The sequence below is a fragment of the Galleria mellonella genome, unplaced genomic scaffold (assembly GCF_026898425.1).
Source record: "Galleria mellonella isolate WM207_F2 unplaced genomic scaffold, CSIRO_AGI_GalMel_v1 utg300, whole genome shotgun sequence".
NCBI classification, from domain to species: domain Eukaryota; kingdom Metazoa; phylum Arthropoda; class Insecta; order Lepidoptera; family Pyralidae; genus Galleria; species Galleria mellonella.
This window is the reverse complement of record NW_026442068.1, coordinates 1,314,431-1,376,067: the sequence shown is the minus strand read 5'-3', so window position 1 is coordinate 1,376,067 and position 61,637 is coordinate 1,314,431. Positions and strand designations below refer to the sequence as shown.

General features: G+C 32.5%; 1 protein-coding gene across 1 annotated transcript; it reads right to left on the bottom strand.

Annotated features, from left to right (window-relative positions):
• Positions 1-23,217: 23,217 nt before the first annotated feature.
• On the bottom strand, positions 23,218-29,003 carry LOC128200871 (uncharacterized). The gene has a single exon (XM_052895663.1). It carries the CDS (start codon positions 28,626-28,628, stop codon positions 23,430-23,432), a length of 5,199 nt encoding a protein of 1,732 aa, XP_052751623.1. The 5' UTR covers positions 28,629-29,003; the 3' UTR covers positions 23,218-23,429.
• Between the last annotated feature and the right edge of the window lie 32,634 nt (positions 29,004-61,637).

The following is a 61,637-nucleotide window of genomic DNA, read 5'->3' as shown; positions in this document are numbered from 1 at the left end:
ATCTTATATTCCGAAAAGTACTGCAATGCGTCAATTGTAGTGAAAAATTTGTTCGCTTACATGTTTTATTCGAGGACACATATCACGCTTGAAATGTTATGAAAACAGATAGGTTGTTCATTTCACTCTTTCATTCATAAACCTACATACATATTAAATATACTTAATTTGTACTTTAATGTGTCTCTCAATTTTAAACTGTCTTTGAACATTTTTTTTTTGTATTAGCAGGTAACGGAATAGAATTGATATAATATTATTATTATATACCTACTTCAATAGTCCTATACGTTAATAAATATATATACTCTTTATTTTTCTCTCCAGAAGATTACAGTAGAACACAAAAAAATAACAAGAAAGAATCACACTGAGATAACAATGCCAAAGAATGCCCGCCTTATCGCTAAAAGAGATCTTTTTAGGCAACCTACTTAGTACCTATTAGAGTCTTAAGTCTGAGATACAAACTAGTACTGTATTCATCAAGTTTTTATCGGAAATTTCGTTTGTGTGTCCAGGCTTTATTAATTGACGTTGAAATAGAAAGTAGCCTATGGCAAATATTACATGTATGACAAATTTTATTGTGATCCGATGAGGCACTAAGGAGTAACACACAAATTCATTTTCACATTCATGTAGTAAGCATTATCTGTATGCCGCGATTCCGCCTTCGTGAAATTGTATATAAAATATCCTATGTATATAAAATATACATAAAATATACAACCTATCCGAATACCATATTTAATTCAAATCTGTTCAGAAGTTTTTACATGAAAGATAAACAAACATCCATCCATCCATCTAACTATCCATCATCATCATCTTCCTACCCTTATCCCAATCAATTGGGGTCGGCGTAATATGATTTTATCCATATTACAAAAAGATTTGGTGTTTAGTTTTACGACCAGCCACCTGCCTGACGTCAATCCTCTTTAAGAATGCATTTATTGGTGGTTTCCGCCACCCACGGTATGGAGGAAAGGATTAAGAAAAAAAGGAAGGGAACGTTGGAAATGCGTAAAGGAAATTGGTGAATGAGAAGAATAAGGGACTTATGTGGGAAAGGAAGTGGGGGGGGGGGGGGGAGGACACTACAGTTGCGGAAAGGACTGGGATACTGCAGCGGTTCGGGAGGCCGGGGTCGCATACCCGTATGCCCTTATTCTAGAATCGGACAGATTTCTAGAGAAAAACACCACATCTAACTATCCATCGTTACAAACTATTGCGTTTATTATATTAACAAGATTAATTTCTAATAAGATATATATTAAATATAAAACATTTCTCTTAGAAACTAAATCATTACAATTAATTTAAAAGTAGACTGCAAAACTCCAAATGAAAATTGAATGCAGTTCCATACTCGTACATAGTCGGGCGTTCGTTTCAAATTTATCATCGTCGATTCGAAGATGAAATTAAATTGAAAGAATTAAGAGTTGCAAGTTCCCCGTGCGATCCACATTTCTGTCTCAAAGTTTTAATTGCCCTCCATCGTCCGAGTTGAGAAATTAATATCTTTCCAGGGACTTTAATTCTGGACATTGTTCAAGTATAAATCGTACGAAAATTTAATTAATTTAGTACTGTTTCTGTGTCGGGAAGACATTTGTAAAATATTCATAGTGGTGTACGGTATTTTTCTTTTCCACGTAAATTTATGATTAATAATTTGAAAAAAACCGGTCGAGTACGAATTCAACTCACAAACTGAGGGTTCCATGCATAAAATAATGTGTTCTTTCTTCATTTTCCTCTTTCATTCTTTCCTGTTGTATGTATGCTATTATGTATGTGTATATTTAAGCATATACTTGTATATATATTTATATATATAAAATCGAACATAATGTATATGGACTATATACCCTCTACACAAAGGTTGTCTGGAAGAGATTGCTTAGCAATAAGACTACCTTTTGTATCACTTCTCATTAAACTATATTTATTTTTATAAATGGCGCAATAAAATGTAAATAAATAAATATATAAATCGTTAAAATTTCATTGTATTAAAATATATTTAAATATGTAGCTATAATATTAATTGACTCATTCATGTACATAATATAAATAAGTCTATTATCTTTCTTATATTGAATAAATAACTAATTATTTTTACTCTATTAGATTTCTTTATTTCACATAATAATATTGGTTAAAAACCAAAACCGTCAAACTAAGTGTATTTCAGAGTTTTTGATAATTTCTCAAACTCTGTAGCAATTAAAATCATTATTCTATTTTTCCGTGATATTCACATATACTTTTATTAATTAGTTTTGATATTTCATTTCACAAACATTGGAGATAGAGGAATTATATTATATGTTCTATCGTAAAAGAAAAAAAAAAGAGATCCTGTCATAAGAGTATTATATAATAAAATAAGTCTACTAATCCAAATACGGTAGATACTAACCCTATTTAGGTTGGTCGATCAATTTTACAATATATTTTCTATTTCTCTTCAACTTACAGGAAAAAAAATATAAATATTTATTCCATTATTTTAATTATACCAAATTTGAAACAAATTAATAAAATAAAAATACAAATTTAAATAATAAGTAATTTACTTTAAATAATAAGAAATTTATAATTCAATTTCGATAACTAGATAGGCTCGGTCGAATTCAAAGATATTGTTAAAAACATAAGAAATAAATATATTTCTTACTTAGCTAAATTTGTCAACTTTGAAAGTCACTTTGATATAAAACTTTATTGGCCTTGAAACTCTATTTAAACATTAAAAAGTACTGGCCCGCTGTTTGCGCTGGCAGTCTGTTGGGGTTTTACTTATTTTAAACTACTAAAACTCCGGGAATAACTAGGTTTCTTTAACACCTGCTCGGAAAATGTCTACTTTCTTCCCTCAAAGTGAAGGAAATATACTACTTATGTGAAAATAAAAAATAGAAAGTATTATAGTTTTTTTTTAATATTTACGCAACCTGTTTTGGTTAATATTATCATATCAATATAATAATAGCCCACCATATTAATTTTAACTCATTGCAATTGTTATATCTGTTTTTTTTTTTTTGTAGATTAACTTTAAATGAAAGCTAGGCTGAACTCATGAGCGCGAGCTATAAGTATTCCCGGCACTGTCACAGGCAGGCGAAGAGGAAAACTACGGAACGGTTCATACTCGAAGATTTCCGGACGCCATCTCCTCTTATCTGTGACGGTGCCTCGAAAGCATACAACTCGCGCACAGCGGGTCAAGGCGTGCAGTCATGCTCGCGCTCTTGTCACTACTGCTCACGATTAAGGGCCCGAATTGGTCCCGAAACTAATCGAGATTTTTCGATCTAACTACACGTAAGTTAAAATGCATTGTTAGTATGGGAACTAATAACAAAACTAGCTCTATACTAGCAAGATTTGACCTGAGATCTGGCAGGTCCATCTCCACGCGGATGTCCTTGGAAACTATTATGGTTAATTTCTAGTCAATTCGTCACAATAGAAAAACTGACCTGACTTTATTCTCGCCTATCGTCTCTCATGGGTACCGAGACGTATACTGATGGTGCAAGCAGGGTTATCATTCCGTTGTTATATATAACAATTCGTGCATTGCCATCTAAGAATTAACATGTCGTCTCTGCACCTAATAATTTTACTGCCATAATTCCTACCCTTCAAACTAAAACTGCAAGCAAGCGGAAATAGGAGTATCCTATTTAAATTACTATTTTACAAACTCAGTCTTGTTCACCCTCCTTTTTGTAGGAGTGCTAGATAAATTGATTAAAAATATACATCTATAACTTTTCTGCTATAACTTAAACCATTTTGAAACTTCGTAGCTTATTCCGACTTTACTGAGATACGGCCAAACTTTCTCATATGTTCTACTAGACTAGGCTCTTATTTATAAGGCTTCAAATAAAGCGCAGTTTTCAAAAGAAAATCTAATCTAAGAACTGTTCAGAAGAATATTTTATATGATTTTTTAAATTAATTTTAAGTTTTTGTATTTACGATTAATTAATAATATTTTGCTTCAGTATTTCAACACGATAAACGCTGTGGTGTTTGGAAAAACAATGTGGTCGTATAATTAAAATAAACAAGTAAATATTGATATATGATTATAATTATATCAAATTAATTTAAATTTATTGGACATATTCATGATTTGGTTATTACACGTTTTGTTTTCTGTATTTAAATTCATTTTAATTTTTAAATTACTATTTGTATGCCTAACATATTTATAAGGCAATTAAGCAGCTACCAAAAATAAGACCACATGGCTATGTTATTGTAATCTATCTTGAATTCATTTCGTTTTATTTCGTTTCATTTAATTTCATTTGAAAATAACAGACTGATTGTTTACCTTATGAAAAATAATTACCGTCGCCTATAGATAGAGAACAGACTGTAGCCATATATATTATAGAGTACTGCAACAACATGTCCATGTCACCCTTCATGCGTTGCTATCCCTAAGGGCCTGTGGGTCTATTGCAAACTGCTAGTAAAAATGCAACACCGGTTCGTATTGAAAAGTTTTACTGTCATATTAATAAAAGAAATTAAAAATAAAAAACAATAAAATATAAAAATAAATTACAAAAAAGTCAAAAAAGTTTATAACAATTTCTATGCTTTCGGGTTTAAGGTTTTACTTCTTTCATACCGAAACATAGCGATTAGTTATACAAAATTTATATTTATTATTATTTAATAGCTTTTACCTGCGACTCAGTTCGCGTAACTGGGGCGTCTTCACTGATAAAAATAAGCTTATGCCCTTCTCCATACCACAGACATATAATATCCAAGAAAATTCCAACACTGTGACATTAATATCTTGTTAAGAACACAAAAAAAAATCTTAATTAACTAGACTACAGAGTACAAAGAATCTTTATTCCACACGATGCGGACAGCGACCATCCATATTTTCTCTACTAAAACTAATGTAATCAAACTAAGCTTACACGCGGCGTTTAAAGCGCTTAAAGTTCAGAACCAAACGCAATACAAAAGAGACATCGTAGAACAGAGATTTAGCAGGAATTTCAAGTTTTGCTGCTCCCCAGGGATGGTCGAACTAAGCCGCGGTGGATTGCCTTTTAAATAAATATCTTAGAAATAATATGGATCGGTTTTCTTAAAAGATTTCAATTTAAAAATTGATAGAAATGTATGAGATTAGAAAAAGATGATAATGAGAATTATATGGAATTATCACGTTTCAATTTTCAGTCACATAACTAATAGGATTGGATAGGAACACTTGCAAAATTTTAACTAAATAAACATAAACACTTATATAATACATACACATATTAAATTAATAAAAATATTGTAATATTACACCAACTTTTTAAACTGAAGGTCTTATTCAACTTTGCCGTACCGGGCCTTTGACGAACTTGGTCCGGCACTGACTACATCAAAATATTAAAAGAAAAATAAGAAACTATGAAAAACCAACCTTGTTTAGTTACGTTTAGTGCATAAAACATTTTATTATCGGTACACGCAGTAAAACATCTGTGTAAAAAAGTGCCATATCGCCAAATATGTCGTTTCTCATAGTGGTATAGCCCTAAAACCAATAATGACTGAATAAAGGCCGCCGCAACAGTTCTACGAGAATTATTGCCACTGTGTCTGTTGCTAATGGGAATTTATCGACAATAAAACTTTTATACAGCAAACACATAGTACATATGTGTGACGTGGCAAAAAGGTTTTCGAAATAAAATGCTGTTGTAAACTACTTCTTATATCTCGCATTTTACTTATGTGAATTATGATAAAAAATATCTTATGTTTTAATACAAAATATGCCCTAATTGTGTATTATTAATAATGATATATTTTGAACCAGACTACTTTACTACTTTGTACAAAAGTCGATTGCTTGGGTTCCTCTGTCCCATTCGTGTTTCAATCGTAAAGCAGTTGTTTGCATGGCTGTTTCAGTTTGAAGGGTAGGATATGGCGTGAATTTACAGGGTACAGAGTAATAACATCTGAGTCCTCAGGAATGGCAACGCATGGGGGGTATCATGGGCGAAACAGTATACTTTATTATATCCATTGTACTGCTCATGTCTATAGGCTTCGGTTACCACTTTCCATCAGGTGGGTCATCAGCTTGTTTGCCATTCTAAGTAGTATAAAAAAATATATTCAGCCTTAGTAGTATTATTAGTAATGAAGTCACTTTTATATTCTATTCGAAATAATTCACTTTCCTAAGTTTTTAACGTTAAGATACATGGACTCATCATAACAGCCCATAACCATCCATTACTGAACATAGGACTCCCCCTATTAGTCGATTTTGCTCTTAATTGCCATGCTTGGTAGGCGGATTGGCAACGGCAGTTAAGCTTTGGAGGTGTTTTAATTGTGACGCTGCTGCCCATCCCTCGCTCTCCCTTAATCCCCTCTTACGACATCCACGGAAAAATAAGGGGTGGCCTATTCTATGCCGGGACCACACGGCAAGATATATGGATTAATCTATACTAATATTATAAAGAGATAATATCTGACTGTCTCGTTTGTTTGTAATAAACAAAAATTACTCATTTTAACAATTTTAAAAATTCTTTCCTCTATAGAAAACTACATTATTCGCGAGTAACATGGACCATATATTATTTTCGAAAATTCTCTCTAGCTATGCAGTTGCCATGCATGGCAAGCAGGTTGATAACCATAGTTAGGCTTTAGTGATTTTTTAAGAGGAACACTGCCTGTTGCGGCCTCTTTGACCGGTTTTCTCGCTGGCCGCTAAGACATTCTACAATTAAAACTGACAGCTTGGGACAAAACAAAAGGTCTTGGACAAAAGACCGAAAAGAAGGCCTTTTTATTTTTAATACTTTTTGACGACAAATTCGGACCTTTCGACCTTTCACTGCCCATCTCACTTCCCTTAGACGCCACTTATGACACCCACGGGAATAGAAAGGGCCCATTGTAATAAAAATAATATGGATTTAAAATCTACATTTAACTCATGCATCAGTTATAATTATTACGTGACGTTCGTTACTCTATATACTCCAAACATTGACACAGTTGCAGTTTTCTTTGATATGAGCAAAGCATTTGATTGTGTATCCCATGACATTCTTCTCAAAAAATGTGAAAAATATGGTCTACGAGGACTTGTATTACAATGGCTAACTAATTACCTAGAAAATCGCCGTCAATATGTCGAAATTAGTGGAATTAATGATCATGCTGAAGAAATACATTATAAATCCAAAACCTCTGTTAATGATGTGGGAGTTCCCCAAGAAACAATTTTAGGACCCCTGTTATTTATAATATATATAAATGACCTACCAAATGTAACTAAACACCAATGCACCTTATTTGCCGACGATTTTTCAGTAGTAATATCACAAACTCCAGAAACAGATTTCAATACTGATATCTGTGATACTATTGCTAATGTTGTGGAATGGCTCGACTCAAATTGCTTAGAAATTAATATTGAAAAAACGAAATATATGAGATTTTATAATAAAAGACCAAAAAGTGATCAATTAATAATTACAATTCGTGAAAAATTAATAAATGAAATAAAAGAAATTTCATTTCTTGGTATTACTATTGTTGCCATAACCAATGCTCGTGGAAAAACCACGTAATAAAAATATGTAATAAATTAAACAGATTTGTCTATGCTCTCTGGAAATTAACCAAATTAGTAGATCAAAAAGCAGCAGTCATGGCATATCATGGACATGTGGCATCAAACCTTAAATATGGTATACTATTATGGGGAAATTCGGTAAATATTAACAGAGCGTTTATAACTCAGAAACAATGTATCCGTGCCATCTGTAATAAGCGACCTATGACACCTTGTACGCCACTATTTAAGCAGCTGAAAGTACTCACGGTTCCATCAATATACATATTGGAGTGTTGCCTCTTTGTGAAAAAACATTCTTATTTATTTGTAAAAAAAGATGACTACTATAAATTTACTACTAGACATCCTGGAAGGCTTAAGCTACCAAACATAAAAACACGTCTATATCATAGTAACAGTTACTCATCGTGTATAAGAATTTACAATAAATTACCAAATTCACTTACTGATCTGTGTTTAAAAAGGTTTAAAGTCATTTTATGTAAATGGTTAATAACAAAATGTTTTTATACACTGAAAGATTATTTTGCAAGTAAAATGGACGACATTATATAATTGAATCTAGAATGTAGAATATTGTATGCAACACATATTTGTAAATGTATGACGGACGTAACCTACTGAAAAATAATGACATGCATGTATAATTTTACAATAATAATTTGAACTTCAATGTGGCTTTAGTAATATGACTTCTAATTAATAGTTGATTATTAATAATACATATAAAATGTTGCATGCCAAGCTGGCTGAATGTCATGGTTACACAAAATGTATAATGTTATCTAAACTTACCACATTCATCGCAATAAATTTCATTTCATTTCATTTCATTTCATTTCATTTCATTTCATTTCATTTCATTTCATTTCATTTCATTTCATTTCAAATACTCCAATTAGTTGGCCCCGACCCACTTTTGTTCGGACGTATTAATTAAAATTTTCATTCGCGTCATTATCATTATTCGATGTCAAAATTAATTTTTATTTTTATGAAACTGAACACTCAAATTGAAGCAGATGGTTATGACGTAAAACTTTTCTGGAAGGTATTTACGGCATTTTTAAAAAATTCTTAGACTATAAAATTTTTATTGTAGAACGTGTTCCTTATAGAAATAAAGCTTCGTTTTGCAAGACTATCGTCTTTTAATATACATAGGTAAAATTATTATTTTAATTAATTGACTTTATACTTTTTTACTTTATATTTCTTGTTATTCTGTTATTGTTGTTATTGTGACTATATTTTTTTTTATTGTGACTATATATATTTTTTACTATAGTATTTTACTAGGTGTTATTTTGCGGAAGTCCGCACCGGTTAGTTGATAAGAATTATTTTGTTTAATTGCGCTACCATTAGTATGCGTGCAACTGCCAACACTTAAAGATTGACTACTATTATTATTACAGAATTTGTGTAACGAAAACGAAGTTTCCATATTAGCCATAAACTTCCGATCGCCATTTCGTCCACGCATGTTTTGTTTTTTCTTTTGTTATTAATTCTGCAGACTTTATAATAGCGCAGTATACAGAACTACTTATAAAGATTCCTTACACATTGATAATAATTTTTATTTAAATATAAATACCAGTTACTCGATTTAATTGTTAATCGCCAATACTTGGTCAATGTCTCGCAGACAAGTCGCGTATAAAATCTGGTAATATTATAAATGTGAAAGTGAGTTTTTGTTTATTTTTTTTTTTTTTTGTGATAATTTAAATTAATTAGTAGTAAGTTTTAGTATTTCGCGCTACATATTTTGTATTTTATAAGAGACAAGAATTAACGTGATCATTTAGGTAAATTATAATAATTCACCTGAATCACTTTGACGTTTCGACCAAGTTACACCGGCCGTGGTCACCAGTAGACTGTTGTAGCGCCACCATATCTCCGCTTCCGAGGCAGAAGTATTTTCTTCTACCCACTCATTGAGGGATAGTATTGTTAGGAACGGGGACTAGTTGCCTCATTGCTAATATGAGGATACCCTATCAGATCGTCCTCCACGCGGTTCCCCCTAGAAACTATTTGCCACGACAGAATTGTTTTCATCCTCACATACTCGTATTATCCGTCACTGATCATGGTATACGCTGTATACTGTCCATGGTACTGCTCATGTCTATAGGCGACGGTTACCACTTTCCATCAGGTGGGCCGTCAGCTTGTTTGCCATTCTATGTTGCATAAAAAAAAACAAATGTTTTTTTTTATTACTGGGTTACAGTTATTACATATCAATATAACCATTATCATAGTTTTCCCAAATGACAGTTTTAATTGCCGTCTCTTTCTTTTTATTTAAGAGTTTCCTCTTGTCGGTGCAACTATTTCATGTATTCTCTTCCAGCCAGCTCTATTTCAAACCATATCTTTGACCTCCTTTAACAAAATCCTCCTTGAACACCTAGTATTTCCTTTATCTGTTCATGTAGTTATTTATCGATCTCCCCCTTCCTCTTTTTTCGTTTATTTTTCCTTCTAGCATGCTGTTTAAAAAAATATATCATCGTCTCGTCTCTTACAAAACATAATTCTACTTGTATTTAAAAAGAAAGTATCACTTTAATCAATAAGCGAAGTGAGTAATCACACATTGTGCTATTTTCCCATTGTTTACCCAACAATAGATAGTAAGTTCGAAACTCGGACAGATCGTGGGCCCCATCGGTCGTTCCAGGGGCTTTAACTGGCACAAATGGAAGTTTGAACAAATACGATCGTGAAAACGATCAATGTACCTATCCAATGTGTCTGTTACTGTTAAAGTTTAGCTTGCAGTCAATATTGAATATCTTCTAGTAAATTCTATGAAGACAAGTCTTCATGGTATAATAATTAAAGATTGTGTTCTATAGAAAACCGACTGCAATTGTGACTAAACCAGTTATTTTGATCTAAAAACTAAATTACTGAACCGATTTTGATAAAATTTCTATGAGACTAATCTATAAGTGTACCATTTCAGATAAAAAAAATAATTTTCCAAATAGGTTTAGAACTGTCGTAGTTTAGAAGTAACAAATATAAAAATAATACAAGCGAATTGAAAATCTTCTTTATTGAAGTCGGTTGAAAAGCTCGAATTATTTTGCGGTAATTATTAATTATAGATATTGATGTTATTAGAGAAATATTTGTGTTTGTTACAAGATGTTATAATAAATGCCTGAATGATAAATAGTTAAAAACTTATTTCCAATCGTCCTTCAGTGGGGGGAAAGGGATTGTTAGTAATGGGCTCTAATTGGCCCAATGCCAGCAATACACCCATATCAGGTCGACCTCCACACGGTTCTCCCTGGAAACCATCGTGGTTAATTCTAGCAGTATTTGTCAAGATGAGCTAACACCTGCTTTCATCATCACCTATCATCCCTCACTGGTGCTCCGCCAACATATACCGATAGCTCAGGCCATTCCATTATCAGCCATTAAAAAAAAAGTCCTTCAGTTGATTGCATGAAAATTAAACTAGTGTAAATAATCTTTGAAAATTTAAAACGTCAAACCCGTCAAGTATTTAATAATAATATTAATTTATTCAACAAAAATATAGAGATGCAATTACAAGATACATATACATTACATATTGATTTGTTATAACAATTTTATTGCCAAATTTAAGTGTTATTCTAATAACATCAATATATACACAAAGTTTTTTTTTTTTTATAACACAAATGCAAACAAACATGCGGCTCACTCACGACGGTAAGTGACTACCACCGCCCACGAGCATTCGCAACACAGGAGGAATTGCAGGTGTATTTTGTTGCCCTTTTAAAAATGAATATGCTATACACAAACGCCCACATTCTATACTGAGACTACTGTAAGAGGCATTTCTTGATTTTTTCTCCTACGTATTTCATTACTTCAGTAGCACTTAATTATTATTACTTTTATTTTTTATTTTAAATATTTTTAATCCTTATGTGGGTGCTGTCGCATGTTTATACAAAATAATGTTTCTTTCTTTCTTTCTTTTTTCCTTCCTTGCTGTCTATTCTGTTGTATTGTGTGGCGGTTACGATGTCATATCTTAAAAATAAAAAAATTTGGTTTGGAAATACTGTTGCTGGAAGTTGATTCCAAAGTGTGGTGGTTCAAATGTTCCGTCAATTGTTGATATTCACGACTAATTACATATATTTTTTTTAGATTAGATTAGATTTATTTATTTGCCAGAACATTGTTTTTACAGATATCGATCTATTGTGAAGTACAAATGTTCGCCTTATATTCTAAAGCATGCAAAATTATTATTGGGTACAAGATACATTACATTTAGATTCTTATTCAATAAGTAAAGTTTAGATCTCACGTTACAATCTAGTAATTATTAGAAATATTATTCTGGGTAGTGTCATAATAATATGGTTATATAGATAAAAAAAAATACGATTTAAAAGTGTTTGTAAACAAGTCTGTTTGAATAAAGATGACTTTAATTCGAATTGATTATAAATAACTAATATTATAAATGTGAATTTATTAGTTTATTTGATGTTCATTCATGGTTGATATATATTTTTAGCTCTCACGACCTCTTTACAAATTTTTGGGAAGCCAAGATGTATTGTGTCCTATAAATGACTATAAAGAGTTATAATAATTATTATTATATTTTACCAAAATAAGTAAAATATAATAATAAATAAGTAAATAATAACAGTAACTTCGTAAAGTTACCACTGTGTATATATATAGACCCTTTCCTTACCCATGTGTGTCGTAAGAAGCGATTAAGAGAGAGCAAGGGATGGGTAACAGCATCCCTCTTAAAACATCTCCAAAGCCTATCTGCGGTCGCCAATACACTGGTAGGTACCAGGCGTGGCAACTACTGGCAAATCCCCCCAAAAGGAGACTTATATTCAGCAGTGGACAGTTAAAGGCTGACATAATGATTAGGTATATATATCGTTATAAAATAAACAAAAGTTTTAAAAATAATATTACCAAAATTGTCGTTTTAGCTCGATCGATTTATGCATTTCCATATATTACCAATAACAACCATGTATAGATACAATAGTGGATGTTAACACATAGTAACAATAGCGATTGATTTGTGAGCAGGCACGCCGCAAACCACAAATATTGGCCCATTGAGGCCTAGACTTGTGAACTAACGTTCAACGGGATATCTAGATTGGATCTTAGGTTAGAATAATTCAGTTTCACTGATACAACACTATTTTGTTTACCATAGGGAGAGTATGAAGTTGTTTATATGAATATCTTCTCTCAATTCGGCTGACAAGCAACTATGCTTACATCGCTGGGCTCAAATTTGAAGGGTGAAATATGACAATGAAATTATTACAGTCTAGACTAGCATCTAGTTTGGCTTCGTCTATCTATCTATCTATACTATTTAAGAGCTGCTCTTATCGGTGCAGCTCTTGCCACTCACTACGATTTTCAGCGAGTCTCTTCACCTCTTGATACGACACGACACCAACATCTTTCTTGATCTGCCTGATGTTACTGTGTCTCGGTCTCCCTCTTCCCCTCCTTTCTTCTATCTTACCTTCTACTATAATATGTCGTATCAAGCGTCCCAACATTTTTCCCCATCTGTCTTCAATAGTTCTAATAATTTGTCTTTTTTCCTTAACCCTATGCAGAACCTTCTCATTGCTAATTCGATCCCTCCAGCTAATTTTCTCCATAGCTAATTTAATCTTGGCTTCATATGTATACAAATTGTATATAAAAACCTTCCAAAAAATATAACTAAACGAGCAACCCGACCGACTTTGCGCAGTTTTTTTTTCTAAATAACATATATATTTTAAATACACAATTGAGACTTAACGTGATGTAAAACCCTTTACAGATAAGTAGTACCTACCTACATACTATAACTTCAACAATAAAGAAGCAGGTATGGAAATACTATTTACCTGTAAAGGCTTTTACATCATGTTCAAGTCCCGATTATGTATTTAAAATGTGTGTAAACAACGTGAACGTTTAAAAATAATATTAACACATTGCAGCCTAAGTATATTTTTGATTTCATCCATGGTATACAAACATACAAATATCAAATCTTTCCTCTTTATAATATTAGTTTATATGAAAATGACGGAGAAGTAATAAATGTAAGACAGAGGGAGACTTTGTACAAAAGTCGATTGCTTGGGTACCTCTGTCCCATTCGTGTTTCAACCGTGAAGCAGTTGTGTTTACATGGCTGTGTTTTAGTTTAAAGAGTGGGATATGTCGTGAATTTACTGGGTACAGAGGAATAACACCTGAGTCCTCAGGAATGGCAACGCATGGGGGGGTATCATGGGCGAAACAATATACTCAGTTATGTTCATGGTACTGCTCATGTCTATAGGCGACGGATACCACTTTCCATCAGGTGAGCCGTCAGCTTGTTTGCCATTCTAAGTTGTATAAAAAAAATGTGTTACATAATTTAGAAGCAAGAAGCGGAGAAATACAAGTAGATGCGACGAACGACTTAATACTTTTAAAAATATTTTTTATACCACTAAAGTAGCAAACAAGTATATACTGTTGTTGTTGTAGATATTGTAGATACTGATTGAAGGAGTTAGATTGGATACTAAATTATTATTCTTCTTTTTATTCTTCTTTTTATTATTTCATTTTTTATCGTGCAACTTAGAATGGCAAACAAGCTGACCACGGCCCACCTGATGGAAAGTAGTAACCGTCGCTTATAAACATGAGCAATAACATGGATATAACAGAGTATACTGTTTCGTCCATGATACCCCCCATGCGTTGCCATTCTATGGGAATATTGTTAAAAATTTATATTGATATTTATGTAATACTACTTTCAGTATTATCAAAAATTTACCTTGTTATAAACAGATATAAATTGGTATCCTTATTGACTTCCAAAAGTATTAGGTTTCGATTATTTTATTTTTAGGATAAGTCAACCTAACGTTCTTCCAATCCCACCTCGAAGAAGATGAAGACGTCCACTTTAAACGATACAAAAACTCATAAGGGTGTGATACCTCTTTAACTTGAATTCAAAGAAGCGAATACTTCTAAGTGAAATGGGTCTCGTGGATCTTTTTTTTTTTTTTTATACTACTTAGTAACTTAAATTGGTTAAACCTACCGTAATCGAATATAGGTAACCATTACTTTATAAATTCTCAAATAATTTTTAAAAATAATTTCCGAAATTAATTTTACTTATTACTTTGCCAATTCTCAAGTAAATTTCAAAATTATTTCTAAAATTAATTTCACTTAAGTTCCGTCGTTTCGTTTTAGTGATGACTGAATTTGCCGTTTTTCTTTATGGTAAAAAAACTGCTTGTTAAAAAAAAGAGAAAAATAATTATTTTGGCGCATAATAATAATAACAATTGCAAATTAAAACATAAACAATAATAAACTTAAAGAAAAAGGAAATACAAAATAAGCTTATACCAAATTAGAAATTATGCGACCAAAATGGTCACCACTCAGATAAGTCAGAGTTTAGGCATTCATACATTACGGCTAAACGCTGATTTTCTGTGAAACCAATGGAAGGTGCTTTTTTTTACAACACAGGAGGCAAACGAGCATGCGGCTCACCTGGTGGTAAGTGACTACCGCCGCCCATGATTACCCACAACACTAACGGCATTGCAGGTGTGCTGCCGGCCTTTAAAATAGCGTAATAGGTAGACAGCGCTACCGAGTAGATATATTATTATATGAATATAATATATATTACTATTATTGTTGTTGTTGCTATAGAAAATCTAATTATTATACACACGATTTTGTGAAAAAAATATAAAATAGGATATTTATAATATTCTTAACATTATCTATAATAGGTCAGTACCATAATATCATGTCGGAGTAAAGCATTCTATATCTCTTTTCTTTCTTGGACAATAAAAATAATATAAATTCCTTAGTCAATATGCCTACATATAAAAATATTGTTTGTTCTAAATAAGTCCACGAAAATATTTCCACTAAATTTCGTAGTTCTTAAGTAAATAGTCTACTTAATAAAGCAAGTATACCCACTCCATAGAGTTAATTTATTTCGAAGGGATAGAATTTATATATTTGTACAATTTCTAAGTACTTTATTCTAACTTTCATTCAATATTTGCAATATTTAATACAAATTTGTAAAGAAATGGAAATTATTTAATAAGGAAGGGTCGTAAATTTTATTGATGTCGATTTAATTTTAAATGACTTTGGTAAAGCATCTTCATACCAGATTCTTACATGACAGAAGACATGCAATTCGGGTAGGCAAATATGCATATTTTGGTTGTTAATGAATTCAAATGACAAACTCAGCATGAACTTCTTGTTCATTCTAAATAGATAGAGGAACGAAGTAAGAAGAATGTCGTTAGTTGAAATTAAGAAAGTTAAATTAAAAATTTTAGATGATAAATAAATACCGCTGCACTTATTACACTGCGCAGTCTAATCCTAAGCTAAGTAGAGCTTATACTATCTTGTTTTGTATCAACTGTTAACTATAGTTTCCACGCTTGGCAGGTAGGTTGGCGTATTCTTTTTTTTTCTTCTACCCAAAAGTTGCCTTGAAGAGTTTGCTTGAGTAACAATCAGACCACTTATAATAATATAATAATAATAACTTTATTGTTAAAAAATAAATACAAAATTTATTATACAGGATTGTGTATCGTAATAGATTAATTAAGTTTGTTTCTATTTATTGCCATTTACAGTCCGGTTCTTGTATATATATGTTGTATATCTTTATATATATACACATATATGTTATTGTTTAAATGGTGCGATAAAGAATTAATAAATACAATTATTTGGATTGTACGAAGATTAAACCCACGACCATCAGCAAGTAAAGCGCTGCCACTAGCGTCATCAAAATAATAAATAAATTTGCTTTAGACAGTATAGTTGAACTACATAGTGTACTGGTATACAAACAAAGCAATGCCTTGGTGAGAAGGGATTGTTAGTAATGAGGAGGTTAGTTTCCATTGCTATCAATATCTATCAGGTCGACTTATCGTTAAATTCTTCACGATGGGCCAACTGAACTGCTTTTTAATCCTCACCAATCATCCTTCACTGGAACCCTACCAGTGTATACCGATAACGCAGGCAGGCTTATCATTCCATTATCATATTAAAAACAGCAATGCCTAGTAAGTATTCCATTTTTCAAATTTCGATATAGATCTCGAAAGAATTGGATTTAATCCATTGTATTATTATTTATCTTTATCAGGAAATTCCATTAAATATATGTGCAGATATGGTCAGTACTTTTGAAAGTCGATGTAAGTTTTCCACTATATTTTTTTTTACAACACAGGGGGCAAACAAGCATGCGGCTCACCTGATGGTAAATGACTACCGCCACCCATGGTCACACACAACACCAACAGCATTGCAGGTTAGCTGCCGACCTTTTAATATAATAAGAGAAATAAATATATCTTTTGTAATTCGAGTGAATCTCATAGGTAAAAAATAGTTTTTTTTTTTTAATAAATTAACAATTACTTATACTACGTTTAAATTTATCTGTAGCCTCTTTTTTCTCGTTTTTTTTTTTAGTCTTAACATTTTTCTATTACGCCTTAACTAGTTACAATTTTAATTAATCCTCTACATTCTAAGGTTGCTCGGAAGAGATCATTATTTAGCGATAAGACCGCTAAATTGTTGCCTCTTTATCTTGCTTTTATGTAATTAAGTTTTTGTAAATACTTATTATTTTTTGTTCGTGTACATATTGTTATTCTTTATAATGTGTACCATTCTACGAAGGGAAGGAATTTTAATTAATTCAATGAACAGTTAATAGAACAAACAACTATTTTAGTGTTGGCCATATCTCTGCAGCACTGCGCAATGCGGGTTATTGGGTTGATAAATCACGGACAAACCGCCCGCAAAAATGAGAATATAAAAAGAAAATGTTATTAAATATAAAAACAAAAGCAATCTTCGGCGCAATGCTCTGAAAAAAAATTTAGTACGTGTACATAGATAATTTAACAAAAAAAAGTACATAAAGAACAATGGGCCCTTTCAGTTGCGTGCGGATCATGAACTATTAGTACTTTAGATTTAGGCATCGAATTTAAAACAAAAGGAATATTGAAACTAAAAATGCGTAAAACTAATTAATGAGCCAATTACCAGTTAAATTTACGATATTTTTGTATTTTTTTTTTTCTTAATATATTTTTACTTTCAAGTTTTACTGAATTATTACTTTAGTATATTTAAATATAATGTAGTGATGAGCAAATTTAACGCCATCTTTTGGGATAATTATTTTTTTATTAATACCGTGCCTACTAGTACATATAAATATACGTGTAAATATGTCTAAAGGCGACAGATTTATAGGGGTGAGAGTAGTTTTTTTTCTACTTATCCCTACTATTGTGTGACCAATTGAGATAAATGGAACAAATTGGCAGATTTGAGGAAAAGTGGCAACTTTTCCTACTGATATTTTTTTTTATAATAATAAGTACAATATGTTGGAGAATTATCTGTAATATTGCTGTCCCATTTATGTTTTTGCCATGAAGCAATTGTGTTTGATTGCTGTATTTCGGTTTGAAAGACAACGAACATATGGCAATATGGCAACAAAATTACAGGGTACAAAGGCATAACACCTTAGAAAGGGATTGTTAGCAAAGGGGTTTGATAGCCGCATTGCTAGCAAATTTGCTCTATCAGGTCAACCTCCACGTGGTTCCCCCTGGAACTTTCATGTACAATTCTTGTTGAATTCGTTACGATGGGCTAACTGACCTGCTTCATCCTCATCTATCATCCTTTACTGGTGGCCTACTGGTGTATACGAATAGCACGGGCGGGGTTACTATTTTATTATCACCTATAAAAAAAAAACACCTTAGTCTCCAGGAATGTCAATGCATGAAGGATATCATGGATAAAACAGTATACTCTATTATGTCCATGGCACTGTTCAGCTCTATAGGTAATGGTTACATTCTGTCAGGTAAATTATCAGTTTGTTTGCCGATCTAAGTTGTATAAAAAAATGTACAAAAAAGGTAATTTTAATAATAGAGATGATCCGATGAGGGTATCCATTTAATACTCAGCATAAAGAGAAACTGTGATAACTTTATACTCTTCAGCTCTTTCAAAGTCCAACCGTCACATGTTTTTAATATTATAAATATAAAACTGAGTTTGTTAGTTCATTTCTTACTTTATAGTGCTTTAACGGCTCAACAATGAAATTTAGTATACACGTACTACCTATGACGATTAAGAATATAAATATATCTCGGTCACGTAAACAAAGTCGTAGGTAAAAACTAGTATTCGTATAGGTAAAAAATAATATAACGTAATCATATTCAATAATTTCGTCTAGACTCATAACTGTTTATATTCCAAATTATATTAATAAGATTACAAACTCAACCTTGAGAGAAGTATATCTAAAGATAAAAAAAAACAGGGGCCGTAACTAGTCAATTTTTGGTATAAATCCTATCTCATTCTATTGTTCATATTTCATTCTTCGTATTCATTCATATTTCTGTTGCTATACAGTGAGTTACCACGTCAACGGTCTGTCTAAACAAAGCCGTGTAAATGCGTAATAATTATCCTTAGTAACGCGTAAATCTATACCTACGTACAGTATCTGATTTTAATTGATATCATCTGTCTATATCTATACTTACGTTTAAATAAGCTTTATAATAAATAGAGCTAGTTCTTATTTTTTTTTATAGCTTTAATACCGAAGCGTCAATTTAAAAAAAATCTACCAGTTTAAATGCACAGAATTATCATGCACAGGATTTGTGTAAAATTTATCATAACTGAGTCATAAAGACATTTTTTTATTATCATTGGATAATACAATTAATAATTAAAATTACAATTATACAAGAATTAAAAAAAAAGTTATACTGATATAAATAATTGTATGAGTTCTTTATTTATTTTATTTTTTATTTGGAAAATTTGAAAGCATTAGTAAGTCGTTTTAATATTTTGTTCAGGTATTTCGAATATATGTAGGTATAAGAACAGTCAGTCTGTACCATAATAAAATAGGTTACTGAAAATACGAATACTTCCAAGCAAGTGGGTAGTAGATGTGACGCGGAAAATTTCTCTTATATCGAGTTATTTCTTTTTATAGAAGAGGTAAATATTAACATTTCATATTGAAGATGGATCATTGGCAGTTTAAGAATATAAATGAGTTTAAGCCAAGTCGATAGGCATGTTTGTATTATGTGCTAAATCTGAAAGTCTCTATAAATTAAATCGGATACTGAGAATGAGGAAAAAGAAAATAATTCTGTACGTGATGTTATTTTTCAGTTTGGATACATTGTACAATATATAATGTGTGCTGTGTACGATTTGTTTCCTCGATTTAATTTAATAAAACAAGTATTACTCATACAGTACAGGACAGAAATGTAATTTGTGACTTTTTTCCTTTTTTCATACCATTTTTCATGGATGTGGTGAATACCTAAAGTTCGATCCTGATCAACTGAGTGAGTTGTAGTCCTCCATAGTATGGTTTTTTAATAGAATAGTAATCTCGCCTTTGTTAAAAGTGTACGCTGGTAGGGCACCAGTGAGGGATAATAGGTGAGAATGAAAAGGCAAGTAAGTTATCCCATCGTGACGAATACACCTGGAATGTACGTTGATTTCCAGGGAACAGGAGGTCGATTTGATAGGATATATTGCTAGTCATGAGACTTGCAATTCGTATTACTAACAATCCCCTCCTCCCTCTGTAGTATGTTTTCTCAAGTACATCCATTCACGCGTGACCATACTATGAAACACATAATACTAGTACCTATATTTTCGAACAGACACGACAGTGAATCAAGGAAAGATTTATTTCTGCATTAGACGATGATCGTTTCACATGTTCGTTTATTTTATTAATTTAATATACTAATACAAGCAGATGAAATCCAGAAATAAAAACCATGTAACTAAATCACCAGATTATTGTTAAAATAATCATCTTTTTTACAATTATTCTAACTTGATACAGTATGAAAGCGAAAATAAAGAAACAATTTCAAAGAAATTTAGCAGGAAAATATTCCCAATACTAAAAATAGATACAGGATATAACATTCTTAAAAAAAAATATTAGCTAGAAGGTCACAGGATGGGACAAATTACCCAATTGTCGATCCTCCTTGAAAATGTTAACGCAAAGGTCAACGGAATATAGGTATAAACCTTGTTGAATGGCAATATCAAAATATGAAATTTGAAAGGACATATCATTTTCATATTGGCCTGATTTTATATTCGAAAGATTTTTCAAGAAACTGTATAAGAATGTGTTGATAGATAGGCGATGTTTAAAGTATTGTAAGTTTAGTTCTTCTTTTCATTCTTATTTAGAGTCCAAATTACATAATCTACTTCAACATATTCTATGTTAGCGGATTTCAAAGACTATTTATGCGATAAGTTTTACATACTTCGATTTTTAATATTATGATAGAGCCATAGAAATTTTGTAATAAAATAATACAATGTTATCGAGTTTTGATATGTATGTCAACTACACATGTCTCGTCTCGATGAGTAACTAAAATATAATCATTAAGTTCTTATCGTGAAGTTTTAAAATCAAACCTGGAAGTCAAGATATATTTCTAAAAACCATTTATGAAAAAATATTAATTTTAACGGCATTTTATTTTTATTTTATTCATATTTGGGAAACAAACAGTACAATTAAATAGATAAAATATTACATAGTAAATAATTAACCAATAAAGTTTTCACTATTAATTATTACATACACAACAAATGAAGCTCAAAATACAGCAATAAGTACAAAAAAATAAATAAAAGAATATACGAAGAAGCAAACACTATCATATTGAATTCTCATATTATTCCTAATCAGCATTTTAATAAATTGCGATCAAGCTACTAAATATGTCAACACTAGAGAACAATTTATTGTAATTAGTACAAACGTAAAATACAATTGTGTTTTCAGTATATTTCGTCTTCATAAAAGGTACACTACTATGTGAGTTTAGTTTAGGACATTTGAAATTAATATTGCTTAAAAGAAGAATCAATATAATTTCTCAACAATTTACATAATATATAATATAATATAAAAAAAAAGATATTTAGCATAAAATTTCCTGATTTAATGTAAGTGGCCACTAAGAAAGGATTAAAGAACGCGGAAGAAAGCTTGTGCAATTAAAAAACGTAATTAATATAAAAAAAAAATATATGTTAAAAAAATCTTCACAAAGAAGGGATGAGTCAAAAACTCCGAAAGTAAATCCAATTTTGCTCGTACAAAAATGCAGATAGCCTGCCTCGTTAGTGAGAGCCAGCGCCCGAAAATATTTTTAATTTTCCGTCCTACGTTTCTGGTTACCCACAATAATTTGTGACCTTTTAAACTCGACGTATTTCTATAGGCATTCAGATTAAATACTATGAAACAATAACATTATCAACATCAATAAACTACTTTAAAGTTTGGGTTTATTTTGGGATTATGATCACAGATAATATACCAAAGTAAATAAAATTTTGTCAGTTAAGGTGTACCACAAAAAAAAAACCGATTGAATTATGACCAGTTATTTTGATTTAAAGACTAAATTACTGAACCGATTTTAATAAAATTTATACGGGAGTAATTAAGTATATCCTTTCAGATAAAAAAAATAATTTTACAAATCAGTTTACAATTTATAGGTATTATGAGGTAACAAACATAAAAAATACAACCGAATTGAGACTCTCTTTTTAAAATTGATTAAAAAATAAATAAAACCGGTCTAGTACAATTTGAACTCACACACCGATACTCAAAAACTATGCCAGTTACAAACATAGTTCTATTGTTTTTATAATGTTTACGTATACCGTAATAAACTGTAATAAATTGAAATTTCTCACTTCACAAACTTCAAAGACAATGAACGAGGGGATAGGTACTTTTTCTTACATGTTCTGTCATAATTTGAAATCTATGCATCATGAAGGTAAATAAAAATGGATTAGAAAATATAGATCTTTCATAGGAGTATCGATCTGGACTAGAACGCTCATTTGAAAATTTTGAGTATATCTTTTGGACTTCCTAGCAAATAAAATAAAAATATTATCGTAATTAATTCTCTAGACAAATATTAACATACAATATTGTTGAAAACTATTTTAAATGTCAAATCAATTGCATTGGTTAGATTATTAGTGTTGTGACTGTCGAACGAACAAAGTCGCACCATAAGGGTTCTTTTGTATCTTTTTGAAACGGATCCCTAAATGTGTATATTGTATATAGTCTATTGTTAGAATTGTTATCCCCAGAAGGATAGTTAAGGTGTTAAGGTTCACTTTTCAATATCAATTTAAGGTGCAAGAAAACACACGTCTTTACTGAAATGGATATATTTTCAACTAACTTCAATTTCATAACATTGTTGCTTTTAAACCTACGACGAAACATTAGTAATAGAATGGCATGAAGTTAACTAGTGTTTGTTTCTATTGTTGACATTATAAGTAAATTACGTTAACATGCCGCCCACCAAAATGACTGTAAGTCTTTTTAAACGAGAATTTAATCAAATAACAATATATCTCATGCACATATATAACAAATATAAAAGGTAACAAAATATTGTAGTATATAAATTAATTTATAAAATATTAACAACTACATACAAGTTCATTATTTAGAATCAGTTTCAATGTCCACAGGTAAATAACACAGTTTGCTAATAGATCTTTTTACAACACTGTTACCACTTTTCACACTGTAAACTCTAGTAACTCCATCATCTCCAGGGTGTTTTTCGAGCACTCGTCCTAGAGCCCATTTACCAGGCGGTAGTAGGTCATTTTTAATAAGAACTATTTGTCCGATAGCAAATTCCTTTTCTTTTTTAAGCCACTTTGGTCTTTGTTGAAGTCTAGACAAATATTCTTTCTGCCACCGATTCCAAAAATCTCTTAGTAATTTTTGTGTATGTTGCCAGCGGGATATGTTACTAACTTTAACATGCTGTAAATCTGGATTGGGAATGACAATAGGTGCTTCGCCTATCAGGAAATGTCCCGGTGTTAAGGGTTGAATTATGTCACCTGAGTCATCAATCGGACAGAGCGGTCTAGAATTTAGGCACGCCTCTATTTCACAAAGAATGGTGGTCATTTCCTCAAAAGTCAAGTGATTGGTTAATATTCTTTTTAAATGGTACTTAATTGATTTCACGCCCGCTTCCCATAAACCTCCGAAATTTGGGCTATAAGCAGGGATGAAATGCCATTGAGTACCATCGCACGCCAAAGATTCAGCAATTTCCCCTTTAAATTCTAAACAAGCATCCTTCCAGGCAGTTACTAACTCCTTATTTACTCCTATAAAGTTTCTCCCTTGATCACTCCATAAATGGGAGCACTTTCCTCTTCTGGCAGTAAACCGTTTAAATGCACCAATGAATGCCTCTGACGTCATATCTCCAACCAATTCCAGATGAATGGCTTTAGTAGCCATACATACAAATATAGCAATATAAGCTTTATTTGTTTTCATACCTCTGCCCTTCGATATCAAAATTTGAAATGGACCAGTAAAATCAACTCCGCTCTGCAAGAATGGTCGAGAGGGTGTCACACGTGCTTTAGGTAAATCTCCCATGATCTGGGTTCTAATAGCAACTTTATATCTCGCACAGATCAAACATTTATTTATGTATCCCTTAATCATACCCTTCCCTCTTACTATCCAGTACTTAGAAGTTAAATACGTCAACATAACTTGTATACCTCCATGTAAAGTTCTACGATGGGCATCAGCGACAATTAAATATGTAAACCTGTTTTTATGATTTAATATGATTGGATGTTTACTCTCTTCATCGATATTAGCGTGTCTGAGCCTTCCGCCCACCCTGAGAATACGTTGTTCATCTAAGTATGGATTTAACGATTTTAGATTGCTGGTTCTTTTTATTGATTTCTTCTTTTCTAATGCTTCTATTTCATCTTCAAAATCTATTTTTTGACTTATTTGTATACATATACGTAATGAATCCTCTAATTCTTGTGTTGTAATAGTATTGTTTATATTTTCTGCCAACAATCTAAACTTTAGAAATCTTTTACAAAATGTTATTACTTTTAATAATTCTGTTAATGTATTATAATTTTCAAATTGTGTATATATATGATTTTCTTTTTCTTCTTCCTTATTATTTATATTTAAGTTTACGTGTATAACCTTTTTCATTTCCTCATCTGTTTGTGTACAACTTGGCTTATGAAAATCTATCTTATGTTCAGACAACCATTTCGGTCCCTTCCACCACAAGTTCGAATTTTGCAAATCTTTAAGATACATACCTCTGGACGCTATGTCAGCAGGGTTGTCTTGTGACTTCACATAGTACCATTGTCTGTTGTTGGTATTATCTATTATTTCTACCACCCTATTAGCAACGAAGGGTTTCCATTTACTGGGTTCTCCAAGTAGCCAAGATATGACAATAGTGGAATCAGTCCACGTAAACACTTGGGACATAGATAATTTCATTGCTTGTGTTACTTGTTTGAGCAATCTTGAAAGTAAGACAGCGCCACAAAGCTCTAAACGTGGTAGTGATATTGTTTTCAATGGGGCTACTCTAGTTTGTGCAGCAACAAGTGTGGTTGTTATGGTTCCATCAGAATTTACAACACGACAATATACCACGGCTGCATAAGCTTGCATTGAAGCGTCACTGAAACCATGTATTTCAATAGATTCTTTCTCTTTGTTGAATGTATGTAACCATCTGTCTATACGTATGCCATTTACGTTCTTAAAATCACGTTTTATTGTCCTCCATTCGTCTATTAGTGATTGACTTATCTCTTCATCCCAACTGTACTTTTCCATCCAAAGTCGTTGTATAAATATCTTTGTCATTACCAACAATGGTGCTATCCATCCTAAAGGATCATAGAGTTTCTGAATATCTGACAGAATACTACGTTTGGTGATATTCATTGACTCGCTATGTGTACTCGAATTGTATTCAAATTTATCAGTTCTCAAGTTCCATGCGATTCCTAATGCCTTTGTAGTACCATCGATATTGAGATCTAAGTGTACATTAGAGGATCTTTCGCTTGGTTTGATAGATCTCATGAATTCTGCATTATTAGATGACCATTTCTTTAGTTGAAAACCACCTTGTTGTAATAAATATTTTAACTCCTTGGCAGCTGCGATAGCATTTTCAACATTATCACAACCCGATAGAACATCATCCACGTAGAAATCCTCTTGAATTATCCTGGTAGCAATTGGATAGTTTTCACCTTCGTCAATAGATAGCTGTACGAGAGTTTTGATAGCAAGATAAGGAGCTGACGCCGTCCCAAATGTTACTGTGAGCAAACGGTAGTCTTTTATAGGTTCATCAGGATTATCTCTCCATAAAACTCTTTGAAAGTCTTTGTCTTCTTTTGCTATCAAAATCATTCGGTACATTTTTTCAATATCAGATACGAAACAAACAGCATGCATTCGCCATCTCATCAACAGACTTCTAAGATCACCCTGTAGTACTGGTCCTAATAAGAGCTCGTCGTTCAGTGAGATGCCGTTTGAACCTTTGCATGAAGCATCAAAGACGACACGCGTGCTAGTAGTCTCCTTTCCTTCACGAATGACTGCAAGGTGTGGTATGTAAATTGATCTTTTTGAATGTATTTCTTCTTCTGGTACTTCTTCTATATGTTTCATATTTTTGTATTCTTCTATCACTTGTGTGTATTTTTCTTTTAATTGTGGTTGTTTGTTGAATCTTTTCTCTAATTGTAAAAACCTATTCAATGCTATTTCTCTTGTATTTCCGTCCGGTGAAACTGGATTCTCTGTCTTAAATGGTAGCTTCACTATGTATCGTCCTTTATCATTTCTTTTATATGTTTTTTCGTAGATGTCTTCACACAGCCTCTCTTCTTTAGTAAATTTTCTTTTAGTATCCATATCTACCTCCCATATGACTTTCAGCATTTCGTCTACATCTACTGCATGATGTGTAAAAATAAAGTTTGATTCTTGAGTACAATTTTCACCAGAATGTACCTCACCAAATAAAATCCAACCAAGACCTGTTTTTAATGCACATGGTGAGCCAGGTGGACCTTTGATTAAATCAGATTGTAATATTTTAGCATATTCTTTGACACCAAGAAGAAGATCTATGGAGCCTGGAGTACAATAACTTGGATCAGCTAGGTGTAATCCTTCTAGGTGTGGCCAATTATGAACAGCAAGTGATTTTGTGGGTATCTTAGCAGTCAGTTGTTGAGACACGACGTATGCTTCTACTTGTATGCTATAATCCGACTTGTATCTTGAAACTACTTTGAACTGAACTACTTGGTTTACATTCGTTTTCATAGATCCCATTCCGATAATACTTCTTTTTGCTGTTGTTCTAGTGAGTTGAAGTAACTGAGTTGCTTTTTCACTTATAAACGATGATTCCGACCCTGGATCTATTAGCGCCCTTAAGACAGTGGTGTGATCGCGTTTACTTCTTACTATCACCATTGCGGTCGCTAATAGTGCTATCTTCTGCCTAGTATTGCAATTAGACGCTACCATTGTATTGACTCTTATCTCCTCTTGCTCTTCTACATTGCATGGGGATTGTGACACACTCGGTTGTATGGTACCTATTTGACCCGACGTGTCCGGTTTCTTCTGTAAATGTAGAAGAGAATGGTGGCGCTTGTGACATACATGACAGGAAACTGGTGTACGGCATTTCAACACCGAGTGTCCTGGTACTAGACAGTTGTAACAAAGATTATTGTTCTTGGCAAATTCCTTACGTTCCAGGGGGGACAATTTTGTAAACTCCTTGCAATGACATAAGGCGTGGTTATTCTTGCACATGTTACAAGTTTTATTTGGAGTTGTCACGTGGTATGATCTTTCTCTAATAGTTCGCTCTCTAGTGCATGATAATGGTGTAACTAATTCTAATGTACGGAATTGAGATTCTAAGAATTTCTTCAAGTCAGTCCATGAGGGTAGTTCATCTGAATTTTCTTTATAAGAATACGCCTCCCATTGTTTATGTGACTCTGGGTCCAACTTCTGCACGACCAGAAATATGATTATGGGATCCCAAGAATCGGTGGAAATATTCAAATTCTGTAAGTTATTTATGCATTCAGACGTTGTATCCAACAATGCTTTAATTGAATTAGCTGACTGATTCATAATTTTCTTTTGTGCAAATAGTCGTTTTAAAAGAGAGTTAACTATTAGTCGTTTGTTACCATACCTTTCTTTCAGTGTATTCCAAGCTTGTAGGTAGTTATTTTCCGTCACTTGTATATGTTTTAATAAATTCTCTGCTTCACCACCAATACTTGTTTTCAAATAATGTAATTTTTGTACACTACTAAGCGATGTATTGTTATGTACTAAAGAAATAAATAAATCCTGGTAGGCGGGCCACGATTCGTAACATCCTGTGAACAAGGGAATTTGGATTTTGGGTAGCTTCACTTGCACATCCAGGGTACCCTGCACACTTTTTTCAGCTAATCGTGACACTGGTAAAGCAGATAACATATCCTTAAGGTCCGCTTCCAAGCACAAATAAATATCTTCATGTACATAGTATTCTTCCTTCACGAAGTATGGTAGTATGCCGCGTTGTTCTTTAGTCGTAATGCGTAATAATTCTTCATGTGATTTTTTGAAAGTTTTCCAATAATCTTCTATGCACTTTAACCGCGACTCGATGTATCCTTTTGTTAATCGTGATTTCGGGCATTTTTTAAGATTTATTTGCGATTTTTTAAATAGATTTCCTGTATCTTCAAGTACACTGATAATTTGTTCCAAAGACGTAGCCATATTTTTTCAATAATCTTCCAATTACTAATTTAAGCAATCTTAGTACTAATTGCTTAGTGAATAAAGATCATTAAATTTGTAAATCTTTATAAGAATACCACTCGGCGATGTGCTATTTTTGTTCGATGCGGTTCTATTGTTCTCGCGAAACGGGTCGATGAAGCGGTAATAAACTAATAATCCGGCTCGATTACGGCCATATGTTAAGGTGTTAAGGTTCACTTTTCAATATCAATTTAAGGTGCAAGAAAACACACGTCTTTACTGAAATGGATATATTTTCAACTAACTTCAATTTCATAACATTGTTGCTTTTAAACCTACGACGAAACATTAGTAATAGAATGGCATGAAGTTAACCAGTGTTTGTTTCTATTGTTGACATTATAAGTAAATTACGTTAACAGAGACATTTACTGCAATAGCAACAGTAGTGAATGTAACACACGACTGACCCCAATTTGGTTGAGATAATTAGAAAGCCAATGCAAAGGGTGAGCCTACCGCCGTATCTCGAATTAATTTCGTTTGTTACCGATGTTTATCATCATCAGAAAGATAGAAGAAAAATATTTTTCGCTATCGTCACACGACTTTTGCGTTCCATAAGACTTAATAATAATAGCGCAAGTTAAAATATATGAGACTTATTTGAAAGGCGAAATACAAAATACCTATTTCCATTTTGAAGTTACTTTTTGAGAGGATCATTTTGTATTTTATTTTAAATATTTTATTTTTAATTTTTAAATATTTTATATTTTAAAACATACACTTTGAATACAATACTTTGAATATATTTTTATAAAGATTCTATTGCAAAGCACTTTTTAAAAGTATTTTTAAAATATCCTTAAAAAGAGATAGAATAGATATTCTTCTATTCTTAGTCTCTTCTAGTGTCATAATAGTCACCACACTGAAAGAAGATAAGTAACAAAGTTTTTTTTTATTCATTTATTTAATTAAAATATTTTAATCAAATTTACTGTTTTTCTTAACTAAGAACTAAAACAATTTTTAAAACTGTAAACGTATTCTTTATATTATTGTAAATTTTTATTGTACATACTTTACATTGGACACATTGAGTGTTTTAGAAATACGAATTTAGAATAAAATTTGTATTATAAACACAATAGTGAATAACTATTTTGCATTTGAAATTGAAAATACAGTTCAATATATCATTTGTTACACTTTCTAAAACTCTGTAAATATAAACTAAACTTCATTTTCTATACTTTTCTCCTTATTTATCCAGTGATATTTATTTATTTTATATTTATTTTTTTGTAAAAAATGAAAGAAAATCATGTCACATGTCATATAAAGAAAATAATCGAATAAATTCTTGTGACTATCCCATCTGTGAATATATGTATTTTATCTTGTTTCATTTTACGACATAATATTTCGCAAACACAAGTAGCTTTAGCAAAAAAGAAAATATTTTTGCAGAATGCTGGCAGTTTACATCTCGGGAAAGGAAAAAAAACACTAGAAAAAAAATACCTAGTGAAGACAATTACAATAGAGTTGAGACATATAACACAGAGCTCAAAGCCAGATTTATACTCCAATCTCGCACTCACAGTTGCCTCTCGATTCGTAGACAGATATTTTTCACAGACAGCGCAATTAAAAAACTTCCAGCGGCTTACGTTCTGACTGTAAAAAATAGGTAAGCCACAAATTAATCACTATTTGGGACATTTACAAATTTATAGGCTTTATAAACTTGCATTGAATGATCGCGTGCTACGTTAACAGACTACTGCAACTATATAACCCTTTTAGTCATCTACCAAGGTGCTAGAGGATTGAAATGTATCATATTTACAACTCATGGGAACACATGGGGAGGAGGGATTGTTAGTAATGAGGAGGTTAGTCCCCATTGTTATCAATATACCCTATCAGGTCGACCTCCACGCAGTGCCCCTGGAAACTATCATGAGTAATTTATGTGAATGTAATGTGTCGAGTTCACTACAATGGTAATAGTTGACATTAGTCATTAAAGGTATTATCCCTTCGGTGGAGAGGGGAAAGGGATTGTTAGCAATGGAGTTTGACAACCCCATTGTTAGCAATATTAGCCCTATTAGGTCGACCTCTACGTGGTTCCCCCTGGAAACCATCGTGAACAATTCTTGTTGAATTCATCACAATGGGCTAGCTGACCTGCCTTGTCATCCTTACCTATCACCTCTCGTACCTCACCAGTGTATACCGATAGCACAAGCAGGATTACCATGCCATTTTCACCCATTAAAAAAACTCATGGAAACAAGTACATGCGTGCATGCTACTTAGCATGCTGCAACTACCGATAGTCTGATTTCTTTTTCTGACAATATGGACGAAGCCTTTTAGCTGTTTATTATGAATAATGTAATGCGAAAATGAGTATTATCACTAATCGAATAACTTACAGCAATAACTGTTGGGTGTGATCCACTCCCAAAAATATTTTGAACTACCCACTGAAACGAAAAATTTCGAGTTCGACATGTACAAAACTATAGTATTTACTAATATTATTATTTCAAAATAGTCGTACCCTCAAAGTAACTTTTACATTTATATAGATAGATAGATAATTTATTTATATTACTTACAGCACACAAATTACAATAAAAAAACATATACATAATACGCAGTAAAAGAGGTAAAAGAATGAAAATAAAAAAGCAACAAAACAAAAAAACAAAATATATAAACTAACAATTTCCTTTCTTTCCTTTCCTTCATGCGTGTGCCATAGTAACACAAAATGGTCACAACTCAGTTTATTGCTTTGCCCTTAAAAGAGCAAAACACTGATATTCTGTTGTGGATAAAATTCAGTCGCTACATTCCTTATTAAAAATAATAATAAAAAGAAATATAAATTAAAAAGTATTGTGTGTATCCGTTACATTCGCCTCCATTTGATATTATACTCTAAATAAATAACAAATACCATTAGATGAGGGGTAGTCAGAGGTCACTTTCTGTCACATTCAGGTATTCAGGCAATAAATATTACCACAACGTACCGTTTGGTTGGCTTACCTAAAACGTATTAGGTATGCCAATTTTTTTTCTATCATTTATATCATTGTTAAGTAGTAATATAATTAGTAAATATGCATGCGTGAAGTATATCTAAACGAAATTTCCATCCCCTCTCTCAGTTGATAACTTGCAAGCATGCCACTAACGGTATCTATTCGGAGGTGTCGACTCTCAGGTTTTGGACTTATCTCGTTGGTGAATAATGCCCACGGGCGGTGATTGACGACTGACAACATTTCTCCGAGATCCTTCACTTCCTGGAGATCAGAATTTTCACTAATACCATTAAAATACAAAGAGGTATTGAGAAAAACATAAGAACATTATGGGACTTTAAATTTTCCTGATCTCCGCCAAAATTCTTAGAAAACGTCAAACTTTTAATATAATACAACAAACAATAAGTACGTATCAGTGTACTTTCTATAAAATTTCATACTAAGAAAGTGAACATTTTATTTTATTCACTTATACTTTTATACTATTCTGAGAAAATCTGAGAAAATAGATGTTAGATATAATTCATATTCTTTTGTATTGTATACAGTTGTAGCATATATCTGAAAAATCAGACGCTATATGATAGTTGTCCCACGACTTTGTCCGTTGTCAGCCCTACAGAATTCCTATAAAATTCTTTGTAAACCCACTTTTTCACTTAAAACTTACTCTGGATTTTATGTTAAAGTCCCTATATTATTTGAATCTAGAAACTTATGGCACATACAAACAGACCGGCAGATCATTTGTATAATAAAAATATTCTACTTTACCCTAAAAACCACAAACACTAAGTATACAAAAAACTGCGTTTGACGTATCTTTGTAGCCAGTATTTCTATGTCGTTCAATACTTACAAAGCTTTGTGTGAGCGTTGTATATTGTTGATTTATACGTAGAGATTTATACACTACAGTGAATGGCGAAAAGCTAACGGTTCAATCAACGAAAACTTTGTAAGTATATACTTTATCACATTTAGGCTGCATTATATCTCATAGAAATCTCTCATGGCAATCCTTTTCGAATATGGGGAAATATGTTATGGAGACTTGAGCGTTCGGAAGTGATGAGTGGATATTGTCAAACACCTAACAACTTGTGGTTGTTTTGTTCGGGATTTTAACTTCGTGTTTGGGCTATTGTATGTGTATAATAACATAAGGTTATATATGTATTATATATGTACTTATGTTTTTCTCTTTCTTAGTCATTATTATTAGTATATTTGTGTTTATTCTGCATTTAAATTTAATTTTAACCCTTTTTTCTCCCTTTTTTATTATTAATTTTCTATAATGCTATGACCAGACATTATTTTAATTATTTCTCTCTATCCTAAGATTGCTATTTACAAAAAAGCCGCCTATTGTCCCTTTATCTTGCTTTTATGTAATTGAGTTTATATGATTAATTATTCATTTAGTTTGTGTATATATTGTTAATCTTTATAATTTGTATCATTCGTTGAAGGAAATATAATAAAGAGTTTTCATTTATTCGTTTATTCATTCATAGTTCTAGGATCACATATTGTATGTATCTACTGTAGCTAAATCTAAATATTTACTGAATGACACGAAATACTTTCAATTTACTAAATGTATTATAGTATGCAAATAAAACGGCCAGCGAATTTGAATCTTCAATGCAGAATTCAAATCTTCAATCGTGTATTTGCATATGTTATAAAGTGGTCCAATCTCAATGTAAAATTCAGAGAGTTTTGTTTAGCTTGCAGCGCATAATGGGCGACCTCATCATTTATTTTTAAAATTATGCAGTTTGTTCAATAAAATATTACTTTCATTTGCGTGGATACTCCTGTCCCATTCGTGTTTCTACCATGAAGCAGTTGTGTTTGCATGGCTATGTTTCGGTTTGAAGGGTGAGATATGGCAGTGAATATACAGGGTACAGAGGAATAATACCTGCGTCCTCAAGAATGGCAATGCATGGAGGGTATCATGGACGAAACAGTATACTCTGTGATGTTCATGGTACTACTCACGTCTATAGGCGACCGTTACCACTTTCCATCAGGTGGGCCGTCAGCTTGTTTGCCATTCTAAGTTGCATAAAAAAAGAATTACAAACAGTTACAGTTATTAATGTAATAATTTTATTAGTAGGAAGTAACAGTTTTTTGTTCAACAAATTTTACTTATTCATCAAATAAATGAATCATTATTTATACCTCGCAACGCGATGTTATCAACGTGTCTACTTCTCTTTTAATAATTATGTTTGTACCAACAATGTTTTATTTTTCCTTGTAAGCTTCAGTTTTTGCCTTCGGGGTAGAGAAATTACGAATTGTCATTAGTCTAATTCCGGCATATTTTCTTTATTTTTTCTTATTGCACGATTCCTAGGATTTCTTTTTTTTTTATACATTAAAAATAAACCTATTAGGTTAGGTATTATTAAAATTCATATATGTATGTCCAGCCACATGATCTATCTGTGCACAAAATGTTATTAAAATTTGATCTAGTTTTGTTGCGAGATTGAGTTACATATTAAGATGTTTAATATCCAAATATCTTTACAAGCTTTTATAACTTTAGGTTGATTTTTTCATTTAATTATTACATATAAAAATGTTATTTTGTTTTTTTTATATTAATATCAAAATGTAGATGTCGTAGATAACTAAATTGGAATAAGTAACTATGGGATTTCTTGCAGGTTTTTCCCAACAGATAACAAAAATTATAAAAAATTATGCACAAGACACATAATATAAATTTTATATTTATTTATATTATGGTTTTTGTGTATATTTATTTATCTATAAATATGTTAAGTATTACTTTCATTTTCATGATTACACCACCTATTTCTCTTTTTTCACAATGGTTGACTGTTAGAGAATGCCATTCGATATTAAGTCCACCAAATATACATACATTTACACTACGCATTAAAGATTAAGAAATATAATGAGTGTGAATAAACTTCCCTCTAGACAAGTGGCGAGTGAATTTGTCAACAGAATCGACATCGCTAGCTAGTCCTTGAGTTGGAATGAGACATCTGACGTTGCTGTCTCATTATTTCTCACGGACTCGCTAGCGATGTCGATTTCGTCAACGAATTCGCTTATCACTTGTCTAGAGGACCTTAGTTACCATCCGCACGAGAACGAAAAAAAAGTCGATTATTGCTGTCTCTGTCTCTCTCACGCAAGTGCGTGAGATGATGCCAGTTGGCAATCATTTATCAATAGATTCATTTGTAATTTGCAAAATACTATAACAAACATACAGATTATTGTAGTATTTTGCAAATTAGGTGTATGGTATTTAGGATAAAACTTATAAAAAAATATTGTTTTGGCTTTTATTACTCTTATTAAGACCCCTCATATTAATTTTTCCCAAAAACCATCCGTGTACACACATCGCTTAGTTACAATTTTATTATATTAATAAGATAAGATTTCCTCGAGACATCAGTTATCAGAAGCATTAGAAATTTTATTACCTTCATAAATAAGATCTGTTTTATCATGTACGAAAAGATCTCTCACCGAGGTTATTAGGATCAAAAGCTATATTTTAAAGTACGTATAAAAGTTTTTTAAAAATTTTATTTTACAATTATTCAGGTAAATCAATTTTATCCCCTTCAAAGTACTCCCCCTGTGACATAATGCACTTGTGCCAACGCCGTTTCCACTGTGAGAAGGCTTTCTGGTTTTCTCACGCTTTTTTTATCTCATTTATGTCCCCCAAATATTATTTTTGGGAAATCACACGGGGCCATCCGGCGAATTGTTCGGTCACCGTAATGGAATTTTTACTCAAAAACTCACGGACAACAAGAGAGGTGTGGGCAGGGGCATTGTCGTGGTGAAGAATCCAACGCCCCTCTCGCGCCAATTCGAACTCGTGCCACACGAGCTTTGAGGCGTCTGAGCACATCGACGTAGAATTTTCCATCAACTATTTTCTAGGACGAATAATCCCCCGAACATCGAACTTTTCTATATAACGGTTTCTTTTTCCCCATTATTCATTTCACGGCCATTTTGCCGAGTTTCGAGAGAAACTTGCTCTTCAACGGAAGCGGGCTCCATGCCGACGGGGTTTCGTTAACTTCACAGATGGCGTGACAAGCTCAGACCAGAACTGAAGCATTGTTATAAGGAAGGGGTCCTGCGCTTACCTGGCCTCCCCACTCCTCTTTCTCGCATTCCAGAACACTTTTATACGAACTTTCCGGACAGACCTCGTATTTTAAGTAGTATTTCTCGTTCGACGCTAAAACGAAATATTATTAAATATTTGTCGTGAAATTTTAATATTCTTGGAAGGTCCAATCTTGTATTTTCTAGGATTATAAGTAATGACTTTTTATATAATTTCTTTTTATTATTCATTTTTAAGTTATCTACCTAACTGTATCTCCATAACAGATCCGTTACTGGGTAGATCGAAAATGTAAGTAAAAATGAGTTTATGATTACTACTAGACTCTTTTTGTACTACGCCCGTGTGGTCCCGGCATAGAATAGGCCACCCCTGTCTTTCCCGTGGGTGTCGTAAAAGTCGACTAACGGAGAGCGAGGGATGGGCAGCAGCGTCCCTCCTAAAACATCTCTAAAGCCTAACTGCTGTTGCCAATCCGTCCGTTAAACGTGGCAACTACTGGTAAACCTTCCAAGGGGGAGGCTTGTATTCAGCAGTGGACATTTAAAGGCTGATATGATGATGATGATGACTAGACTTTTTTTACCGCGTGACCGGAATATGTTTTTTTATTGAAATAAAAACTAGCCTATATTCTTTCCCACCCCATATATTCGTATGTATACCAAATTTCATAGTAATTAGTTTAAACGTTAAAGTGCTATTAGGTAACAAAAAACAGTGTTCCTTTTATAATATTACTAGCGGCCCGTTCCGGCTTCGCACGGGTGGACATTTTTACAACATTTTAAAAAGTGATTATTGTGACATAACGATAATAGTTGGACATATAATATCGAGAAGTTTTTTGTAGTTATTTATATTTTCTTCAATATTGTAGAACATACTTTTGTTCTATCGCCAATAGTTACCGCAGCGCACGCAACGAAAGATATTTTATAGCATTTTTTTACACCTTGAGTTACTTTACAAAAGTTTTAGTAAGGACCACTAATCTTTTCTAGCAATAAGTATAGCCTATATTACTGAGGGTGAATATAGCTTTCTAATGGTGAAAGAATTTTTGAAATCGGCAGAGTAATTTTTGAGTTTATTCATTATAAACATACAAAAATACAAATCTTTCCTCTTTATAATATTAGTGTAGATTTTAGGATAGCAGTTGGGCTATTTATGGAAAAAGAAATTTTACTACTCCATCTGCCGTTAGGTTTTCACGAAATTATTCAACTGCCTAAGAGCGGGAACGATAGCAAACTTCTTAAACACTGATTGCCTATTGACGGTTCCTTTGCTGCGTTAACAAAGTTCAAAACTTGGAACTGTGTTCGAGTTCTTAATTTGTTCAAGCTGTCTACTAATTGTGACACGCGACTTCGTCTCTGTGAAATGCCTTTTTTATGATTTGCCAAGAATTAGTTATTATATTAATATAAGACAAAAAAGCTGATAGGCTACTTGATGGAAAATGGTCATCGTCTATAGAAAGGGACAGCACTATAGATATGGTGATACATATATATACTTTTGTGAAATGAAGTTTTAATTAATACTAACTTTTACCAGCTGCTTCGTACGCGTGGGTTTCAGAAGTAGGAAATGAATCTCTAGATGAATGACGCATCAAAGAACATACACCAATTTTTATGTTAAACCATAAGGAACAGAGTGAAGACTATGTTCAATTTGTTACAGTAGTTTTTACGTAATGCAAGAACAAACATACAGATAAACTAGCAAATAGACAAAAAAAAATTTTTTTTCTATTACTCTCATTAAGATTACTCATACAAATTTTTCTCAAATATCTTCCATGCACAGATGTCGTCGTATTAAAATTTTATTATATTAAATATGATTAATGTGTTTGTATATAACATTAAGAGACTTTACAGAAATCACCTGCGTAGCTCTGTCGTGTTTCTGCCAAAATCAATCGTGTTTGCATGGCTGTGTTTCATTTAGAAGGGTTTCAATATGGCAGTGAAATGTCAGAGTACGGACAATTCTTAGAAATGGCAAAGCGTGGTGTGGAGCGAGCGTACTGTGAGTATTGCAGTACACTTTATAATGTTCACATATCTATAGGCAACATCTACTATGTTTTGTTAACTTGTTGACCATTTCTAATTATATCATTATCGTTATATCATCTATTAATGATCATTGCTAAACAGAGGCCTCCCCCTACTGGGAAGTTTTGCCAAAAGTTCCACCATGCTTGGCAGGCGGGTTGGCAACCGCGGTTAGGCTTTGGTGATGTTTTAAGAGGGACGCTGCTGCCCATCTCTCGATCATTAAATTTCCTTATTCCCCTCTTAGACACCTACGGAAATGGAAGGGATGGCCCATTCTAAATATACTTCGTTATATAAAAGAGGAAAATTATTCACAGATCATTATCATAGTACACATTGTATTAGAGTACAAAGCCATACATGCTTGCTAATATTATAAATATGAAAGTTTGTTTCTTTGTTTGTTTGTTACTTTATAACACCGTAATCGCTTAACCAATGACTATAAATTTTGATATACACCTACTATACAGGATAGAGAATGATATGAACTACTTTTTACCCCAATCAGTAATCATATCCCGGTCACGCGGACAAAGTCGCGAGTAAAAGCTAGTATATCGTGATTGTTAAATGTTAGTAGTTTAGATAAATTACCTGTAATTATATTAGCATTGTTATAAATGAATCAACAATATAGGCTTCAAGGATTCAGTGTTGATTGTAAAGCTAAGTCCATAGCGATTAAATCAAACAGACCCCGTGACCGGACCGTGAATTGCGGTAGAAACTATACCTCTAATCCGCAAAGATTCACTCAAAGGTTCTCTTTTACCTTTATTTAAATTGTCACTGTGAATACACCTCAACAATCAACACAGCTATAAAAATGCAACATTAACGATCGTCCCCCTTTCTTCACAATATAAAAGCATCGCTTATCATTTAATCAATCTCCTTTCAACTCTGCTTATGTAATTTTGAAGAAAGGTTGTGAACCTTTCGCCAAAATTATTAGGCGACACAAATACCTTCTGCGTTATTTTAAAGGGCGTAATAAGGTTTTTTAAAGGTCGGGAACACGAGTGTGACGTCCCTGGTATTACAAGCGTAATAATCGTTTAGTATCAGACGAGTCGTGTGCTTGTTTACCACAGTAATAGTATTAAACACTCGTGTCTATATATCAACTAGAGTATGGAGGACTCAAAATCTACCATGTATTTTCCATCATCATAATTTTTTTTATACAACTTACAATGGCAAACAAGCTGACGGCCCACCTGATGGAAAGTGGTAACCGTCGCCTATAGACATGACAGAGTACCATGGATATAACAGAGTACTGTTTCGCCCATGATACCCCCCATGCGTCGCCATTCCTGAGGACTCAGATGTTATTCCTCTGTATCCTGTAAATTCATGCTATATCCCACCCTTCAAACCGAAACACAGGAGTTTGATAGCCATTGTTAAACGCAACTGCTTTATCGTGAAAACAATTATTGAATTCGTCACGATGAAACACGATCCTCACCTGGTGACAGAGGCGGATGGGGTTACCATTCCATTATCACCCATTAAAAACAAAAACCCTTCAAACAATTCACAACTGCTTTACGGTACAAAGTTACCCTCTGCTGTCTGTATATAAAAGCTTCAAATTACTCCGCGAGTTATGGAGAGGAATATGCTCGGAGTTTCTTTGACTCATAGAATCCCAGATTGAGGATATCCGTAGAAGAATCACAGTGACCTACTTTGCCCAAAGTAAAAGCAAGCTGAAGTGACAATGAGCTCGAAGAACCGACAACCGATGGAGAAAAAAGGGTCTGGAGTGGCGATCCTGTCAGGCAAACGCAGTAGAACGACCACCCACTAAATGGAGCAATGATCTCAAATGTATTGCAGGGAGTTAATGAATGCGGTGGCTCCAGGCCATTCCTTTTGACAGTCTATAGGGAAGACTCAAATTCAAAATTGGAAAAATAATGGCTGATAAGGTAACATATTTTTTTCAACAAATAACTCGAACAATTAGTAATTCACGCTGTATAAGATCTAATCAACGAATACTACAAGTACTTCTTTATCTAATAACCTATTTGGACCTACAACAACGCAACCAAACTTGCCAACAACCAGACAATGTTTAAGAAAACACAGAATTTCCTCACCAACTTGGCTAAATAGTTGTTACTTGTGGCGATAAGCGTTTAATTACTCGTCGAAGTTAAGCGCCCCGGGCTAATTTTCTTTAACTTTTGATGATTGAATATCAACAGATCGGTATTAAGTGATTTATTAGACAATACTATAAACTGATTTAATAATTATGTCTATAACACATTCGATCTTACCATAGTAATAATTTAAAACAATGACTATTTAAATAGTTGTTATCGTCGTGTAAAAAAACAGTCAAGATTTTTTTTTTATACCACTGAGGTGGCAAACAAGCATACGGCCCACCTGATGGTAAGTGGTTACCGTAGCCTATGAACATCTGCAATATCAGAGGTATTACGCATGCGACAGACCCTGAAGAAACACATCGATCCTTTGAAGAACCCCATTCTGTTCTCTTGATGGAAAATCGGTAGGGAGCTCATTCCACAACCTGAGTGTTCGTGGGAGAAAACATGTCTGAAACCGCGCAGTACGCAACCATTGAAGGATGTAGACATGAATGAAAACATGTCGATGGCGAGCCCATCATGATAGAATTCATTAATTTAACCCCACTACAACATCCGCCACGCCGTAAGCGGGAAATAAGTAATAGACAACGAGCTAAAGGCGTTTTTTTAGTCTGTCGCTCGACAGAAACAGAAAGGAACACATCGGTCCTTGTGTAGTTTTACTAAGTATAGAATAATCAATTTCATTTATAATTATAAAGTATCGTTATGATTTATTAAAATTAAAATTTATTTATGTTACTGATTAGATGTCATTTATAGAATTAAAACTTAGTAACTAGGTTATTCAAAAATATTAACGTTATTATTGCCTAATTAGAATTACAACGGTTTAAATTGATTATTGTCCTTATTTATATACATAATTATTGATTATAGTGTTGTTAAAATTGTCAAGAGGGTTTTCAGAATATTATGGATAACTATGTCATATGTTAAAATAAATCGTCATAGTCGTAGAATACCGACGGATCTGACGAATATTACGTATATAGATCCGTCAGTATTCTACTATCACGACTATGACGAAATGTATTAATCCTAAAATTATTTTTATAATGTTTAACAAAATTATGTGTAAGTGATTAAACATTAGTTGGCGGTCCTCTACCGTGCGTTTTTCAAGGCACTTTCTTCCACGCACAACCACTCTTTGAAATCAACTTCCAGCAGAGTATTTCCGAACCGATACGACAACATAACCTTCAAGAAAATAGCATATTTCTTTTTAAAAGGCCGGCAGCACACCTGCAATGCCGTTAGTGTTGTGGGTGATCATGGTAAGTGACTAAATTACCATCAGGTGAGCCGCATACTCGTTTGCCTCCTGTGTTGTAAAAATTAAAAGTTGGTCGATGTAATAATATTATGAGATAAAGAGTGGCTCCAAATTTTTCGCGTAATAAACAAACGGTTGCTACGTCGCCAATTTTTTGCTTGAATTGGCTTGACACATTACCGCAAAAATTTAACAAACAAACGACCTCATTTAACATTTATGATTATTGCAAGAATAAAATTTAATAATACCTACCTTCGAATTTTAGTGTTTTTTGCAATAATTATTATTAACTAATAATTAATAATAATAATCAGTGGGATGTTATTATTAATAAAAGGGGAATTAAACCCCCACAATCGGGGGTTTGCTAGTAGTTGCCACACTTGACAGGCGGCTTAGCAACCGCGGTTAAACTTTGGTGATGTTTTAAGAGGGACGCTGCTGCTCATCCCTTTACAATTAAGTTCCCTTAGTTGCCTCTTACTATATCCACAGGAAAGGAAGGGATGGCCCGGCCCATTTTATGCCGGTACGACACAGCGATATTAAGAGGGTATTATGAACAAATAATTTCTACAGAATTTACGTCAAATAAATTAAATGTAAGTTCCAAAACTAAGACTGGACTACTAGGTAAAGCTAGAAATAAACCGAGAATATTATTTATGAAGGTCAAATGCCTGATAAAGTCTCGGATTAAAATTATTGTAGGCGTCCCTTTATACTCGTAGATGTGATAGTCTGCCCTTTACTCTCAGTGTCCAGTCGGATTTTCGTTTTGTAGCATTTATTTAATTTTATATAAGTGTGTAATTTTGAAATTATTATATTTAGACAGAATAATAATGGAATGAGAATATTTTTGTAGTACTGAGAATTGTTAATATTAAAATAAGAAACAGTATTAAAATTGGTTGAACAGTTTCTGGAGATTAGCATGAACATCATCATTATTATATCAGCCCTTAACTTGTCCACCGTTGAACATAGGCCTCCCCTATGAACATCAACAAATATATTTTTTATATATTAGGGTTATACTTGTAATATATTAATAATTAATTCTTAACTCCATAAAACGTTTATTATTTAAAATTTCGTAAGTATAGATTGTCAACTTTAATATGACATGCCCCTCTAACTCTTTACTTTAATGTATATGACCATATATATATGGTCGTCATGGCGTGATTTTACTGGGTACAGAGGAATAACATCTGAGTCCTCAGGAATTTTATCATGGGCGAAAGAGTAATGTTATGTCCATGGTACCATGGTATATTCTAAAGTGCATAAAAAAAAATACTCTATTTGTGTTTGTGAGAAAATGTCTTCAGTAGCGATCCGGCCAAAGAAGTATTATATTTCTTATTTGAATCCTTGTAAATATTTACAAAGATTCAAATTAGGAATATAATATTGTTAATTAAAAATGTGCTAGTAATAATATTATTACTGGCACATTTTTAATTCTTTAGATTTTGTTCATGTTATCATAGACAATCTATAATATTAAGTTTATGACTAAACAGGTTGACTTACATGTATTTTAGTCGAGAATTCTCGACTAGTTTCGGCACCATGCAGAAGCGCTAATGGACGAGCCATTTATACCAAGGCCGAGCTCAACATACCAAGGTGCGCAAGCAGGTTCACGCTTGCACCAAGACCATTTGCGACTAAGGATTCCGGATGATTCCGAAACTAGACAAGTTTTTGACATCTGCTAGATTTGAACCTGTCCACTCGGATTTAATAAATTCGTGTACTAAACTGCTATGCCACATCCATGTATATTCTATTTTACTGTGTATAGTATACTATTGTAAAATTTTATATAATTAAGAGTCTGAAGTATCTGTACGAGAAAAAGTCTTTCAAACTTATTTGAAAGCTGAAAAGAATAGCGAGTGAATATTTTAAACTTACACTTCGCTGCCTTTTGTGAATACAAGACGACTAACATGAGAGAAATTAATTCTGCGGACACCTCTTTCTTGATGAGTTTTTTATGTAGATTTTATCTTAACTGCAATGAAGTTAAGAACGAGAAAAATTAAAGATAATTTAAGAGATCATAAATATTTTTCCTCAGCTATGACAAAATTTCTTTGTTTTTAAACGGCTGTTGAAAGATAAATCTACACTAATGTTTAATTAAACGACTTGTAAATGGATGTTTTCATTTCATCAGCAATTTTTTCCTTTATGTCTACGTTATCTGATTAGGTTAATTCTGAACCAATTTCGAATCATGTTATAAAATTACCATAATACCCCGTAATAATTTTACGATAATTAATGCAGCCTCATTGTGAAGTAAAACCTAATTTTTGAAGACCTTATATAGATCATCATCTTCATCCCAATCATCTGGTCGAGTTGCGGTCTTCCACCGTGAGTTTTTCAAGGCACTTTCTTCCACGTACAACCATTCTTTGGAATCAACTTCCAACAGCAGTATTTCCGAACCGATACGACAACATAACCTTCAAGAAAAGAGTATATTCCTTTTTAAAAGGCCGGTAGCACACCTGCAATGCCGTTGGTGTTGTGGGTGATCATGGGCGGCGGTAGTCACTTACCATCAGGTGAGCCGCATGCTCGTTTGCCCCCTGTGTTGTAAAAAAAAATAGTTGATATAGACCTTATATAGCCAGGTTGTCTGTAAAAGATTGCTTTTAGCGATAAAGCCGCCTTCTGTATATGCACATTCTGTATATGGTAACTACTCCTTGTATATATCTCTATTGTGCGCAATAAACAGTTTATTATTTTTAGTATTTAGTTTAGTATTATTATTATTATAGAATTACACCATACAATGATTTGCCAAAAACAAGTCAACTTTTTATTTTTCTATATATGGACAAGGTTACCATAATGTAAATGTTATTTCTCAGTATATGTGAGAAATTACATTGTAAGATTAAATTGAAATTTAGTGTGTAATAAAGCTTTGTTCAATAAGTGTTTTTTTTTTTTAATAACAGTTTTAAATTTATTAAATGTTAGATCTAAAATTTATAATATTAGTAAGATTGTAGGATTTTACTTTTTCTTAAGATTAAAAAGAACAAGACTGTCTAATATGATAAAATATAACCCAATCAATTTCGGGCTCAGAGCGGCGGAAATTTTAATTTTACTGAGTATCCGGCTTCGTTTTAATGTTATTAACGCCGAACCCGTTAAATTTATATTAGGTAGATGAAACTATCTACCTGGTTGAATTTTAAACTGTATTAGGTACACGAGGAGTTCTCGCGACTTAGTTCCCGCGATATAGTACTCGTGATTTCGGTCCTTAAAAAAAAGCGAATGAATATTAATAATTCTATTACAATGGCACTTTATTTATACGTTTTTCAAAATAGAATATATATATATATATATATATATATAGACTGCCATTGGAAGTGGACAGAATTTGTACTAGGACAGCCTGTGTTACGGTATGGTATACGAATGGTAAGGAATGAAAACTCTTTATTGTTTCCTTCAAAGAATGATATGATTAACAATATATACAAAGACAAAATGATTATTTAATTACATAAATCTAATTACATAAAAGCAAGATAAAGAGGAAACAATGGGCGGCCTTATCGCTAAATAGCAAAATCTTCCAGACAACCTTAGGATGGAGAGGAATGATTAAAGTTGTGTCTGGTCAAGACGTAATAGTGAAATAATAAGACAAAAAAGGGAAAAAAAGGGACTAAAATAAATTTCCACACAATATAAACAGTATAAATAAACAATATTAATAATAAAATTATACTATTTAATACTAATGCATCAACAGACATTGTTTAAATATAGTTGCCCTATTATGATTGATAGATATCTCTACGTTCTACATACCTTCATATCATGGAGAGATCAAACTTCTTACGTTTCGATTGACCGATTGTAATAAAATATATGTTGCTATTAGCCGTCTGGTCCCGGCATAGAATAAGCTACCCCTTCCTTTCCCGTGGATATCGTAAGAAGTGACTAAAGGAACTTGCGGATGGGCAGCAGCGTCCCTCTTGAAATATCACCAAAAGCCTAACTGTGGTTGCCAACCCGCCTGCTAAACGTGATAACTACTAGCAAATCTTCCCTTATATAGAGGCCTGTGTTCAATTAACAATTGATATAATGATATGATAAATGTCAAAGTTTATAACGATGAATATCCATCCATGGATGGATGGATGTTTGTCACTCTTTCATGCAAAAACTACTGAACAGATTTGAATGAAATTTGATACACGGATAGATTATTTCCTAACTTATCACATAGCTAGAATAAATAAATGTGGCTTCTATATTACAACATCTTGTAACATCACACGAACTTGTTAGAAAATCAACGCATGCTTATTTTTTCATTGTATGCCTTTGATTTTTGTAATATTCATGTTAAATTCTTTTATGGCCAATAAACGTCTTCTATTCTATTCTTTTACAATGGCTACATGTTAATTATACGATACGCATAATCATGCAAAATTTCTAGAAAGGTTTTCATTGGGACTTTATAATTTAAGTATAACCCGCATAAATTAAAATGCTCTCCATCCAATGGATAATACGTTTCCGAGAAAGTACCTATCAGCGGATTAAATAGGATCCTTGTATTTATAAGGCTTTGAATACTTTCAAGTTTATTTGGGAAAAGATTGATGTTCTGAGTTTTCCGTCGTATATTGACGTAATCTCGACGTTTAATTTGTAAACTTTTTTGTGTACTGACGATTAATTAAATTCTTCAATATTAAAAAGTAGATGAACCTCCCGGATTTTAGGCGGAATTAATATATGAGGTATCTTATGCATAATTAGTACAAAGAACAATGAATGACAGATGGTCGGAAATGACAACAAATTGGTACTCATTAGAAAGAAAGCGAAAACGAGGTAAACCATATAAAAGATTATGTGACGACATCGTTTATATAGCAGAATACGAGTGGAACAGAACAGCTTGAGTTTTAGGGGTACAGTTGGAGGAGGCTTCATCTCTAAAAACAGTACTTGTAATGTATATTTGATACATATTCTCAATCAAGTACTTACACCAACAATAAAATCATATTTTAAATACATTATCGGGACTTAACGCGATGAAAAATGTTTGCACGACATTTCAACAAACTTGTCATGACCACGACGTGGTGCAATTCATGTTGAAACGAAACAGGTATGTAGGTACTATTTATCTGCAAAAATTTTTCATCGCTTTAAGTTCCAATAATGTATTTAAAATATTACACATACTTTACAACATGAAAGTTTAAAATTAACTAATATAATCATAGTTAAAAAGAAAATAAAATATTACAATAAATGGATAAATTACTAAAATTTACAATAATTTATTCCTAAATTATTTAATTTTAGGAATAAATTAATAACCATGTTATACACTTATAAGGAAAAAGCTATTATTTATATAAAGCTTTATTATTATATTATTATTTTTATGTATTAATCTAAGACATTATTTATCTGTACACTAAGTTATATTCAAATCCAAATTTATATACCATACCATATCATCCATTAACTGTCTACTGCTGAACTCTCCCAAAAATATGCTTTTGCTAGTAGTTGCCATACATGGCAGGAGCGTTGGCAACCGCAGTAGGCTTTGATGGCATTATAAGAGGAATGTTGCTGCCCATTTTTGGACCATTACGTGTCATTTTAGTCGCCTCTTACGACACCCTCGGGAAAAGAAGGCGAATTTATATAATTATCTATATTTTATTGAATTTATTATATTACGAGTATTTACTTTCACTGCTTTCTTTGTGTAAGTGCGTCATCCTCTGTTCCTTCCTGCCTCGAGTTACAGGAAGTTTACATATTATACAAAGGTCGATGTAACATGATCGAAACATCGAAATCGAGAAAATAAATAAGTAAATAATTACATATTATCGCATTAATTTCCGACTATTTCTCATTACCTTGATAAATATCTGTTTGATGACGAGTTGACCCGCGACTTCTTACTCGTGGATATTAGAAGTTTTACACCCTTAGGGATGGAAATTGCAAAATTTCAAAATTCTCGATTCGACGACTTCAGTTGTGCGTTGATATATGGTTCAGTCAACCAATCAAACCAGTCAGTTAATATATATATATATAGCTATTTCCCACGACTTCACCAGTGTACATATAATATGCGTTAACCGTACCGTTGCCAACTTAACCCATTACTTCCCAAGCATCGATATAATAGGATGTTTTGGTTCTTATCTTTAAATTAAGGTCTTAGTACATTAATAATCAGATATAAAAAATAAAATTTAAAAAAATTTATCACTACTTGCTGTTACCACCTGTCCTATAAATATGACAATGGGAATATATGGTCAGAAATTAAGAAAGATCACAATTATAAGACAATCAACTTTATTTTAAAACTATCCTCATTAAAATAAAAAAAAAACGGAATTACGTAAGATTACTTCGTATGGTAAGGTATGAAACAATCGCTGCAAAGTGTTTTATCGCATTTTTTACGAAAAGTCAATAGTTTTTTTTTTTTACAACCTTGTCCTTGGCAATGCCGTTGTTTATCTCTCTTCATTATATTGTAGTCCAAATTATTAAATCTGATCGGTTGTAAAAGAATTTCAGAAGACCCCAAAGTAGGTTTACTTGCTCTTCTTTTTGATTTTTTGATCCAAGAAAAACAAACCTTTCTTTTTTTACAAGACAGGGGGCAATCGAGCATGCGGCTCACCTGATAGTAAGTGACTACCGCTGCCTATGGTCACCCACAACACCAACGGCATTGCAGGTGTGCTGCCGGCCTTTTAAAATATGCTCTTTTCTTGAAGGTTATGATGTCGTATCGGTTCAGAAATACTGCTGCTGGAAGTTGATTCCAAAGAGTGGTTGTGCGTGGAAGAAAGTGTCTTGAAAGTACCTTCGCGTAAAATTTAGTAGAGATAATCTCATCTTTATTAACCTGGTTGTAAATAATCCATGTATTTACTAAGAACATATCTAGGACTCTGATTACTAGTGGCCAGTATCATTTCTTACCTCTGAATCGGATGGGATATTTAGAAATCAACCAATCATGTTTATCAACACTTTCCATATTTTGGTTGGAATTGAAGTCTTGGCTGATTTACGATCACTTTAACCTTTTCTGTCTTAGAATATCTATTAGTTTTCACAAAAGGTTCAAAAGTATTGAAATTAGTCAAACGACACACTACACTGTTGTCATGCCATTTCACGCATAACTTCATTATTTTTCTCAAAACGATGGTCAGAGTAAACTCGCGGTTTTTTTTTTCATTTCTTGCTTTGTCATGATAGGTCATTTTTTATTCCTATTGTCCCTCACTGTGCCCGTAACTCTAAACACTTGAGATTTCAAATTATTAATTAATTGTATGCTACTGAAAAAGTTATCGAAGTATATCACATGCGCGTTGAGATCCGTACACACCTCAAGTAACTTTTACTACTCTTGAACCTAAACCTTCGCCATCGAAGGTTTGAGTATCTTTGCCTGTGTATAGCAAAAAGTTACAACAATAACCGCTGACTTCATATAAAGCCCAAAGCTTATATCCAAACCTTACTGGTTTGTCTATATATATATATATATATATATATATATATATATATATATATATATATATATATAGTATATATATTCACTCAATTATCATAAATGTAAAAAGACTCTAGTTACTTGGCTTAAAGCCAAAAGTTACGATGAAATAGAAAATATAGTCTGGAATTAAAAAATAACCATATAAATAATAAATAAAAAGTACAAAAGTAAAAAAAAAAAATAAAGAACACAAACTATATTATTATATATATCTATACCATACGCACAAATTCACACATACACACACACACAGAAGCACGCACACACACACGACGCACGCACGCACGCACATACGCACGCACGCACACACACGTACGCACACACATGCTCGCACACACACATACACGACAGCATTTATTATCATAAATAGACATTTTTTCTTTTTTTATGATATGTAAATTTTTTTAGTATTATTGTATAAAAGTAAAACAAAGTAAAATTTTTAATGCTGATTAAGAAAAAAAGAAAAGTAAATTGTAATGATTATCAAATTTAATTATTGTTGTGAAGGAGCGGTTTCTCCTAACACAAGCAATTTTTGCTTAACAGGAGATACCAAACCCTGTAATGTAACTAACTACCTTTGTATAAAGAAATAAATTTATTTATTATTATTATTATGATGACCAAAGTATTTGACGATCATTTCATCAACAGCTAAATTGGATTCAAATATCCCAAACTTACGTGATGATTCATTAGTTTTATCGATAAACGGGCAAATTTTAAAAGCTTTGTCCATGTTATCAATTTTTGAATCGTCATTAAAATGCAAATAGGATTTTATTTTATCAAAACGATTTCTTGACATTGCTCAATCAACAAATGGAATATGAACATCTTCATCTCTATACCAATAAAGTTTGCTTTGAGGCAAGTGGTTATATGAAGAGAAAAATAAAATTCCTATAAAAACTTTCAATTCCTCAACTGTTAGATTGACCATGTTTCCGCGTTGAATAGTAAACACATGTTCCCAGTGTCATATTTATAGTACGGTTCATTTTGAAGTTATATAACATGTTTCTATATTTTTTTTTTGTAACTGATTTTTGTTATTACATATTTAGTAAAGATAATAAAGTTGTTTTTATGCACTTTAAACTAAGTATTTTTTTTCGTTATACAATATATAAAATGAAAACTAATGCCCTTTTTAACTCACCAAAATTGATCAACTTTAAAAATATATATTAAAATGATGTAAATATATTTTACTACCAAAAAAAATTATTTTAATAGAAAAAATATATTTAAATACAAATTTCATTAGTAGCTATAGTATAAATGCATAGTTTGTTGAAAAAAAAAATCTAATATAGTGTCCTAAAAATAGGACAGTGGGAAGGAATGGGTTAATCGTACCTACTCGTATACACTTATTTTATCTTTAGAAATAAATTTTACTTAGTACAAATATATATGCACGTGTGTGTGGTACTTTCGTGCGTGCATGCGTGCGTGCGGCGTGCGTGCGTGCGTGCGCGTGTGACTAAACAACCCATTAGACAATTATGTACATTTTTATTTAATACTGGCTAACTGACGTGAAAAAAATTAGAACTTACTTAACACACCGATGGGCAGTGGCAATCGAGAGTAAGGGAGAGGCCTTAGCAGTTAGTCTGGATATCGCGAAGGCCTTTGATCGGGTGTGGCATAGAGCGCTGCTTTCAAAGCTACCTTCATTTGGGTTGCCTGCGAAACTGTGCATTTGGGTCGCCAGTTTTCTCAAGGAACGTTGCATTAAGGTCGTAGTCGACGGAGCATGCTCTGATTTAAAACCTTTGAATGCTGGTGTCCCGCAAGGCTGTGTACTATCTCCGACTCTGTTTCTTCTGCATATCAATGATATGTTACAGATAAGTAATATTCATTGCTATGCAGACGACAGTACAGGAGATACATTATATACCGGTCATGCAAAGATCTCGCGGGCACATACCGATGAGTGCCGGAATAGACTTGTGTCTGAAATCGAAACTTCACTCCATCAAGTTTCGATCTGGGGTGAACAAAATCTTGTCCAATTTAACCCCAAAAAGACACAAGTCTGCGCGTTTACCGCAAAAAAGACGCCGTTTATCGTATCTCCTCACTTTCAGGGCACTTCCCTTGATAAAAAGTCGAGTCTAGGAATTCTGGGCGTTGATATATCTTGCGACGTCCAGTTTTGCGGTCATCTGGAGGAGAAGGCTAAGATAGCTTCCAAAAAGTTAGGAGTACTCAATAGGGTGAGACGATATTTCATGCCAGAACACCGCCTGAAATTATATAAAGCCCAAGTCAGGCCGCATATGGAATACTGTGTGGGCAGGAGCGCCACAGTACCAACTCCTTCCGTTAGACCGCATTCAAAGTCGGGCAGCTCGAATTATCGATAGTCAACGCCTTACTGTCCGACTCGACCCACTGAAACTGCGCAGAGATGTTGCATCTCTGTGCATCTTCTACCGAATTTATCATGGGGAGTGTTCTGAGGAATTGTTCGGATTGATACCTGCTGCTGATTTTCACCACCGTACAACCCGCCACAAACTAAAGTTTCATCCCAATCATCTGGACGAGTGGCGGTCTTCCACCGTGCGTTTTTCAAGGCACTTTCTTCCACGCACAACCATTCTTTGGAATCAACTTCCAGCAGCAGTATTTCCGAACCGATACGACAACATAACCTTCAAGAAAAGAGTATATTCCTTTTTAAAAGGCCGGCAGCACACCTGCAATGCCGCTGGTGTTGTGGGTGATCATGGGCGGCGGTAGTCACTTACCATCAGGTGAGCCGCATGCTCGTTTGCCCCCTGTGTTGTAAAAAAAAAAAAAAAAAAACTTTTTTACATTTTACATTATATATATATATATAATGTATAAATAATGTACATCTTTTTGATGTTTTTATTACTTTTCTATTTGTTTGTACTAATGTACCTAATAAAATAAAATAAATGTGTACCTAATATAAGCACGTAATTGGAATCTATGACCATTAAAATCTCATTTATTTAGCATCAAGATTAATACAATTTATTAATTACATTATTTTGGGTTAATTAACAATATATTTTTATAAATTCATTTTTTTTTAATTTAGAATATTCTCAGTGGGACTGTATGGGTGAAAAGTATACATATTTATTTAATAAACAAGGTTTTGAGTCTTCACTATTGTTATGCAAAATTTCAATACTTTTTGTGACCTAATATAAAAACTATAAAATTGTCCAAGCAATTTTATATTTTTACAATACATATGAATAAGTTATACATATGTTACTGATATTGGAAAGGTACTCTACATTCGTAACCTTTGTAACACCTGTCAAACTCTTGCTAACAATAAAATGTGTCCTCTTTTGAAGTATAAAGGAAAAAAAGAAAAGATCATCCGAGATACTCGCCAGTTGCTAAGCAACTGCACATACCATTTGATAGTAAGTACTCTTAAATTGTGATATATAATCTTAATTTATTATAGCCGTGTAGATCCTGGCAAAGAATAGGTCTCCCCTTACTTTCCTGTGGGTGTCGTAAAAGACGACTATTGAATCTTATGGTGTAGAGATTGGCAGCAGTTTCCCCTTATTTTCAATTTTATTGACAATTTTAATGTATGACTGTAAAATAATTAATGTTTTGTAATTATGCCCGATGTATGGGTAGGCTGTTTTCCTTTAAGACGTTAATAACATCTTACGAAAAATTGTAACATACAGCTCACAATAAATTTATTCTATTCTATTCTATTTTATTCTATTCTTATAAAACATACTAAAAACCTAACCGCAATTGCCAACCCTGCCAAGCGTGGTAACTACTGACAAAATTCCCCTTATGGGGGAGACTATGTTCAACAGTGGATTGTTAACGATTGACACGACAACTCTTTAATTAATTTAAATATATAGAAGTAATTCTGGAAAAAATATATATTGCTTGTTTAGTGACATTTCTATCTTTCGTCTTCTATTGCTCTACTTTTATGCTATTACAGATATTTAATACTTTTATAAATCTATTTTTTTAATGCGCCACCTACATATTTATGGTTTAATTCCTTCTACCCAAACGTTGTCTGGAAGAGATTGCTTAGCAATAAGACCGCCTTTTGTACTACACTATACGTATTGAAAATTGTTCAACAAATCCTGTTATGTTGGTTAAATAAATAAATAAATAAATATTCTAGTCTTTTTTTTTTGGCATTTAGAACGATGTTGGCACCTGTTTTATTTGGCTGTTATCGTACTCTGCCGTATTTAATAAAATTATTTATAAAATTTATAAAAAAATATTAATAAAACAAACTATAAAAAATATAGTAGCTTTTATTTCCAACTATGTCCGCATGATCGGGATGTATAGATAGACCTAAAGAAATTGGAGCCTATAATTCTTCTCTATCTCACATGGTAAGTGTGTACCAAATTTCACAGTAATTGGTTCAGCCGTTAAATCGCTGAGATGTAACAAATAAGTAAACCTATTCTCACATATATAAAATATTATTATTTCAGTATTATTTCAGCCATTAACTGTCCACTGTTGGACATATGCCTTCCCCATAAGGGGAGTTTTGCAAGTAGTTGCCACGCTTGGCAGGCGAGCTGGCAACCTCAGTTAGACTTTTAGAGATCTTTTAAGAGAGACGGTTCTGCCCATCGCTCGCCCTCCCTTAGTTGCCTCTTACGACACCCATGGGAAAGGTAGTATAACAATTATTTAATTTACTAATTGTAAAATATTATAATTTACTAATAAATAAGATACAGGGAAACATTTCAATACAATACGCTGGTCTAACTGTTCTTACATATAGAGGCAACTACTTTTGTTTGAGAGACATTATTAAATATAATTAAATCATATTCACTCTTAATAATATTATTTCAACAAATATTTAATGTAATTTATATAGATTAAAATTATTTGTATTTTACATTATAGTATTGAAAAGTATATAACAAACTGTAATAAAAATACAATATTACAGGTTATGACGTGACTATAGATAGTTCACCAGTTGATCGAGTGTTTTAGGGTTGTCATAAATTAATTAATAATGATAACCCTGACATAGACTGCCGTCTAGTTTTGTTTATGTTCTTGTACCGAGTCTGTTCAACTCGGTGAGAATTTCAACACCTGCGACCGGCAACTTTACTAATTTAGTACTAGCCCCGGGATCTACAAACTAATAACCGTTTTGCAACGTTGGAAAAACGCCAGTCCCGCAAAATATTTCGTTTACACAATTTTCTGTTACACACTCGATATTTTTTTTATACCACTGAGGTGGCAAACAAGCATACGGCCCACCTGATCGTAAGTGGTTACCGTAGCCTATGAACACCTGCAATACCAGAGGTATTATGCGCGCGTTGTCGACCTTGAAAGTACCTTATTACCTCCATTTTAAAAAACCCATACTGTAGTCTCTTGGCAAAACCTCAACAGGGAGCTCATTCCGTAACCTGAGTGTTCGTGGGAGGAAACATCTCTGAAACCGCGCTGTATGCGACCTATATAACTACACTAACGCCCTCATTCATAAAAACTAAAACATATCCTATTTCAACTATTGTAATGTTTTTTCTCTTTCTTCCAAATTAAGAATTTATTGCAAAAGAAAAGGACAAAGTTCTTCAATAACTAAAACAGATTTATAGAACGTTTTACCAAATAAGGAGGTTAGACTATGAAGTGTGTGTATATAGGTTTAAAAAAACACAATCCGAACACTTAATTGGACAAATTAGAATATGGAAAGCTTTTAATTATTTTGAAATTAATTAAACCTCAAATTACCGATAATAGGCTGATAATACACTCCGCGTTCAGTAATTGAATGGTTCAATAATTATGAAATGTTATAAGTACCTATATTGGTAGTTATCATTCATAATTGTACTCATACTAGATGCCCGCTCCCGCTTTATTTTATTGATCATGGGCGGAGATGGTCACTTACCATCAGGTGAGCCGCATGCTCGTTTGCACCCCGTGTTATAAAATAATAATAATAATTAATAAAATGAAACCAAATCTTTTCTTACGTTCTGTCTCACCCATTCCTTCAGTTTTCACCTGCAACCGGCAACTTTACTACTTACTTTATATGGATATTTTTTTATTTTTTTTTTCAATTTTGCTTATCATCTTTCTAATATTTTCTTTCATACAAACCCTGTTCTGTATATGTAATATTTAAAAACACGACAAAAACGAATTAGCCAAATTAAGTGCAGCTGTCCCAAAATAATACACTTACATACATTTTTATTTATAAAGTTATTGAAAAATATACTCATGATACTGCTTTCATAATATCAGGTGGTGCATCAATCGTGACATAATAAATTGGTGAGCGATGAGATGTTTCGTAAACATATTAGTGTATAAATATTTGAATTTAGAACATAGAATTCTAACTATATCTAGAGGTACAAGTAAATTTTGAACCTTAGATAAAAGCGGCAGTTTCAATTATTATAAATTTGAAAAAAGAATAACACATTCTGTATCGATTCAAATAATATTTATAAAAATTGATCGAGAACAAAGGTAATAATTATTATATTAAAAATAAGAAAAAGAGACCTTTTAAATTTGGAATTCGCCAAAAATATGAGTTTATTTATTTATTTACTTTATTGTAATGTTACCGGCAGTTTACATATGATTACACTACAGGTAATAATAATTTCCGTGCATGCCAAATTATTTATTACATATTATATTAATAAAGTTATTATAAGTGATTAAAATCATATTTCTAAAAATTTTATTATATTTTTAAAATGAACCTTTAGATAAAGTAAGGTTCGTTTAATGTAAGGTTTACTTACATGAAATAAATCTTACATTAACCGTACTATTCTTACTCGACTTTGTTTATTTATTGCCTCTTAATATCTTATCGACTTAATCAATAACTATAAAATTTTGTATACACGTACTGTATGAAGCAATAAAGGGCATAGGCTACTTTATGTCGCGGTCAGCGAACCTATCACGCTCCGCGGACTAAGTCGCGGGTAAAAGCTAGTAATAATATAATGCCTTCATGTCTACGCTTATCAGGGCTTTCATATTCGAATATAACAAGAAATGCCTGATAAATGAGATCATACGCTTACTATTTCATGCCTCGCATCTCGGCACAATACAAAACCATTGTTGCGCAATGAAAAGCCAAGTTCAAAGGATACATTGTACCCGCAAGTACCTATATCGTACTACATTACAGTCATGGTAAATCATTTCACAAAGGAAACGAAGGTCGCTTATCTGAAAGAGATGTTTTCTAATGTACTTATACTGTGAGCGAACGCAATGCCGGCACAGTATCTTTTGTGCTATCCGGTAATCGTTTCAATGAATTACGCATTATATTAATTTTCTTTTCATTGTAATTTATTTGAGTAGATTACTTTTGTAGATAGAGAATGTAAAAGTATAGATAAATTGTTCATTTATATTATATCTATTGTTGTTCGACTTCAATAAAGTTTGGTAAAAATTTTAATACCACTTTCTACCCGCAATTTTGTTCATTTAATCCTAATATAATTCTGATAATTAAGTCAACTACTTCAATTGTGATAAAACGTGTGTGAAATTAAGATAAATTTCAAAACTAAACTACTAGACAAATTTTGATAAAATACATTTTTATTTATTAATTTACTTACACTTTATTGAAGATCTAATAATAATAATAAATACAGTAGATTTTAATGAGAAGTGATACAAAATTTCTGTGAGACCAATTTGTAAGTATATCCTTTAAATAAAAAAAAAAAAGAATTTTCCAAATTGGTTTAGAACTGACGGAGTTATAAGGTATAACAAACATAAAAAATACAACCGAAAAATAGAACCTCCTTTTCTTTAACGTCGGTTAATTAAACGGGATAAAGATAACATATCTCCTTCTCCATTCCAAATACCACGCATATCACTTATAATCAAATGAATCGCAAATTCGTTTACCGTTCACAAAAAATATACCTAATTTCTTCATGATTGGTTGAATCGTTAATAATTATATTGTTATCTACAAAAAAACGAACATTAATTATCGCGAAACTAGTTATTTCTATTTTAAAATTAAATTACTGAACTGATTTAAAAAAAAAATTCTTTGAACCCAAACTCTAAGTATCTCTTTTCAGGTTCTAAATTCCAAATCGGTTTACAACTGACGAAATTATTAGGTAACAAATATTAAAAAAAAAATACAACCGAATTGCAAATATCCTTCTTTTTGAAGTAAATTAAAAAAAAATGAAAAATAAAACTTACTTTCACATTTACAACATTAGTAAAATGAATGATGATTAACAAAATGTACCTGTACATTTTTTAACATATTTTAACGTAAACTAGACAATGTATTCTCGTGTTACTACGGATAAGAGTACAATATCAGTATTATTTATCAAAAATATTTTATATTTTTACCATGAACATCGTTTTCCATCGTACTTTTAAAAATACTTTTTATATATTTTTTTTATATATATAAAACATAATAAAACCTATATGCTTAACTCCGAAGTCTAGTAACCTAAACCTACTAACGTAAAGTTGAAAACTTCCATCTTTATTTACACTTTTAGAAGGCAGTATCCACCACTGCAATAAATTTGAATCTCACAGTAAATGTTAGTCGAACTAAAGCGAAATCTTTCTCACGTTAGCGCACTCTTGTTTGTGGTGTGAAAACTCCTGTTCAAAGGATATCCAAAGAAACTTTCTTTAGTACATATCGATGCTTTTAGTTCCCATATCTCTTTTTACTTAAATGGTGAATATGTGATAGATTTAATTTTTTTTATTAGGAATCAATTCTCAAAAAATCATTTAAATTTTTGTGAGAATCATCACTTCGTGAACATTAATTGTAATTGACAATAGATGGCGTTGAATATAAATTTTAAAAAAATATATCTAAAATTAATTATGATGGTTAATGATTAGCTTATAAAGTACAAGCGAACAATCTCACGAGCACAGCTAATATTTTATAAAAATTTAATAAATACCCCTTTAAAGTATTTATGTAAGATAATATAACAAGCGAAGTTTTAACAAACACGAGCCGAAATAAAGGGGCGTAAATCATCGACAATCTTTTGTTTACGAGCGCAGATAACTGGCACTGTACCGACTTGTAAGCCGAGCCATTTTTGCTTTTTCCGTTTTATTTTATTTCGAGCCTGAGCACCAGTTTATGGATCATAGTTCCTTTACTACGGAAGAATGTTTCCTGAAAGCATTTTAACAAGAATTAAATAAAAATTCTAGTATACTATTAAATAATTCATTACTAAATAGCATATATACTACCAATATTATAAATATAAAAGATTATGAAGATAGTTACTTCTTAAAAGACAAAATGGGTTTGAATGGTATTTAATTCATAGATAGATCATGTCTAATGAAATATGTTGAATATATTTTCTCTAAATTTATGCATTTAAATCTGTGATATATAGCTAGTTGTAGTAGTAGCATACCTGCAATGCTGTTGATGTTGTACCGCCGCCCATGATCACCCGATCATGGGCGGCGGTAGTCACTTACCATCAGGTGAGCCGCATGCTCGTTTGCCCCCTGTCTTGCAAAAAAAAATAGACGATAAATTTAAATTCGTGCTGCTTTAATGATTTAAATGAGTGATAACAATAATACTCGTAATAAAACTTTTTATTGTACACTAAAAATAATAGAAAGAAAATATTTCAAAAGAATATACTCGAACGTTTCCAATTTATAAACCAAGAGATCATTTTTATCGATCACTAAAAACCATCTCTTATCATTCAACTTGGAATATATGATCGGTTATTTCTCATCACATATTTTAAGCTATCAAATGTATATGAATAAAAACGTTGGTGTATACTTGATACATACTTTTTTATTAACTTATTACCACTACTACGACTAGACTATATCACACAAAGTAATGCAAATTAATTTCATCCCAACCATCTGGACGAGTGGCGGTCCTCCACAGTGCGTTTTTCAAGGCACTTTCTCCCACGCACAACCACTCTTTGGAATCAACTTCCAGCAGCAGTATTTTCGAACCGATACGACAACATAACCTTCAAGAAAAGAGCATATTCCTTTTTAAAAGGCCGGTAGCACACCTGCAATGCCGTTGGTGTTGTGGGTGACCATGGGCGGCGGTAGTCACTTACCATCAGGTGAGTCGCATGCTCGTTTGCCCCTGTGTTGTAAAAAAAAAAAGTCTTACATCAAATCCAATTAATTAATTCAACCCGTAGAAGTAAATAAACTACTATAATAACTGTAATACATTTCATCATGATTATCATCATAAAAAAAGGGTTTCCTATATGTTTTAAACATGTAAAAAAATATATACCCACTTTATTTTACACAAAAAGTAATTGTATCAGAAAAACAAGCATAATAGTACACAAAGGAGAGCTATTAATTTTTTACGCGTGCTAAAATATACGAGCATATAAATATAGCAATGAACAAAAGCTAGCAGAGACATGAATTGATTTTTTAATTGAATTCTCAAACCAAGTAAGGTGAGAAAAAGGTCCCAATAAACATGTGTGTCACTCTCAATAACGTTGCACAAATACACACAAAGCCTATCAACACATACAAACCCCTTTGTGCATCCTGCCACAAGCGGTTAAGTGCAAAATATTTGTTCTGGCATCCAAGACGGGAAATTCAATGTGGTAAAATAAATTGTGGACCTCTGAACGGGGCTAAATCTATTGGTCTAGTGTTTCGTACACCACATGCAGCGATCGAACACTGTGAGTATAAAACGGTATCTCGGTGAGTTTACAAAATATATAGTTTTTTTTTTTAGTATTGAATAGTACATATTATTAAATTTATTTATACATTCTTTAAGCTGAACTAAAAAAGAAGACTATTTAATTAAGAACGACTCATTCTTCTGTACCTTTTTGTGTAAATGTCAAGCGATATTTTCGCTCCGAAATAAGAATCTTACTTATATTATAAAACGGTAACTAGGCGATATTAGAACATGGAAAATATTTAAGAGAAATTAATATGGGACATCTTAATAAGAAATCTTATTAAGATCTCTCATATTCATAACATTCATGATAATAATTCCGAATTACTATTTAAAAAAATTAATGGGCATTAAATGTTATAATAAGGTACTGAAGAATATTTTGGATCTACCTTTTAAGACATTTAAAACCGTTACAAAAAAAAACACTTACAACGTACATGGCGTTAGTTAATCTTGTACAGGTTTTTTAATGACTATGTAATTGTGCGTGTGCGCGTGCATGCGCGCGTGTTTTCGTACGTGCGTGCGGGCATGCGTGCGTGCGTGCGTGCCCGCGTGTGTATGTGCGTACGTGCGTGCGTGCAAGCGTGCGTGTGAGCGTGCGTGCGTGCGTGTGGGTGTGTGTATGTGTGTTTAGAGATTTACAAGAATAACTGTTAGGTTTATTACGGACTTTTCTCGGTAGATAACAACTTTTTGAAGCCTGTAGTAGATTAATATAATAAATTACGATTTAAATGTGCTTTTGTAAACAAGACTATTTCAATAAAGATGATTTAATTTAGCATTAGAATTAAGACTAACAGATGCCAAAACAGTACTTTTTAGAAATTGTACAGTTGTGTTCCTGTTGTTTTCCTAACTTAAAATCTTATGTTTAATCTTGATACACCATCTGATGTTTTATATTATTAACCGTCTAGAAGTATACACTACTTCCAGACGGTTTATTTGATTTTCCTACTTCTAAAATCCATACATAGGAAATAGCGGACAAAAAGCTAAATAAGTATAAAATTTATATGACATCCTAAATTTTCCCTTTAAAAGGATACATTTACATTATAAACGTTTAGAAAATTAGTCACTGAGCATTTACGTTTGTAATAAATTATTATAATAACATAGAAGAAAATATCAGACGACTCGCCTCAGGGTTGATTCCAGGCAATTAAACTAATTACTAAGACCTCAAACTATACCCTGTGTAATGAGAAACCAGATAATTAGATCATAATGCGTCTGTGGGCTCAAGCCAATTAAATGTCTTCATATCATATTTTACTCTACCAAAAACCAACTCAAGCTTAACCAAAATTAATAAATTGATCATCAAAATATATATTTGTAATCCAGACAGTATTTTTCTTACTATATTTAATATATATATGTTATATTTACTTATTTCCCTTGGGGTCCTGCCATAGAATAAGTCACCCATTTCTTTCACGTGGATGTCGTAAGAGACGACTAAGGGAGGGCGAGGGATGGGCAGCAGCGTTCCTCTTAAAACATCTTCAAAGTCTAACTGCGGTTGCCAGTCCGCCTGCCAAGCGTGGCAGGCATTGGCAAAACTCCCCTAGGGGAAGACTTATGTTCAGCAGTGGACAGTTAAAAGCTGATGTGATAATATATATATAGTATGCTTGTAAATATTGTCTATTAAAATATTTTTTTTCGTACAATAATCAATAATTACCTCTTTCAATTGTTCTATTATAACAGTTCCACCGTATGGTCCCATAGCATAGAATGGGTCACCCCTTCTTTTCTCGCAGGTCATAAGAGGCGACTAAAGGAACTCAAAGGTCGAG

Bases quoted from the DNA above. Each gene is read 5' to 3' on its own strand.
- LOC128200871 (XM_052895663.1), bottom strand. From the start codon at position 28,628: ATGGCTACGTCTTTGGAACAAATTATCAGTGTACTTGAAGATACAGGA.